The 72,089-nt window shown below is 46.9% G+C and overlaps 2 non-coding genes across 2 annotated transcripts; one reads left to right on the forward strand and one right to left on the reverse strand.

Moving 5' to 3' along the window:
- Positions 1-23,962: 23,962 nt before the first annotated feature.
- LOC119921942 lies at positions 23,963-24,100 on the forward strand. The gene has a single exon (XR_005448615.1). It is a non-coding gene; the product is annotated as a small nucleolar RNA SNORA7 (small nucleolar RNA).
- Positions 24,101-33,907: 9,807 nt separating this feature from the next.
- LOC119921935 lies at positions 33,908-34,045 on the reverse strand. Its single transcript, XR_005448608.1, has one exon. It is a non-coding gene; the product is annotated as a small nucleolar RNA SNORA7 (small nucleolar RNA).
- Between the last annotated feature and the right edge of the window lie 38,044 nt (positions 34,046-72,089).

A 72,089-nucleotide genomic window follows, 5' to 3' on the forward strand; every position in this document is an offset into this window, starting at 1 on the left:
ACTCCCGGAAGGATCCTCTCCTCAGAACGCCGCCATAGGAGCCCGGGGCCCCGATCGCGAGAGGCCCTCCCGTCCGCCATCACACCACGCGGCCCTGCTGCTCCCGGTATGATACTCTCCTCCGGACGTCGCCACGAGGGGCGGGGCGGGGCTCCCCCACCCTCCCTCCGTCCATCCGTCCGTCCGTCTGTCCCCGAGCAACCTGCTATGGGGCACTCATGCCCCGCGGCCGGGCTCCTGGCCGTCCCCCGCCTGGACATCTGCATCCCAGCCCGATAACACCGAGGTCCCTGGTTTGGGCCCCCACCCCCCCTTCATCTCTAAACTCACCCCTCGAAGCCATCTCCACTCTGTCCAAATAGCCAACTGTTATCGAGGGACATTGTGTCCCCCTGCTTGATCATGGATCATTGTGTCCCCTTGCTTGTTCGTGGAACAGTGTGTACTCCTGCTTCAATCCCTCCCGCCACCCCTTAAGCGACCGTCTTTGAGGAGCCCCCCCAACTCCTCCCTTCCCGGTCCGGACCTGACTGATTCCCTCCACCCCTCTCCCCTCCCCTGAGAAAAAGACCCTTGTTATCACCGAGTTACTTTAACAAAAACGTCATTTGCACCTAATCAGCCCATCCATGTTATTTGGCTATTAACTCCTCTTCCCAGGAATCTCCGCTCCCATGACCCCCCTTAAGAGTTCCGCTCTACTCCAGAACTGCCATCCATAGGACTCCGTCCTCCTCCATCACCGAGACAATTTTGCCAAGAGACCCTGGATTCTGCTTGCCATTAACCTCTTCGATATGATTTGAGTGACCTATGGACAATTCATCCATAATAATAATGATAATGATGGCATTTACTAAGCGCTTACTATGTGCAAAGCACTGTTCTAAGCGCTGGGGAGGATATAAAGTGATTAGGTTGTTCCAAGTGGGGCTCACAGACTTAATCCCCATTTTACAGATGAGGGAACTGAGGCACAGAGAAGACAAGTAACTTGCCCAAAGTCACACAGCTGACAAGTGGCGGAGCCGGGATTTGAACCCATGACCTCTGACTCCAAAGCCCGTGCTCTTTCCACTGAACCACGCTGCTTCTCTGCTTTGAGCATCATCTGCCCACTTTATGGTCGCTTTTGCATGTTAATTGTTAACTGCTCTCTATGATGTCATCATCTGCTTATTTTATTATTACCATAGCATGTTAATTGTTAACTACCCTCTGTGATATTGTCACCTACTTGTATTATTGTTACTGCGTTATTGCTACTGCATTTTCATTGTTAACCTCTCACTGTGCTGTCATTTAGCTTGCTGACCTCACCATGAACTATCAATTCCCCTGCTCCCAACTACTCTTCCCATTCCTCACCTTCCCATTCCCCTTTCCCACCCAGCTCTTTCCCTCCCTTTTCCCTCTCCCTTATCCCCTCCCCAAGATCCCTCTGTACCAGCGACAACCCTCAATTCCTCCCTCGCAGCCCCCTCCCTCCCCTCCACCATTCCCCCACCCCATCCCAGTTCTCCTTTCCCATCGCCAACCCTGTTCCCAATCTCCCCGCCCAGGCCCCCGCCAACTCATCCCAATCCAAACCCTCTCCACCACTCGCACCCTTACCTTTCCCTCCCCTCCTTCCACAGCTGCTGCCAAGTGTGGCCCTTGGAACCCCCGCTCCATTATAAGTAAGCTCCCTTTCATCCCGGACCTATTCCTTTCCAGCTCTATACTCCTCCTCGCCCTAACTGAAACATGGCTCTCTCTGGACGACACGGTCTCTTCTGCTGCTCCCTCCAGTGAAGGCTTCTTCTTTTCCCACCCCCCCAGACTCACCGGAAAAGGAGGAGATGTCGGTTTCCTTCTCGCTCTCCAATATCGCTTTCACACTATACCTCCTCCCCCTTCCCTTTCCTTCCCCTCCTTTTGAAGTCCACATTATTCGCCTCTTCCACCCCCTCCAGATTCTTGTAGCCATCATCTACCGCCCCCCGGACCCACCTCCAACTTTTTTTAACGATTTTGACCCTTTCTCACCTTCCTTCTCTCCTTTTCCATGCTCACTCGGATCCTGGGAGACATCAACATCAACATGGATGTCCCTGGTGACTCCTCTGCCGCCCGCCTTCTATCTCACGACACTGTCAACTTCCTGCTCCACCACACCTCACCCACTCACCAACCTGGTCACACCGTCGACCTCATCATCTCCTGCCGCTGCACTATCTCCCCCTTCCCCAACTCTCAAAACCCTCTCTCTGATCATAACCTTCTCACCTGCCTCCTCACTCACAGTCCTCTCCCCTGTAATTCTATATTACTACCTCACAGAGACCTCCACTCTGTCGACCCCAACCACCTTTATGAGCGCCTCACACTCCACCTCGCCTCCCTTTCTTCTCTACCCATATCTTGATTATCAGATTACTGCTCTCAACTCTACCCTCTCTACTTAGCTCAACTCCTTCTCTCCCTTTTCCCTTCGCTGCTCTCGTACCACTAACCCACAGCCCTGGATCACTGCCACTGTCCGCCTCTTTCTCCCTTATGCTCGAGCTGCTGAACGCTGCTGGCGAAAGTCTAAACACCAAGCTAACCTTGTAAACCTCAGGTTTATCCTTTCCTGCCTTACCTCTGCCCTCTCCTCTGCCAGGCAAAATTATTTCTCCTCCCTATTGACACCCATGCCCATCATCCCCTTCATCTCTTCCGTACATTTAACTCCCTTCTCAGGCCCCCTGTTCCTCCCCCTCCTCCATCCCTCACCCCAAACGATATGGCCTCCTACTTCATAAGTAAAATTAACTCCATCAGGTCTGAGCTCCCCAAAGTAACTCCTCCTCCTTTTCTAACTCCCCTGCTCACAACCCTCTCCGCTACACTTCCATCCTTCCCAGCAGTATCTTCAGATGAGATCTCCTCCCTCCTCTCAAGTGCTACTCCAGCCACCTGTGCTTCTGACCGCATTCCCTCTCATCTTATGAAATCTCTCTCCTCCCCTCCTTAACTTCCATCTTCAAACACTCACTCTCCACTGGTTCCTTCCCCTCTGCCTTCAAACATGCCCACGTCTCCCCATCCTACAAAAACCCTCTCTTGACCGCACATCCCCTTCTAGTTATCGCTGTATCTCCCTCCTAGCATTCCTTTTCATACTCCTCGAACGAGTCATCTACACCTGCTGCCTCGAATTCCTCAAGGCGAACTCTCTCCTTTACCCCCTCCAATCTGGCTTCAGTCCCCTACACTCCACCGAAACTGTGTTCTCAGGGGTCACCAATGACCTCCTTCTTGCCAAATCCAGAGGGTTCTACTCTATCCTAATTCTCCTCGAACTTTCAGCTGCCTTCGACACTGTGCACCACCCCCTTCTCCTCAACATGCTATCCAACCTTGCCTTCACAGACTCCGTCCTCTCCTGGTTCTCCTCTCATCTCTCCGGCCATTCATTCTCAGTCTCCTTTGCGGGCTCCTCCTCCCCCTCCATTCCCCTTACTGTAGGTGTTCCTCGAGGGTCAATTCTTGGTCCCCTTCTGTTCTCTATCTACACTCACTCCCATGGTGAACTCATTCGCTCCCACGGTTTCAACTATCATCTCTACGCTGATGACACCCAAATCTACGTCTCTGCCCCTGCTCTCTCTCCCTCCATTCAGGGCCAGGTCTCCTCCTGCCTTCAGGGCATCCCCATCTGGATGTCTGCCCACCATCTAAAACTCAGTATGTTCAAGACTGAACTCCTTATCTTCCCTCCCAAACCCTGCTCTCTCCCTGACATTGCCGTCACTGTAGACGGCACTACCATCGTTTTCGTCTCAAAAGCCTGCAACATTGGTGTCATACTCGACTCCGCTCTCTCGTTCACCCCTTACATCCAATAGGTCACAGAAACCTGCCGGTCTCACCTCCAGAACATCTTCCTTCCCTCTCCATCCAAACCGCTACCCTGCTGGTTAAATTTGTCATCCTATCCCGACTGGATTACTGCATCAGCTTCCTCTCTGGTCTCCCATTCTCCTGTCTGTTCCCACCTCAGCCTATACTTCACGCTGCTGCCCGTATCATCTTTGTGCAGAAATGCTCTAGGCATGTTACTCCCCTCCTCAAAAATCTACAGTGGCTGCCAGTCAACCTATGCATCCAGCAAAATCTCCTCACTCTCGGCTTCAAGGATCTCCATCACCTCGCCCCCTCCTACCTCACGTCCCTTCTCTCCTTCTACAACCCAGCCCGCCCACTCCACTCCTCTGCCGCTAAACTCCTCACTGTGCCTCGTTCCCGTCTGTCCCGCCGTCTACCCCCGGCCCACGTCCTCCCCCTGACCTGGAATGCCCTCCCTCCGCTCATCCGCCAAGCTAGCTCTCTTCCTCCCTTCAAAGCCCTACTGAGAGCTCACCTCCTCCAGGAGGCCTTCCCAGACTGATCCCCCTTTTTCCTCTCTTCCTCCCCATCCCCCAGGCCCTACCTCCCTCCCCTCACCGCAGCACCTGTATATATGTTTGTACAGATTTATTACTCTATTTATTTTACTTGTACATATTTACTATTCTATTTATTTTGTTAATGATGTGCATCTAGCTTTACTTCTATTTATTCTGATGACTTGACACCTGTCCACATGGTTTGTTTTGTTGTCTGTCTCCCCTTCCTAGACTGTGAGCCCGTTGTTGGGTAGGGACCGTCTCTATATGTTGCCAACTTGTACTTCCCAAGCGCTTAGTACAGTGCTCTGCACACAGTAAGTGTTCAATAAATATGATTGAATGAATGAATGAATCCGCCAAACTTGCACACTTTTCCCCTTCAAAGACCACCTGAAAGCTCACCTCCTCCAGGAGGCCTTCCCAGTCTGATCCCCCCTTTTCCTCTGCTCCCCCTCCCCTCCGAAGCCCCCAATCCCTCCCTTTATTCTACCCCACCCCCCGCCCCACAGAACCTGTGTATATATACACATATTCATTACTCTATTTATTTTATTAATGATGTGTATATATCTATAATTCTATTTATTTATATTGATTCTATTGATGCCTGTCTACCTGTTTTGTTTTGTTGTCTGTCTTCCCCCTTCTATACTGTGAGCCTGGTTTTGGGTAGGGGTTGTCTCTATTTGTTACTGAATTGTACTTTCCAAGTGCTTAGTACAGTGCTCTGCACATAATAAGTGCTCAATCATTATGATTGAATGAATGTACGAATGACTTCCTCCCAAGTGGGAAGTGCTCGTGTGTAGGATCTAGCCACCTTACCACATGCAAACAAACCATAAGTGAATTCTGCCTGGCTGCGACATGGGTGTTTTTGCCACATGCTAGTAACAAATAAGTATAAGTAGAACAGACAAGTATCTCCTCCAATATCATTAAATAATCATATTCCTACTGAAAGGAAGGTTCAATTCGCCACGTCCAAGCTTAACAAATAATTCAATGTGCTGCATCCAAAATAATCAAATAATTCAATTCACCTAGCGGATTTTTTTTATAAAACTCAGCCTTTCCATCCCCAGTCTCTCTACTTCACAGTGCCGATTCCCGAACGAACCCGTCCCCTGGTGATGGGTGACAGGAGGGGAAGAGGGAAACGGGCAAGTCATTGAAGCTTTCCTCCCTGGATTTAGGGGCTTGAGGGGGGAAGAGAAAACACAATATAGAAATCCCGGGACTACCTGTAATTCCGTGCAGAAGGTCAGGAGACAGTGAGTTCAATAGGAGTATAGTATGTAACACTAGGCATTTTAGAGAGCAATCAATAAAAGGATTGATCCACCAGTTAAGTAATGGATTATACATCGCTAAAATCTACCCTTTCCTGTCTATCCAAATTGCTACCTCGTTAAACTAAGTACTCACTCTATCTAGCCTTGAGTACGGAATCAGCCTCCTTGCTGACCTCCTTGCCTACTTTCTCTCCCTACTCCAGCCTATACTTCACTCTGTTGCCCATATCTGGGTTCAATCCATGTTTCCCCACTTCTCAAGAAACTCTAGTGGTTGCCCGTCCACTTCTGTACCAAACATTCGTTCATTCAGTTGAATTCATTGAGCACTTCCTGTGTGCAGAGCACTCTACTGTTTGGAAAATACAACACAGCAATGAAGTGAGACAATCCCGGCCCACAGTATGTTTACAGTCTGGGAGTGGAGTGGGGCGGGGTGAGACAGACATCAAAACAAGTAAACAGGCATCACTCTGAAGAAGTAGAATTACAGATATATACATATATACATAAGTGCGATGGTGTGGGGAGAGGGTGAGGAAGAGCAAAGTAAGCTAGCCGAAGTGACACGGAAGGGAGAGGGAGGTCAGGAAAAGGGGGCTTAGTCTGGGAAGGCCTCTTGGAGGCGGTGCACCTGTATATATGTATATATGTTTGTACGCATTTATTACTCTATTTATTTATTTCATTTGTACATATTTATTCTATTTATTTTATTTTGTTAATATATTTTGTTTCGTTGTCTGTCTCCCCCTTCTAGACTGTGAGCCCGCTGTTTGGTAGGGACCGTCTCTATATGATGCCAACTTGTACTTCCCAAGCGCTTAGTACAGTGCTCTGAACTCAGTAAGCGCTCAATAAATACGACTGAATGAATGAATGAAGGTGCGCCTTCACTACGGCTTTCAAGGGGGAAGAGTGATTGGCGAATTTGAGGAGGGAAGGCTTTCCAGCCAGAATTAGGTTGCGGGCCAGGGTTTGGCGGTGAGGCAGGCAAGATTAAGTCACAGTGAGAAGGTTAGTACCAGAGTAGCAGAGTGTACGGGCTGGGATGTAGAAGGAGAGAAGAGAGGGGAGGTAGAAGGGGGCAAGGTGATGGAGAGCTTTAAATACAATAAGAGGAGCTTTTGTTTGATACGGAGATTGATAGGCAACCACTGGAGATTTTTGAGGAGAGGGGTGACATGTCCTAAACGTTTCTGTAGAAAGCTTATCTGAGCAGTGGAGTGAAGTATGGATTGGAGTGGGGAGAGGCAGGAGGTTGGGAGATCAGCAACGAGGCTGATGCAGTAACCTAGGCAGGAAAGGGTGAGTGATTGTATTAACATGGTAGGAATTTGGACGGAAGGAAAGGGCGGATTTTCGCGATGTTGTGAAGGTGAGACTAATAGGATTTGATGACGGATTGGATACGTGGGTTGAATGAGAGAGCAGAGTCAAGGATAATGCCACGTTTATGGTCTTGTGAAAATTGAATGATGATGGTGCCATCTAGAGTGATGGGAAAGTCCGGAAGAGGACAGGGTTTGGCTCGGAAGATAAGGAGCTCTGCTTTTTTTTGTAAATGTTAGGTTTCAGGTGATGGGAGGGTATGTACGTAGTTATGTCTTAAAGGCATGAGGAGATGCGAGCCTGAAGAGAGGGAGAGAGATCAGGAGAGGATACATAGATTTGGTTATCATCTGCAAAGAGATGGTAGTTGAAGCCAGGGGAGCAAATGGGATCTCCAAGGGATTGAGTGTAGATTGAGAATAGAAGGGGACCCAGAACTGAACCCTGAGGGACACCCAGAGTTAAGGGTGGTAGACAGAGAAGGAGCTTGCGAAGGAGACTGAGAGTGAATGGCCAGAGAGATCAGAGGAGAACCAGGAGAGGACACAGTCAGTGAAGCCAAGGCTGGATAACGTTTTCAGGAGACGGGGGTGGTTCACAATGTCAAATGCAGCTGAGAAGTCGAGGAGGATTAGGATGGAGTAGAGGCTGTCGGATTTGTCAAGAAGGAGGTCATTGGTGACTTTTGTGAGGGCGGTTTATGGGGAAAGAAAGGGATGGAAGCCAGATTGGAAGGATTCAAGGAGAGAACTGAAGGAATGGGATTTGAGACAGAGGGTGTAGATGACTTGCTCAAGGATTTTGGAGAGGAATGGTAGGAGGAAGATGGGGTGATAACTGGAGGGAATCTTGGGTTCAAGGAAGGGTCTTTTTAGGATGGGGAGGCGTGGGCATATTTGAAGGCAGTAGAGATAAACCACTGGAGAGTGAACGGTTGACGATGGCTGTTGGGGAGGGAAGGGACGAGAGTTTTTATAAGGTGCGAAGGAATGGGGTCCGATACGCATGTGGAGAGGGTAGCATTTGAGAGGAGGTAGGTGATATCCTCTGGAAATACTACTGGGAAGGCTGGGAAAGTTGAAGGGGGGGCCATGAGCGGGAAGGGCTGAGGAGGGAGAGGGACACTTTTAGGGACCTTACACATGATGGTGTTAATTTTCTTAATGAAGTAGATGGCCAGGTCACTGGGGGAGAAATCCCCCACTTTAATTACTCTATTCCTTTTTTTCTCCCCCTCAGGGAACTATGGAGTTCAATGTTTCCTGGAGAAAATCAGAGGAATTCTCCCCAAGAGAACCAAGAGGTAGCCATTCAGGCATTGGCTCTAAATTCCACGTTTCCAATTTGCCAAATTAACACATTTCACAATTTTGGAGGGTTTTGAATTTTTTATTTTCTTGAGAAAATGCCTTATTTTTTATTATTGTATTTTAAGTGTTTCCATTGTCTGGACCCTGCTAGAATCTATTAATCTTCTTTCAGTTCCTCACTTCTGACATGTCAAGCATATTTATTGAGCACTTACTGTGTGCAGAGCACTGTACTCAGAGTTTGGGAGAGTAGATAAATCAGAGTTCATTCATTCGTTTAATCATATTTATTGAGGGCTACTGTGTTCCGAGCACTGAACTATGCGCTTGGGAGAATACAATTTAATAATAAACAGGCACATTCCCTGCCCAAAATGAACTTGAAGTCTAGAGGGGAAGACAGACATTAATATGAATAAATAAATTACAGACAGGTACATAAGTGCTGTGGGACTGGGAGGGGGGATGAATAATGCGAGAAAGTCAGGACAACACAGAAGGGAGTGGAATAAAAGGAAAAGAGAGCTTACTCAGGGAAGGCCCCTTGGAGGAGATGTGCCTTCAACAAGGCTTTGAAGGTGGGGAGAGCAATTGTTTGTCCGATTTGAGGAGAGTGTTGGCAAGTAAGTGTCAGAGCCGGTATTAGATCCCAGGTCCTCTGACCCCCAACTCTACGCTCTTTACGCTAGGATGAACTGCTTCTAAGGTCACTGATCCAAGTGCATAGACAACGTAGAAGGGAAAGGGAGATGGGGAGAGGAGTGCTTAAATGGAGAAGTGCTTTTGGACCAGATGTGACTTTAATAATGCTTTAAAGGTGGGGAGAGTGGTGGTCTGACCTGTATGGACGGGGAGGGAGCTCCTGGCTAGGGGAACATATGGGAATGCAGTAAGCGCTCAATAAATATGATTGATTGATTGGTTGATTGATTGATTAATAGCAAGCTTCACTGCCATAAAATCACACATCTAAACTCGGGACACTGTCCATCTCCTCCCACTTCTTTTTTTCCTCAAAAATCTAATCCTCCTCAGCCTTTCTGCTGCCTTTGACACTGTGGACCGCCCCCTTCCCCTGGAAACATTTTCTAACCTTGTCTTCACTGACCATGCCCTCTTCTGATTCTCTCCTGGCTCTATGGCTACTCATTCTGTCTCTTTCGTGGCCTCCTCCTCTGCCTCCCCCACCCTCTATCTGTGAGAGTTCCTCGAGGTTCAGTTCTGGGTCCTGTTCTATTCTCCTTCTTCACCTACTCCCTCGGAGAACTCATTCAGTCTCACTGCTTCAACTCCCATCTCTATGCAGATGATTCCCAAATCTACCTCTCTAGCCCTTACCTCTCTCCTCTGAAGTCTCACATTTCCTCCTGCCTTCAGGACATTTCTACTTGGATGTCCTGCCAGCACCTCAAATTTAACATTTCCAAAACAGAACCTCTCATTTTCTCACCCAAACCCTGTCCTCCCTGTGACTCTCCTATCACCATAAGCAGCACCATTATCCTACCTGTCTCACAAGCCCATAACCCTGGCATTATCCTCGACTCATCTCCCTCATTCAACCTACATATTCAATCTGTCATGAAATCCTTTTCGTTTTGCCTTCACAACATCTCTAGAATCTGCCCTTTCTTCTCCATCCAAACTGCTATTACACTGATCCAAACACTTATTTCCTACCTTGACTACCGCATCAGTATCTTCATTGACCTCCCTGCCTTCTGTCTCTCTCCCCTCTAGTCTTTATTTTACTCTGCTTCCCAGATAATTATTCTGAAAAAAATCAATCCATATCTCCTCACTCCTCAGAAAAACCCTCAAAGGTTGCCCACCCACCCCTTCATCAAGCAGAAATTCCTTACCATTGACTTTTAAAAATACCCAATCAGCTCTTCCCCTCCTACCTTACCTCACTGATCTCCTAACACAGCCCATCTTACACACGTGGCTCCTCTAATGCCAATCTATTCACTGCATCTTACTCTTGTCTATCTGAAAACCAACCCCTTACCCATGTCTTCCCTCTGACCTGGAACTCCCTCAACCTTCTTATCTGACAGACCATCACTTTCCCAACTTTCTAAGCTCTCCTAGAAATTACATCTCTTCCAAGAGGCCCCACAATATTTACACATGTAAACTTACATTCTGCCATTCCCTATCCGTAATTTATTTAAATACTTGTGTTCCCTTCTATTAGTCAATTGATATTAACTTATTAAGAGCTTACTGAGTGTAGAGCACTGAACTAAGCACTTAGGAGAGTACAATACAGCAGATTTGGTAGACATATTCCCTTCCCATAAGGAGTTTAGTAGTCCAGAGGAGGATGCAGACATTAAAATGAACTAGCAACATGGACTAGTGGACAGGGGTCTGGGAGTCAGAAGGACTTGGGTTCTAGTCCTGACTCTGCCACTTGTCAGCTCTGTGAACTTGGGCATCACTTCACTTCCCTGAGCCACAATTTTCTCATCTGTAAAATGGGGATTGGTGAGTAAATTCTGAGCCCCATGTGGGACAGGGACTGTGTTCAAGCTGATTGCTTGTATCTACCCCAGTGCTCATTCATTCAGTCATATTTATTGAGTGCTTACTGTGTGCAGAGCACTGTGCTACGCTCTTGGAAAGTACAATTCAGCAACAGATAGAGATGGTCCCTGCCCAACAGTGGGCTCACAGTCTAGAAGGGGGAGACAAGCAACAAAACAAAGAAAGTGGGCAGGCAACAATAGCATTGAAATAGATAAATAGAATCATAGATATGTACACATCATTAATACAATTAATACAATAATAAATATGTACAAATATACACAAGTGCTGCGGGGCAGGGAAGTGGGTAGAGCAGAAGGAGGTAGTAGGGGCGATGGGGAGGGGAGGAGGAGCAGAAGTAAAGGGGGGCTTAGTCTGGGAAGGCCTCCTGGAGGAGGTGAACTCTCGGTAGGGCTTTGAAGGGGGGAAGAGAGCTAGTTTGGTAGATGGAGGGAGGGGGGCATTTCAGGCTGTTTGGTTAACGAAATATTTATTCAGTTAACCAACGAATAAGGTTCAGACCCGTGACTACAAGTCCCCTTTTTTCAGAGAAGGAAGCGCAGACACATAGCAATATAAGTGTATCGTTACAATTTTAATAGAAGGACAATTTTAATAGAAGGAAGGGAATACGATAGAAGAAAACAAATACAAAAAAAAGGGTTAAAACAAACGCACACACAAAAAAGGGGTTACATCACCAATTCGGGGGAACACCAACTCCTGAAGTTTCATGCTGGGGAATTCCGGATTCAGCTTTCAGTGTCCCAAATGGGAGGGTCCCAGGCAGAGCATCCTCTCCGTGGGTGAGATTCCAAGTTAGCTCCAAAGTACGAGCCTTAATAAACACTTTGCAAACCAAGAAGGTATTTTGCCAATTGCACAAGTTCCCGGGCGACTGACCAGGTCACCCTGGGAAAATGTGTTTATTAAAGATGTTTCTGTACTGTGGGAAATGGCCCGTTTCCAGAGTACAGAGATAAGTTATTTTTCTTCTCCTTTGTTTTGCAATTGGTTATCTGTGAAGCCCAGTCGTGGTCGCCCAGCAGACAGGTCGGTCTAGCTGTTGTCAAATCGAAGCCTATACTTAATGTGCAAGAGTTTCTAAATTTACCCATCACAGGCCAGAGGTAGGACTTGGGCCGGGGGTCGATGGCGGGACAGGCGAGAGCGAGACACGATGAGGAGGTTGGTGACAGAGGAGCGGAGTGTACGGGCTGGGTGGTAGAAGGAGAGAGGGTGGCAAATGAGGCAGCCATAGACGCCCGGAACTCTGTTCCCGAGAGGCCCGTCCGCCCGCCATCACACCGCATGGACCCCGCTGCTCCCGGAAGGATCCTCTCCTCAGAGGGCCAGAGAGGCCCGCCATGGACGCCCGGGACACCGTTCCCGAGAGGCCCGCCCGCCATCACACCGCGTGGCCCTCGCTGCTCCCGGAAGGCTCCTCTCCTCCAAGCGCCGCCATAGACGCCCCCTGCTTCCACCCCCCCCCCCCCACTTAAGCGACCTTCCTTATAGTGCTCCCCAACCCCCCTTCCGGGTCCGGTCATGACTGACTCTCCCCCCACCCCGGGAAAAATGCCCTTGTTATCACCAAGTTACGTTAACGACAACCTCAATCGCACCTACTCGGCCCTCCTGTCCCGCCATCGACCCCCGGCCCACCTCCTCCCCCGGGCCTGAAATGCCCTCCCTCTGCCCATCCGCCAAGCTAGCTCTCTTCCTCCCTTTACGGCCCTAATGAGAGATCACCTCCTCCAGGAGGCCTTCCCACACTGAGACCCTTCCTTCCTCTCCCCCTCGTCCCCCTCTCCATCCCCCGCATCTTACCTCCTTCCCTTCCCCACAGCACCTGTATATATGTATATATGTTTGTACATATTTATTACTCTATTTATTTATTTTACTTGTACCTATCTATTCCATTTATTTTATTTTGTTAGTATGTTTGGTTTTGTTCTCTGTCTCCCCCTTCTAGACTGTGAGCCCACTGTTGGGTAGGGACTATCTCTATATGTTGCCAGCTTGTACTTCCCAAGCGCTTAGTACAGTGCTCTGCACACAGTAAGCGCTCAATAAATACGATTGATTGATTGATTGATAAATGGAGGGGGCACTGGGGTCAAGAGAGGGGTTTTTCTGGATGGGGGAGACACGGGCATATTTGAAGGCAGAGGGGAAGAAGCCATTGGAGAGTGGCTCCCCCTCCCCATCCTCCAACCTTACCTCCTTCCCCTCCCCACAGCACCTGTCTATATGTATATATGTTTGTACATATTTATTACTCTATTTATTTATTTTACTTGTACATATTTATGCTATTTATTTTATTTTGTTAATATGCTTTGTTTTGTTGTCTGTCTCCCCCTTCTGGAATGTGAGCCTGCTGTTGGGTAGGGACCGTCTCTATATGTTGTCAACTTGTACTTCACAAGCGCTTAGTACAGTGCTCTGCACACAGTACGCCCTCAATAAATTCGATTGAATGAATGGGAAAGGGGTCAGCAGTGAGATATACAAGATCAGGGTACAGTGAGTAAGCTGGCACTAGAGGAGCGAGGTGTGTGGGCTGCAGGAAATCAGTGAGGTGAGGTAGGGTGGAGTGAGCTGATTGAGTGCTTTAAAGCCAATAGTAAGAAGTTTTTGTTTGATGCAGAGGTAGATGAAACCTCAACACTCATGCATATGTTTATTCGATGGTATATTTATGTATTTGTTTTCCCCATTCTATTTGTAAGAAAGCAGATTGGCCTAATGGAAAGAACACAGGCCTGGGAGTCAGAAGACTAGGTTCTAATCCTGGTTCTTCCACTTGTCTGCTGTGTGACCTTGGGCAAGTCACTAAACTCTGGTCCTCAGTTACCCCATCTGTGAAGTGGGAATTAAGACTGTGGGCCCCATGTAGGTCATGGACTATGCCCAACCTGATTAGCTTGTATCTACCCTAGCACTTAGTACAGTGTCTGGCATATAATAAGTGCTTAACAAATACCATGAAGAGACAACACCAAAAACACTATTTTTATTCCTGTCTCTCCAATTAGAGTGTAAGCTCCTTTTGGGCAGGGAAATGTGTTACTAATTTGCTTTGCAAATCCCAAGTTCTTGGTACAGTGCATTTTACTCGGTGGGGGCTCAATAAGTGCTCCTTTGACTACTAAATCACGAATACTTCTCTGTCACTCTTTTTATCTGGACTGGTTCATTAAAATACCTCTAACAGACCTTGTGTGAAATCGCAGTTTTTTGGATCATAAAAAGTCGTGTGTCAAGAGCCCCGACTGAGATCTTTTCAAGCACTCAATACAGGTCCTAACTGAAAACTATCCTCGTTGTCATTTTTATGTCATGAGCCCCGACTGAGGTCTTTGCCCTGCCTGGCCTCTCCAAAACCATCAAAGAGTAACCTCCCACACTCTTGCTCCCCTGGGGCAAGATCTGTAGATTCCATAATTTCACCAGACTGCTTAATCTCTGGAGCGATATCCACAGAGTCACCTCCCTCAGATTCCTGATTCCCTGAAGCAGTATTCCTAGATTCACCTCACCCACTGGACAGCCCTAATTAACCGGGAGTTCCTATTGCCTCAGGCACTCGCTGACAAGTTCAAAGTGAAACCAAATCACCACTGTATTCAACAGAAAACTTTATTCCATGCTTGGTCTAATTGTAAATAAGGAAGACTTGCACACAGACACTCACACACTCAAATTACGGCAAATATAGCTACCCATCCAACTGGTTTCCGCAAGTCCGTGCAGATGATCCCACATCCGAGGGGTCCTCAAGGAGTCCGGCTTCCTGCAGGAATCCTCCTGGTTCAGGTTTTAGGTTCTTTCTGGCCAAGGTCATTGTAGGCTTCTGTGGGGAGATGCTCCACAAGTCATTTGGGATCGCCGACCAGAGGGCGGCACCGGGTTGTTTCGATTGGGTGACGACGAGCCAAAGACCAGACATTGAGCCAGGGTAATCAGTTCTGCCTCTTTATTGGGTGTACTCATATAGCAACGCAACAAGCAAGAGAAGGAGGTGGTGCGAGTCCTAATCAGCAGGGCAGGCTCTGTAGGGCTCGGTCTAAACGTCTACAAGTATATATAGCAGCAGTGCCTCTTATATACGAAGCGCCCTCGTACCGGTTAGCCTTCCCCGTATTCCCAGGATGTCTATCTGATTGGGAGAGTTTCCGTTCCGCAACCTTGTAGTGTAGCAGTTCTGTGTCCTTGCTGTGGGTTGCTTAGGTGGAGAGAGGGGGCGAATTCACAGATAGGGCACTCTTCCCACAGGGTCTCAATGCATTTCTTAGGTGGTTTAGCCGCGACCTGCAGGACCAATTCTTTCCCCTTTTTATCATTTGTTTTGAGGGCCAGTTGCAGCGTGGGTCCTGATTCGCTGTTCTGATTGCCTGCTGTCTGAAGCTCGCTTCCTGGGGAAAAAAACAGGGCGATGGTTACCTCACAGCCCCTGGCGCCTACCCCGCAGGCCTATCCAGCTGCCATCCATCTGTCCAACAGCAGGACAATTTAGATCCCCCTCAAACTCTTCTGCAAGATCATTCTGTTTCTCCTCAGCCAATCAAGTCGTCCTCAATCTTCTCAGAAAGATAATTCGGTTTCTCCTCCAATTCCTCATTTGACCTTGTTGCTCACAGGAACAAAGAGCAGTCTCTGAGGAAATGGCTTCTGCATTACAAGATGGAATCACTCTTGTTTATCACAGTACTTACCTGAAGTCAGGTGTCAAGTGTGGAGAAGGATAAATTATCCCGATATGACTGAAAACCATTTAACCCTGAAGTTCTTCCTCGTGTCTCAACTTGAGTCTTCCTGCTGCAACCAAGAAATGTGGCCTAGTGGGTAAAGCCTGGGAGGCAGGAAGACCTGGGTTTTAATTCGAGCTCTGCGACGTGTCTGCTGCATGACCTTGAGAAAGTCACTTTACTTCTCTGTTCCTCAATTACTTCATCTGTAAAATGGGGATTAGCACTGTGAGCCCCAAGTGGTACTTGGACTGTGTCTAACCTGTTTCGCTTGTATCTACCCCAGCACTTAGTACAGTGTCTGCGACATAGTAAACTCTTAGTAAACACATTTTAAAAATTGGAGTCTCAAACAAAAAAATACAAAACCCAAAATATTAATGTGCACTTGTCTTTTCTTCCATGAACAAGAAGCCTCGATGGAAATCCTCATCGTCCCAGAACTTTCTTGAGGGCTACAACCTCTCGGTTTCAGAGGCTATAGAGCAGAGGGTTGAGAATGGAAGTGAGTAAGGTCCTGAGACAGAGTGTAAGGTACTTTAATATAGCAGCTCCATAGATGAGGCAGGCCACAAGTATATGCGAGAAGCAGGTGATCAGGGCTTTTCATAACCCCCTGCTTGATCTCTTCCCCAGGACGGTTTGGATGCTTTTCCCGTGGGGTCTATGGTGATGGAGACTTGGGGGAGAAGAAACAATACGCCACGAAGAAATAGACCGTTTTCATAGATGGCAGTGTCGTGACAGACTAGATCCAGGAGGGTGGGAATCTCACAGAAGAAGCGGTGGATTTCCCAAGAGGAACAGAAGGGGAGATTCAGAGTGTAGGTACAGTGAATCGAAGAATTCAGCAGGGATCCCAGCAAGGACCCAGCCACCATCAGCCCACAGACCTTAGAACGAATGAGAGCTGGATACCGCTGAGGGGAATGCAACGGTCAAAAGCCATGATGGTCAGGGGAGGAAACTCAGCGGTCACCAGTGTTATGAAGAGAAAGAGCTGGATCCCACAACCAATGAAGGAAATGGAGCTGTTCCCTGACAGGATATTGGCTGCCATCTTGGGAATGAAGACAGAAATGTACAGCAGATCCATGAAGGAGAGCTGGATGAGCAGGAAGTACATGGGAATATTGAGTCTGGGGTCCAGTCAGATGAGAAAGGTCATAGTGGCGTTGCCGAGAAGCGCCACCAGGAATACAAGCGCGATGAGGGCAAAAAGAAGTCTGGGGATGGGCATGTTGTGGAAATGTCACTTAACGACGAAGTTGTTTCCTGAAGTATGGTTACCTTCTCTGCCCATTGCTCTTCCGCGTCTCCTCCTCAGTCTTGCAAATGGTTTTCCATTCATTCATTCATTCAATCGTATTTATTGAACGCTTACTGTGTGCAGAGCACTGTACTAAGCGCTTGGGAAGTGCAAGTTGGCAACATATAGAGACGGTGCCTACACAAAAACGGGCTCACTGTCTAGAAGGGGGCGACAGACACCAAAACAAACCATGAGGACAGGTGTCAAGTCATCATAATAAATAGAAGTAAATCTAGATGCACACCATTAACAAAATGAGTAGAATAGTAAATATGTACAAATAAAATAGAGTAATAAATCTGTACAAACATATATACAGTGCTGTGGGGAGGGGAAGGAGGTAGGGCCTGGGGGATGGGGAGGAGGAGAGGAAAAAGGGGGCTTAGTCTGGGAAGGCCTCCTGGTGGTTGTGAGCTCTAAGTAGGGCGTTGAAGGGAGGAAGAGAGCTTGGCGGATGTGCGGATGTGCGGATGTGCAGAAGAAGGGCATTCCAGGCCAGGGGGAAGACGTGGGTCAGGGGTCGATGGCGGGATAGGTGAGAACGAGGCACAGTGAGGAGGTTAGTGGCAGAGGAGCGGAGGGTGCAGCCTGGGCTGTAGAAGGAGAGAAGGGAGGTAAGGTAGGAAGAGGTGAGGTAATGGAGAGCCTTGAGGAGTTTTTGCTTGATGCGTAGTTTGATTGGTAGCCACTGGAGAATTTTGAGGAGCAGAGTAACATGCCCAGCGCGTTTCTGCACAAAGATTATCTGGGCAGCAGCGTGAAATGTAGACTGAAGTGGGGAGAGACCGGAGGATGGGAGATCAGAGAGGAGGCCGATGCAGTAATCCAGTCGGGATAGGATGAGAGACTGAACCAGCAAGGTAGCGGTTTGGATGGAAAGGAAATGGCGGATCTTGGCGATTTTGTGGAGGTGAGACCGGCAGGTTTTGATGACGGATTGGATACGAGGAGTGAACGAGAGAGTGGAGTCGAGGATGACACCAAGGTTGTGGGCTTGTGAGTCGAGAAAGATGGTAGTGCTGTTTACAGTGACAAGAAAGTCAGGGAGAGGGCAGGGTTTGGCAGGGAAGATAAGGAGTTCAGTCTTGACACAGGTTTTATCCCTGAAAAGCACAATTTCTTGCTAGCCTCATTCAACCGGGACATTTCTGCTTTGTCTTAGAAGCTCAACACATCATCCTTTCCAACCTTATGCTCGTAGGCCCCAACACCAATGTTCTCCCTCTTATGGAACGGTCCTTTTTTCCATTACATATCTGCTCCTTCACTGTACTCTTGTCAAAGAATCTCCTTACAACCATGTAGTATTTGTGAAACGCTACCACTGAGGTAAATTCAAGGTAATCATATCATCATCATCATCAATCGTATTTATTGAGCGCTTACTGTGTGGAGAGCACTGTACTAAGTGCTTGGGAAGTACAAGTTGGCAACATATAGAGACAGTCCCTACCCAATAGTGGGCTCACAGCCTAAAAGCGGGAGACAGAGAACAAAATCAAACATACTAACAAAATAAAATAAATAGAATAGATATGTACAAGTAAAATTAATAAATAAATAAATAGAGTAATAAATATGTACAAACATATATACATATATACAGGTGCTGTGGGGAAGGGAAGGAGGTAAGATGAGGGGGTTGGAGAGGGGGACGAGGGGGAGAGGAAGGAAGGGGCTCAGTCTGGGAAGGCCTCCTGGAGGAGGTGAGCTCTCAGTAAGGCCTTGAAGGGAGGAAGAGGGCTAGCTTGGCGGATGGGCAGAGGGAGGGCATTCCAGGCCCGGGGGATGACGTGGGCCGGGGGTCGATGGCGGGACAGGCGAGAACGAGGTACGGTGAGGAAATTAGTGGCAGAGGAGCGGAGGGTGCGGACTGGGCTGTAGAAGGAGAGAAGGGAGGTGAGGTAGGAGGGGGCGAGGTGATGGAGAGCCTTGAAACCCAGGGTGAGGAGTTTCTGCCTCATGCGCAGATTGATTGGTAGCCACTGGAGGTTTTTGAGGAGGGGATTAACATGCCCAGAGCGTTTCTGGACAAAGACAATCCGGGCAGCAGCATGAAGTATGGATTGAAGTGGGGAGAGACACGACGATGGGAGATCAGAGAGAAGGCTGATGCAGTTGTCCAGACGGGATAGGATTAGAACTTGAATGAGCAGGGTAGCGGTATGGATGGAGAGGAAAGGGCGGATCTTGGCAATGTTGCGGAGCTGAGACCAGCAGGTTTTGGTCACGGCTTGGATGTGAGGGGTTAATGACAGCGGAGTCGAGGATTACACCAAGGTTGCGGGCTTGTGAGACGGGAAGGATGGTAGTGCCGTCAACAGAGATGGGAAAGTCAGGGAGAGGGCAAGGTTTGGGAGGGAAGACAAGGAATTCAGTCTTCGACATGTTGAGCTTTAGGTGGCGGGTAGACATCCAGATGGAGATGTCCTGAAGGCAGGCGGAGATGCGAGCCTGGAGAGAGGGGGAGAGAGCAGGGTCAGAGATGTAGATCTGGGTGTCATCAACGTAGAGATGATAGTTGAAGCCGTGGGAGCGAATGAGGTCACCAAGGGAGTGCGTGTAGATCAGGAACAGAAGGGGACCAAGCACTGAACCTTGGGGAACCCCCACAGTAAGGGGATGGGAGGGGGAGGAGGAGCCTGCAAAAGAGACTGAGAATGAACGACCGGAGAGATAAGAGGAGAACCAGGAGAGGACGGAGTCTGTGAAGCCAAAGTCGGATAGCAGGTGGAGAGGTGTGTTCAAGTGGATTTGAAGAGACTGGGATTACCTCTGATAAGATTGTATTGTTTCATCCCCATTTATCTACGTGCCTGGTACCAATTAAAGCTATCAAATACCATCGTTATTCTTATTACTGAGAGAGCACCAGGGACGAGGAATGATATAGGAAAGAGGGAGGAAACAGGAGTGTCGAGCTCAGGTCATGGTAATAAATAATGTTACCCATTCTCATTTCAGTCGTGGATGAACTGGGGACCTTTCTCTAAAGCATTTAATGCTTAGGGAAGACAGTACTAGGGGATTGCTCTCAGTATCAGGCTGTTTTCCTTTACGAAGGATGCCATATTCTATCGAGAGTGTCAAGAAGATCAGCCTAAATCATTAGACGGATGGAAGATGGAGGGGTTTTATGGGGAAAGTTTCTGAATTTGGGAGTATTTAGACAGGACTGCTGACTGTTGCTATGTCTTTTTTCCCCCATGCAAAATATATTGCTTTGCACATATTTGATGCCTAATAAATACTATTCCTCCTCCTACTACTACACTGAAAAAAACTGTTATGAGGGCAGCCTGAGCCATCCAAAAGGAAGAAAACAGTAAGTCGCCTATGTTGTATCTAGGATAATTGGGTAGAGCCATCAGAAACAATTTCTTGAATGTGGCTCAGGTTAGGAGCGGGTTTATACAGTCTAGGTCCCAGGAGATATTTTAAAACAGGATTAGGTTCTGCCTGATTTAGAAGAGCAGGTTCACATCCTGGTTCACATCCAGGCCGTCACCAAAACCTGCCGGTCTCAGCTCCGCAACATTGCCAAGATCCGCCCTTTCCTCTCCAGCCATACCGCTACCCTGCTCATTCAAGCTCTCATCCTATCCCGTCTGGACTACTGCATCAGCCTTCTCTCTGATCTCCCATCCTCGTGTCTCTCCCCACTTCAATCCATACTTCATGCTGCTGCCCGGATTATCTTTGTCCAGAAACGCTCTGGGCATATTACTCCCCTCCTCAAAAATCTCCAGTGGCTACCAATCAATCTGCGCATCAGGCAGAAACTCCTCACCCTGGGCTTCAAGGCTGTCCAACACCTCGCCGCCACCTACCTCACCTCCCTTCTCTCCTTCTACAGCCCAGCCAACACCCTCCGCACCTCTGCTGCTAATCTCCTCACCGTACCTCGTTCTCGCCTGTCCCGCCATCGACCCCCGGGCCTGGAATGCCCTCCCTCTGCCCATCCGCCAAGCTAGCCCTCTTCCTCCCTTCAAGGCCCTACTGAGAGCTCACCTCCTCCAGGAGGCCTTCCCAGACTGAGCCCCTTCCTTCCTCTCCCCCTCGTCCCCCTCTCCATCCCCCCATCTTACCTCCTTCCCTTCCCCACAGCACCTGTATAGATGTAAATATGTTTGTACATATTTATTACTCTATTTATTTATTTATTCATTTTACTTGTACATATCTATTCTATTTATTTTATTTTGTTAGTATGTTTGGTTTTGTTCTCTGTCTCCCGCTTTTAGACTGTGAGCCCACTGTTGGGTAGGGACTGTCTCTATATGTTGCCAATTTGTACTTCCCAAGCGCTTAGTACAGTGCTCTGAACACAGTAAGCACTCAGTAAATACGATTGATGATGATGATGATGAAGACTGAACCACCTGGGTCCCTTGAGTCTTACCACCTCTTAGAATCTGGGATCAATCAATTAACCGATCAATGGTACTTATTGAGCACTTACATTGTGCAGAGCACTGTACTATACAACTGAGTTAGTAGACATGTTCCCTGCCTATAACGAGCTTACAGTCTAGAAAGGGAGACAGGCATTAATATAAATAAATAAGTAATTTATAATATAGAATTTGCAGATATGTACGTAAGTGCTGTGTGGTTGAAGGGGGGTTGAATATAAAATGCCCAAAGGTCACAGATCCCAGCCTTACACCCTCTCTATGGCTAAATGCTTTTTATCCAAAATGCGTTTTCTATAAGACAGTATTACTTTGGATAAAACAACATTGCTCCGGATCTTGGGGAGAATTTCTGGAGCATCAATTGCGGTGCTTAAACACCAGGTTGAACTTTAATGCGAGGTTGCAGTTGTAAAACAGTAAGCACTTAGCATTATATTTTACATGCATAAATACCATTGATTTATTGATTGATTGATAAGCAAGTGAGACTGTTCTCAACAGTAATAACTATAATATTTGTCAAGTGCTTACTACGTTCGAGGCAATGTACTAAGTGCTGAGGTGGGTACAAGCAAATTGGGCTGGACACAGCCCCTGCCCCACATGAGACTCACATTCTTAATCCCTATTTTACAGATGTGGTAACTGAGACACAGAGAAGTGAAGTGACGTACCCAAGCTCACACAGTAGACAGCTGGAGGATCTGGGATTAGAGCTCAGGTCTTTCTGACTCCCAGGCCCGTGGTTTTACCACTACGTCACATCTGTTCTCCTTCCAAATTTGTCCATGATTATGATGGCATTTATTAAGCACTTACTATGTGCAAAGCACTGTTCTAAGCGCTGTCCATGAGACTCATATGGCACAGGAACTATATCTGACCTGATCAAACTTAGTACAGAGCTTGGAAAATAATGGCCGTTTCATAAATACCACAACTACCATTATTTTTATTATTATACCATGTTCTAGTGTACTTTCCCAAGAGCTTACTACAGTGCCCTGCACACAGTAAGTGTTCAATTAATACTAATGATTAACTGATGTATTCCTATTAGATTGTGAGCCCATTGTGGAACATAGACTACTCTCCCACTACTAACATTATATGAACTGATTACTTCTAACATTAGAATAGTGGTATTAGTAGGGTCGACCATCCCTCCACCGTTTGGGCTGTCAGGTCAATTCTCAGACCTGCCCCACCATTAACGTACAGCCCTGGGCTGTACTGCTACGTCTTAAAGGCAAGGCGTTGGGTTTGGGGTTTTTTTGTTTTGCTTTTGGTGAGAGAGAGAGTGTGTGTGGTGAATTGAGATGTTGAGATGGGTACCTGAGGAGAACAGTGAGGAAGAGGATTCCACAGTTGACCCAGAAGCTGGTTCTGGAAATGGGGCTTGAGGCTCTGTGCAGGGCACTGGTTCTGTTTGACTCGACTGTGAGCCTGAGAAGACCCTGGGCCCTTAATTGTATAGATGGGGCAAACCTTCCTGTAGCCACAGTCCTGTATTCAGTGTCATCCTCTATATTCTTAGTCTCCAAAGAAGGGATTCTTCTGTGGCTGACAATAGCCTGCGGGGAAGCCAGGCAGGTGGCGTTAGGCAGGATGCAATCAGGGATTGTTACTGTCTATCTCATCCTTTTCTGAGAAACTGAATTATGGGGACTTGATTATGAGATGGATGTCAGTAATGAGACAATAGGTGCAGGGAGTAACTTGCCTTGAGAGTAAAGCATACAGATTGGAGAAATGAAAATGCAGGCTTCGTAGTAGAAACTGACTTATTTCCACTCTACATAAGTGATAGATATCTTTGGACTCAGGAGTACCAACCCTACAGACCTGAAATTTGGCCGGGGACGAGGGCAGTGGATGAGGGAGGTATGGAGGTATCTCTAGGGTCCAGTGTTAAGAGCAGTGTAGACCAAAGTAGTGAAGTGTCCTCCCATTGGAACTGCCTTGCACATCTGTATATCACACAGAAGGGACATTGCCATATCTTTAAGGGGTTGCTCCCAGGGAAGTAGGAGACCAGTTGCAAGAGTAAGACTCTCTCTCTCCTATCTCTCTCTCTCTCTTTCTCTCTCTCTCTCTTTCTCTCTCTCTCTCTCTCTCTGTCTGTGTGTGTGTGTGTGTGTGTGTGTGTGTGTGTGTGTGTGTGTGTGTACCCCATTTTTTCTCTGGAGTCCTGTTGCCTCCAAACTGAGTTTAGGTAGGGAGCATAGAAAGCAGATATGGTCCTGGACATTGCAGGCCTTCCCATATTGCATTTCAGTCTGCAGTTGCTCTGGAGATTTCTTGTCCTTTGTGTCCAGGCCTTTCCTGCCCTGGGTGTGTGTGGATCTAATGACACGTGTAAGGAAGAGTTCAGAAGCCTGGTTGTCTGGGGCTGTTCTCTTATGCATTTAGGTTGATTTTGTGGGGGGTGGAGGAAAGTCTTTGGAAAAATTGCAATGTTTGTATTTCCTACAACTTGATTTATTCAATCATTTATTGAGTGCATACTGTGTGCAAAGCACTGCACTAAGCACTTAGGAGGTGCAATACAACAATAAAGAGAAGTATTCACTGCCCAAAATGAGCTCCCCCTCTCAGGGTCACACCTAGAGAGTTTCCAGTACTCTACCAGGCTTGGTTACGGGAGGGAGAGTCAAGCAGAGACCTACCCATTCCATTCCTATCTTGGGCAGTGGGTAGCGAGTGGAAGGCAATCTGCTACAAGTCAAAACTCACCCATGCTGGCAGTAGCGTCATGGGAGAGGGTCGAGGGCAGACTCGAGTTTACTGCGTGGAAGGTGGCAATGGTAAACCAGTTCCGTATTTTTACCATAAAAACTATGGATGCACTACCAGAATGTTTGAGGGTGGATAGTGGGGCGTTCTGGGAAAGATGTGTCTGTGGTGTAGCTATGACCCGAAAAAATCCCGACGGCATGACAAGATAAATTAGTTGGGTATTCCCTCCAATTAGTATTCCGTGACTGATTTCTCATCTTCTTACCCTATTTTCCCTCCCTTCTGCATCACCTATATATTTGTGTGCATACCCATATGAGTTTGATACTCCACCCCCAAACCCACAGCATTTATGCATGTATCTTTTTCTATTGTTTTGTTAAGCGTTTACTATGTCCCATGCACAATATTATTTTAGGGTATTTGTTAATCAATCAATCAATCAATCAATCAATGACATTTATTGAGAGCTTACTTTGTACACTGTACTGAGAACTTATTATTTGTCAAGCTAATCAGGTTGGATACAGTCACTGTCCCACATGAGTCTCTCAGTATTAATTGCCATTTTATATTTGAGGTAACTGAGGCACAGAGAAGTGAGGTGACTTGCCCAAGGTCACATAGCAGACATCTCTTATCTCTCCGAGCGTTCATTCTCAGTCTCATTTGCGGGATCCTCCTCCCCCTCCAATCCCCTTAGTGTAGGGGTTCCTCAAGGGTCAGTTTTTGGTCCCCTCCTGTTCTCTATCTACACTCACTCCCTTGGTGAACTCATTTACTCCCAAAGCTTCAACTATCATCTCTACCCTGATGACACCCAAATCTACATCTCTGCCCCTAGTCTCTCTCCCTCCCATCAGGCTCGTGTCTCCTCCTGCCTTCAAGACATCTGTATCTGAATGTCTGCCCGTCATCTAAAACTCATTATGTCCAGGACTGAATTCCTTATCTTCCCTCCCAAACCCTGCCCTCTCCCTGACTTTTCTGTCACTGTAGACGCCACTACCATCATTCCCATCTCACAAGCCTGAAACCTTGTCATCCTCGACTCTGCTCTCTCGTTCACCCCTCGTTCACATCCAATCCGTCACCAAAACTTGCCGGTCCCACCTCCGCAACATCTCCAAGACCCGACCTTTCCTCCCCATCCAAACCGCTACCTTGCTGGTTCAATCTCTCATCCTATCCTGACTGGATTACTGCATCAGCCTCCTCTCTGATCTCCCATCCTCCTGTCTCTCCCAACTTCAGTCTATACTTCACGGCGCTGCCTGGATCATCTTTGTGCAGAAACGCTCTGGGCATGTTATTCCCCTCCTCACAAATCTCCAGTGGCTACCAGTAAACCTATCCATCAGGAAACACTTCTCACTCTCGGCTTCAAGGCTCTCCATCACCTCGTCCCCTCCTACCTCACCTCCCTTCTCTCCTTCTACAGCCCAGCCCGCACCCTCTGCTCCTCTGCCGCTAACTTCCTCACTGTGCCTCGTTCTCGCCTGTCCCGCCGTTGACCCCCGGCCCACGTCGTCCCCCTGGCCTGGAATGCCCTGCCTCCGCAAATCCGCCAAGCTAGCTCTCCTCATCCCTTCGAAGCCCTACTCGAGAGTTCACCTCCTCCAGGTGGTCTTCCCAGAGTGAGCCCCCTCATTCCTTTCCCTCTCCCCATCCCCCCGTGCCCTATCGCCTTCCCTTCCCCACAGCACCTGTATATATGTTTGTACAGATTTATTACTCTATTTATTTTACTTGAAAATATTTACTATTCTATTTATTTTATTTTGTTAATATATTTTTTGTTGTTGTCTGTCTCCCCTTTCTAGACTGTGAGCCCGTTGTTGGGTAGGGACCGTCTCTATATGTTGCCAACGTGTACTTCCCAAGCGCTTAGTACAGTGCTCTGCACACAGTAAAGGCTCAATAAATATGATTGAATGAATGAATGAATGAGTGAAAGTGGCATAGCCAGTGTTAGAACCCAAGTCCTTCTGACACCCAAGCCTCTGTTTTATCCACTAGGCTATGCTGCTTCTTATCTTTATTCTCCGTTGCTTCTCTAATTCATTTTACTGTCTGACCTCCCTTCATGTAAACTTCATGAAGGCAGGATTATGCCTACTAACTCTACTGCATTTTCCCCAGCTCTCAATAGAGTGATGTACCCATAGTAAACGCTCAATGAATACCACTGATTGACTGGTTGATTGAGGGATTATGCCCATTCTGAACATCATATAGGTACCAGAGTATTTAGCTCAGTGCCTAGCCCATACGTAAATCCTCAATAAGTACAATGATAACGATCATAGCCATGATAATGTTCATCGTGACCGTATCACTGTCATGAGGGTCAATGTCATCATTCTCATTCTTATTGTTATTGCCCATCAGAGCAACCTGAGAAAACTCGTGACCTAGCGGCCAGAGTATGAGACTCGGAATCAGGGTACCCGTGTTCTAAATCAGGCTCTGACACTCGTCTTTTTTCGACCCTGGGTAAGTACATTCGCTTCCCTGTGATGATGATGATTGTGTTATTTGTTAAGTGCTTAATACATACCAAGCACTGTACTACGTGTTGGAGTAGATGCAAGGAAATTGGTTTGGATGCTATTCCTGTCCCTCATTGGGTTTACAGTCTTAATCCCCATTTTAAAGATGAAGGAACAGATGCACAGAGAAGTTAAGCGACGTGCCCAAAGTCACACAGCAGACAAGTGGCAGAACAACTTTCCCAAGGCCACACAACACAGACTTGACAGAGCTGGGATTAGAACCCAGGTCCTTTTGACTCCCAGGCCTGTGCTCGATTCTCTAGGTCATGCTACTTCTCAGTATCCTCATCTGTAAAAATGGGGATTTAATATTTGTTCTCCCTCCCTTGAAATTGGGAATCATTCAATACGTGGCATTTACTGAACAATTACTGTTTGCAGAGGACTGTACTAAATGCTTGGGAACCCCATGTGGAACAGGAACTGGGTTCCTTCTCAGTGCATTGTATCTATTCCAGCAGTTGACCTAGTGGGTAGAGCCCAGATCTGCAAGCCCAGTTTCTCCCTCTCCCGCATCCCTCATCCCCAACGATCTGGCCACCTACTTCATTAGGAAAATTAACACCATCAGCTCTGAGATCCCCAGTCACCTTTCCCCGTCTTCCGTCCCCCCTCCTCTAGACCCCCTCTTCTACCTTCCCGTCCTTCCCAGCAGTATCCTCAGAGGAGATCTCCCTCCTCTCAAGTGCCACACCCTCCACCTGTGATTCGGACCCCATTCCCTCCCACCTTATTAAAACTCTCGCCCCTTCCCTCCTCCCCTCCTTAACTGCCATCTTCAACAGCTTACTCTCCAGTGGCTTCTTTCCCTCTGCCTTAAAACATACCCACGTCTCCCTCATCCTTAAAAGCCCTTGACCCCACAATCCCCTCCAGTTACTTACCTCCAAATCTCCCTCCTACCCTTCCTTTCCAAACTCCTGGAGCAAGTAGTCCACACTCGCTGCCTCCAATTCCTCTACTCCAACTCTCTTCTGGAACCCCTCCAATCTGGTTTTCGTCCCCTCCACTCTGCTGAAACCGCCCTTTCAAAGGTCACCAATGACCTCCTTGCCAAATCCAATGTCTTCTATTCTATCCTAATTCTCCTCTACCTCTCAGCTGCCTCTGAAACTGTCGACCATCCCCTTCTCCTCGACACATTAACCAACCTTGGCTTCACTGACTCTGTCCTCTCCTGGTTCTCCTCATCCCTCTGGCCGTTCATTCTCAGTCTACCTCTCGAGCTCCTCTGCCTCCTCCCATCCCTTAACTTCAGGGGTCCCCTCAAGGTTCAGTTCTTGGTCCCCTTCTATTTTCCATCTATACTCACTCCTTGGTGAAGTCATTTGTTCCCATGCCTTCAACTATCATTGTTACGCAGATGACACCAAAATCTATATCTCCTTCCATGTTCTCTTTCCCTCCCTCCAGGCTTGCATCTCCTTCTGCCTTCAGGACATCTCCACCTGGATGTTCTCCCGCCACCTAAAACTCAACATGTCCATGACGGAGCTCCTTATCTTCCCTCCCAAACCCTGTCCTCTCCCTGACTTTCCCGTCACTGTGGACGGCATTAGCATCTTTCTTGTCTCACAAGCCCGCAACCTTGGTGTCACCCTTGACTCTGTCTCTCGTTCACTCCACATATCCAGTCTGCCACCAGAACCTGCTGGTCCCACCTTTAGAACATCGCCAAGAAGCCCTCTTTCCTCTCAATCCAAACTGCTACCACGTTAATGCACTCATCCTGCCGCGACTGGATTTCTGCATCAACATCCTTTCTGACCTCCCAACCTCTTGTCTCTCCCCGCTTCAGTTTATACTTCACTCTGCTCCCGGATTATCTTTCTACAGAAACGTTCTGGGCACTTCACCCCGCTCCTCAAAAATCTCCAGTGGATGCCTATCAACCTCCGTATCAAGAAAAAACTCCTCACTATTGGCTTCAAAGCTCTCCATCAACTTGTCCCCTCCTACCCCACCACTCTTCTCTCCTTCTACATCCCAGCCTGCACACTTCGCTGCTCTGGTACTAACCTTCTCACAGTGCCCTGTTCTCGCCTGTCCCGCCGTCATTCCCTGGCACACGTCCTACCTCTGGCCTGTAATGCCATCCCTCCTCAAATCCGCCGAACAATCACACGGCTCCTCTTCAAAGCCCTACTAAAGGCTCACCTACTCCAGAAGGCCTTCCCAAACTAATCCCCCTTTTCCTCAGCTCCTTCTCCCCTCCTCATTGCCCCGACTCACCCACTTTGCTCTCCCACCGCCCCCCGCACCACAGCATTTGTGTATATAGATACATATCTATATTTCTATTTATTTATATTAATGCCTGTTTACTTGTTCTGATGTGTATTAATATCTATAATTCTATGCATTGATATTGATGCTAGTGATGCCTGTTTACTTGTTTTGATGTCTCTCTCCCCTCTTCTAGACTGTGAACACGTCGTGGGCAGGAATTATCTCTCATTGCTACTGAATTGTACTTTCCAAGCGCTTAGTAGAGTGCTCTGCACACAGTGAGTGCTCAATGAATATGACTGAATGAATAAAAGAGTCAAAAGACCTGGTTGCGAATCCTGGCTCTGCCACCTGTCCACTGTGTGGCCTTGGGCAAATCCCTTCACTTCCTCTGTGCCTCAGCATCTCACCTATAAATTGGGGGTGATTACTTGAGCCCCATGTAGGTCATGGGCTTTGTCCAACCTGATTAGTATGCAACTACCCCAGCGCTTAGAACAGTACCTGGCACATAGTAAGCTCTTAGCAAACACCGCAAAGCAAAAAGGAAAATGCCTAACAAATACCACAAATGTTATAATTTTGGATTCTCTGTACTCCCAAGACTCAGCTTCCCAATCGAAAACAAATGGACCCAGTCTCACCTTCCCCTGCTACTGTTTCCTTTTCCACTGATTTTTTTTTAGTGTTGGTTTGTTTCTTTCCTAATCTAACTTCCCATTGGAGCAGAGCCATGGAGAAGGAGTACAACACTATGGGGACAGACGTCCTTCTTCTGGGCGTTTTAATCACACCTAGGCTCACTTGTACATGTTTACTATTCTATTTATTTTATTTTGTTAATATGTTTTGTTTTGTTGTCTGTCTCCCCCTTCTAGACTGTGAGCCCGCTGTTGGGTAGGGACTATCTCTGTATGTTGCCAAGTTGTACTTCCCAAGCGCTTAATACAGTGCTCTGCACACAGTAAGCGCTCAATAAATACGATTGAATGAATGAATGAATAGTACTAGTCATAGTAGTAGTAGTAATGGCAATAATAGTAGTAGTAATAATAATGATAATGGCATTTGTTAAGCGCTTAACTATGTGCCAGGCACTGTACTAAGCGCCGGGGAGACTACAAGCAGATCAGGTTGGACACAGTCCCTGTCCCACGTGGGGCACAGCCTCTCAGCCTCAATCCCTACTTTACAGATGAGGGAACTGAGGCCCAGAGAAGTGAAGTGACTTGCACGAGGTCACACGGCAGACAATTGGCAGAGCCGGAATTAGTAAGTGAATAGTAAGCACTTAACAAATACCATCATTATTATTAATTGAAGCAGCGTAGCTTAGTGGAAAGAGCAAGGGCTTGTGACTCCCACGTGGGACAGCCTGATCACCTTGTATGTACCCCAGCGCTTAGAACAGTGCTTTGCACATAGTAAGCGCTTAATAAATGCCATTATTATTATTATTATTATTTTATTATTCTCTGTGCCTCAGCTGTAAAATGGGGATTAAGACTAAGCCCCATGTGAGACAACCTGATTACTTGTGTCTCCCTCAGCACTTAGAACAGTGCTTGGCACATGGTAAGCGTTTAACAAATGGTTATGGTTGTACATATTTATTATGGTACATATTTATTACTCTATTTATTTATTTATTTATTTTACTTGTACATATCTATCCTATTTATTTTATTTTGTTGGTATGTTTGGTTTTGTTCTCTGTCTCCCCCCTTTAGACTGTGAGCCCACTGTTGGGTAGGGACTGTCTCTATGTGTTGCCAATTTGTACTTCCCAAGCGCTTAGTACAGTGCTCTGCACATAGTAAGCGCTCAATAAATACGATTGATGATGATGATGATGATGGGTGTCATCAGCGTAGAGATGATAGTTGAAGCCGTGGGAGCGAATGAGGTCACCAAGGGAGTGCGTGTAGATCGAGAACAGAAGGGGACCGAGAACTGAACCTTGGGGAACCCCCACATAAGGGGATGGGAAGGGGAGGAGGAGCCTGCAAAAGAGACTGAGAATGAACGACCACCGGAGAGATAAGAGGAGAACCAGGAGAGGACGGAGTCTGTGAAGCCAAGGTTGGATAGCGTGTTGAGGAGAAGGGGGTGGTCCACAGTGTCTAAGGCAGCTGAGAGGTCGAGGAGGATTAGGCTAGAGTATGTGCCGTTGGATTTGGCAAGCAGGAGGTCATTGGTGGCCTTTGAGAGGGCAGTTTCCGTGGAATGTAGGGGCCGGAAGCCAGACTGGAGAGGGTCGAGGAGAGAGTTGGTGTTGTTGACCGTATAGTCAAAATGGTTTGCCTAGACTCTTTTACTCTTTCTTATCCCTGCCAATCGTCTCAGGTTCCCTCAGGTTAAGCAGAGTGGAAGTGCACACAGGAATCTCTCTTCCTTTCTCTCCCTTACTCTCGCTCTCTCACACTCCTCTCAATAACAGCTATATTCTACTCCCAAGTGCTTACTACAGTGAGTGTTTTGCACACAGTAAGAGCTCAATTACATTGATGATGATGATTGATGAAAGAGAAATCACTGTGGAATGACAAGTCTTTAGGAAATTCAAGAGGCACTATGTGCAGTACAGGGATTTCCATTTTTTTATGGTATTTGTTAAGCACTACTCTGTGTCAAAAACTGTTCTAAGCATTGGTACAGATACAGGCTAATTAGGCCAGACAAAGTCTCTTTCCCACATGGGGTTCCTAGTCTAATTTAGGAGGGAGAACAGGCATTTAATTCCCATTTTCCAGGTGAGGTAACTGAGGCACAGAGAAGTTAATTGACTTGCTCAAGGTCACACAGCAAGCAATTGGCAGAGCCAGGATTATTGGAACCCAGTTCCTCCTACTCCTAGACCCATGCTAGGCCCAGACTCAGAGTGGCTTAGTGGAAAGGGCAGGGGCTTGGAAGTCAGAGGTCATGGGTTCTAATCCCGGCTCTGCCACTTGTCAGCGGCGTGACTCTGGGCAAGTTACTTAACTTCTCTGTGCTTCTGTTACCTCATCTGTAAAATGGGGATTAAAACTGTGAGCCCCGCGTGAAACAACCTGATAACTTTGTACCTACCCCAGCGCTTAGAACAGTTCTTGGCACATAGTAAATGCTTAACAAATATTCATTCATTCATTCATTCATTCATATTTATTGAGCACTTACTGTGTGCAGACCAGTGTACTAAGTGCTTGGGAGAGAACAATACAACAATAAGCAATCGCATTGCCTGCCTACAACGAGCTTACAGTCTAGAGTCGGGGAGGCAGACGTCAATACAAATGAATACAATTACGGATATGTACATAAATGCTATGGGCTGGGAAGGGGGGGAAGAGCAAAGGGAGCAGGTCAGGGCGGCACAGAAGGAAGTGGGAGATGAGGAAAAGTGGGGCTTAGTTCAGGAAGGCCTCTTGGAGGGGTCGTGCCTTCAGTATACGCACCATTATTATGATTACGGTAATTGTCAAGCGCTTATGAGGTGTCAAGTACTGTTCTAAGCTCTGTGTTACCAGGTCCGACATAGTCCCTGTCCCTTATTATTGCTATTGTTATTATTATTATTATTATTATTATGATGATGATGATGATGATGATGATGATGATGATGATGATGATGATGATGATGCTCTTTCCACTAGTCCAGGCTACTTCTCACTGGGCCACGATGTTTCTCTTCATGAACGTTTAATAATGAATGTAGATGGAACAGTGACCATGTTATATAATTTCCTATAATAACAAGAAAACATCACAGATGTTACAATGAAAGGAAACGGCTAAATCCAGTTTTATTCCTTTATTCATTCATTTATCTAATCATCTGATCATCGAAATTAACATAGGTCCTGAGCATCTTAGAAAATCAGATTTCTTCTGGACTTAGGCTACAGTGCTCTGGGGAAAGTGAACAGAGTAGACAGGAAGCCCACTGATCTGTACTTTCTTTAAACACTTTTGATTCCTCCCTTAAGTAGAAGTTCATGAAGGAGAACTGGAATCAAACCTGGACCACTGATTTTGTTATATAAGGACTCTTTTTCTTCAACACAAACTGCCCTCTTCCTCTTCTCCTTCCTCTTCTTTATCTTCCCAATAATCCTCATTCACCTTAACAGCCCTTCCGCTCCCCCAGGTACCTCCGGCTCAGCCAGTTCTCTTTCATCTCCGCCGTTGTGCCCAAGATGGCCACCACCTTCCTCTCTGACAGGACGTCATTCATTCAGTCGTATTTATCGAGCGTTTACTATGTGCAAAACACTGTACTAAGCGTTTGGGAGAGTACAGTGCAAAAACAATCAGACACATTCCCTGCCCAAAACAAGCTCACAGTCTAGAGCGAGAGATACCTCCTGAATCCCCAATCCTCCAGTCAGTGGTATTTACCGTGAGCCTGTGTGCAGAGTTCTGTACTGAGAGAGTCTCTGGAGAGCCCTCCCCCCTTCTTTGAGACATTTTTGATGGCACGTAAGCACTTACTATATTTCAAACAATGTTTGACGTACTGGGGTAATAATTGGGGTGTCTGTTCAGCCCTTCCTATGTGCCAAGTAGTGTACTAAGCGCTGGGGTAGATACAGAATAGTCAGGTTTGACATGGGGCTCACAATCTAAGTAGGAAAGAGAACAGAGATTGAGTCCTCATTTTACAGTAGAGGACAATGAGGCACAGAGAAGTCAAATGAATTGTCCAAGGTCACAGAGCAAGCGATTGACAGATCTGGAATCATAACCCAGATCTTCTGACTCCTTGGCCCATCTACATCTATTGTAATAGACACCACCTTCATTCAGGTTATCTCGTCTTAAGCTGTTGACCTCTGACCTATAGCGACTCCCTGGACACGTCTGTCCCAGAATTCCCCATCTCCATCTGCAAACGTTCTGGTAGTGTATGCATAGAGTTTTCTTGGTAAAAATACGAATGCGCTTTATCACAGTCTTCCAGGCCGTTAACTTGACTCTCAGCCCTCAGCTCTCTCCCATGCCTCTGCTGCCCAGCACAAGGGAGTTTTGACTTGTAGCAGATTGCCTTCCACTCACTAGCCACTTCCCAAGCTAGGAATGGAATGGACATGTCCCTACTTGACTCTCCCTCCCAGAGCCGAAACTGGTAAAGTACTGAAAACTCTCCAGGTTCCATCCTGAGAGGGGAGTCCATCTCCTTCTTTGCGTGTGGGTCCAGAGCTTCTTCTTCCTCACCATTGTAAGATCTGAAGGGCTTTTCCTGGCCTCCATGATTTACGAGTGTTATGTGGCTATAAGTAGCCCCCTGAACTACCCAGCTCTCAGGAGATGGAAGAGGAGTGGTCTAATGGCTGTGGAATCTTGGCACTCAGAGTCCATCAATTCAGTTGACCACACCGTGTACACACGCCACACCCCTTATTTCAGTTCCTCTTCTTCTGTGATGAACCAGTCATGTTACCCCTGGCCTGCATGGACGTCTGGGTCTCTGAGTATCCGGTATTTACGAGTACCACACCACCTAACTAATGCTATGTCTCCTTTAGACTGTAAGCTCATCGTGGGCAGGGAGTGTGTCTGTTTGTTGTTGTACTGTACTCTCCCAAGAGCTTAGTACAGTACTCTGCACACAGTAAGGCACTCAATACATCCGACAGGCATTACCTCTTCTCCACTTCAAAGACTTATTGAAGGCACATCTCCAAGAAGCCTTCCCAGACTAAGCCCTCCTTTCCTCTGCTCCCAATCCCTTCTGTGTCTCTCTGACCTGCTCCCTTTATTCACCCCGCAACCCCACAACACTTATGTATATATCTGTAATTTTTTTATTCATGTCTGTCTTGTCTCCCCCTTCTCGACTGTAAACCCGCCGTGGGCAGGGAATGTGTCTGTTCATTGTTATATTGTACAATCCCAAGTGTTTAATACAGTTCTCTGCACACAGTAAGAACTCAGTAAATATTACTGAATGAATGAAGGAATGAATGATGACTATGCACTTGGCTGTGAACTCTTTAAGACCTTTGATACTCACCTCAGCCTCATTGCACTTACGTAGTGTCTTTATACTCCACTATTTCCCCTACTGGTAATTTATTTTAATTTCTATCTCCCCTTGTGGACTGTAAACTCCTTGTGGGCAGGGATTGCATCTACCAATTCTGTTGTATTGTACTTTCCCAACTGCATAGTATAATGCTCTGCACACAGTAAGGGTTGAGTAAATACCATTGCTTGCCTGATTGGTTATGAGCACTCAAGTGAGAAGCAGCATGGCCTAGGCAAAAGAATATGGGCCGGGGAATCAGAAAACCTGGGTTCCAAATCCGGCTCTGCCAATTGCTTGCTGGGTGACTTTGGGCAAGTCTCTTAACTTCTCTGGGCCTCAGTTTCCTCATCTGTAAGGTGGGGATTCATTACCTTTCCTCCCTCTTACATAGACTGTGAACCTCAGAGGGGACAAGGACTCTGCCCAACCTGATTAACGTGTATCTACCACAGCACTTAGAACAGTATTGGACATCTGCCCCTCCACCTGTCCTGGACCCTGTCTTTCCATAAGAGCCAGGGCATGTCCCTGGACTGTGTGGAGATCTATCTGGCTCGGGTGTTTGAGAGCGGACAGGCCGACGTATTGCTGTCCAGAACCTGCAGCCTGCGAGGCCTCTACGTGCTGGACCTTGACCCCAACGTGGTGCGGTCTGACCCTCGGGTGATGCGCTACTATGCCTCCCTGCGGCTGGAGGGCGGGCCCGGTGAGATGCCTCTGACCGAATAAGGGGACGCTTCTGAAGAGGAGAATGTGGCCCCAGATCTCTGAACCCTGACTCCAGTTGTGGGGAGACTGGACCCTTCCTCTTTCCTTACTCTATGGCAACTGTGTTTCCCCTTCTGGGGAGGGGGGTGACGCGGAGCCCTCTCCCCTCTCCTGTTCCCTTGAAGGTGTCTTGGGCCGGTTCCCTTTCGCTCCTGTCCCCTGACCTTAGTGTCCCTCCTTGCCCCGTGCTGGGGAGAAATAAAGCATCCTTTGGTAGAATTACTCTGTGGGGCCATGATGTTTGCTGGGAAGGGAGGGGCAGGGGGAAGTAGAATGTGAGCCCGTTGTTGGGTGGAGACCGTCTCTATATGTGACCAACTTGTACTTCCCAAGCGCTTAGTACAGAGCTCTGCACACAGTAAGCGCTCAATAAATATAATTGAATGAAAGAATGAATATAGTAATTTCTTAACAAATGTCATAATTCATTAATTCAATCGTATGTATTGTGCGCTTACTGTATGCACAGCACTGTACTGAGCGCTTGGGAAATACAAGCTGGTAATATATAGAGAAGGTCCCCACCCAAAAACGGGCTTACCGTCTAGAAGGGGGAGACAGACAACAAAACTAAAGACGATGTAATTACAAATATCATTCTTATTCTAAACTCCTCCACCAGACTGTAAGCTCCATGAGGCAAGAATTGTGTCTACCAACTCTACTGAAGTCTCTCTAATGCTTAATACAGGATTCGGCACACAGTAAGTGCTCAGTAAATACCATTGATTGATTGTGCCAAGCAACATTGTGGATACAAAATAATCAGATCGGAAGTAGACCCTGCCTTATACATCCCACATAAGCACTGTGTCCCTGTGGGAGGGGTTTATAAAGGGAGCAAATCAAAGTGAAAGGGTGACGCAGAAGGGAGTGCATGAAGAGGAAATGAGTGTTTATTTTGAGAAGGCCAAATAAGCAGTTCAAGGTGGGGAGAGCGGTGGTCTGTCGGATATGAAGAGGGAGGGCATTCCAGGCCAGAGGCAAGATGTGGGTGAGAGGTTGGTGGTGAGATAGATGAGATCAAAGGTCAGTGTGGAGGTTGGCGGTAGAGGAGCAAAGTGTGTAGGCTGGGTTGTAGTGGGAAATCAGGGAGGTAAGGTAGGAGGGGGCGAAGTGATTGAGTGCTTTAAGGTCGATGATAAGTAGTTTCTATTTGATACGGAGGTGGATGGGCAAAGGCAGCAGGGCTAATGGAATTTTTGTAGCTGAATGATTTGGGAAAATAATTGGAATGAGAAAGTAGTTGAAGTACTATTTGTGTAAGTGCTTGATGTGAGAAAAGGCACAGTACAAAGTGGTAGGAAAATTACATGGGTGAGAATTAGGCACAATCCCTAGCCCTCAAAGGGATGACAACAAATGAGGGAAGAGAAGACACACAAGGAAAGATGGAGCAATCAAACACAAAAGCAATGTATAATAATAATAATTAGAATTGTGATATTTGCAAAGGGCTTACTATGTGTTAGATATTGTACTAAGTACTGGGGTGGTAGAAACAAAATATGGAATCAATGAGTGCATTTATTAAGTGCATATATACTACTTATCCTTCGACACTCCACAACACGCTATCCAACTTTGACTTCTCAGACTCCGTCCTCTCCTAGTTCTCCTCTTATCTCTCCGGCCGTCCATTCTCAATCTCCTTTGCGGGCTCCTCCTCCCCGTCCCATCCCCTTACTGTAGGGGTTCCTCAAGGGTCAGTTCTTGGTCCCCTTCTATTCTCTATCTACACTCACTCCCTTGGTGAACTCATTCGCTCCCACGGCTTCAACTATCATCTCTACGCTGATGACACCCAAATCTACATCTCTGCCCCTGCTCTCTCTCCCTCCCTCCAGGCTCCTATCTCCTCCTGCCTTCAAGACATCTCCATCTGGATGTCTGACGACCATCTAAAACTCAGTATGTCCAGTACTGGGCTCCTTATCTTCCCTCCCAAACCCTGTCCTCTCCCCTACTTTCTCGTCACTGTAGAAGGCACTACTATCCTTCCCATTTCACAAGCCCGCAATCGACTCTGCTCTCTCGTTCACCCCTCACATCCAATCTGTCATTAAAACAGAGGCCGGAGAAGCCAGTCTCAGCTCCACAACATCGCCAAGTTCCTCCCTTTCCTCTCCATTCAAACCACTACCTTGCTGGTTCAATCTTTCATCCTATCGAGACTGAATTACTGCATCATCCTCCTCTCCGAGCTCCCATCCTCCTGTCTCTCCCCACTTCAGTCTATACTTCAGTCTGCTGCCCGGATTATCTCTGTACAGAAAAGCTCTTGGCATGTCACTCCCCTCCTCAAAATTCTCCAGTGATTGCCTGTCATCCTACGAATCAAGAAAAAACTCCTCACTCTCGGCTTAAAGGCTATCCATCACCTCGCCCCCTCCTAGCTCCTCCTAACCTCACCTCCCTTCTGTCCTTCTACAGCCCAGCCCGCAACCTCTGCTCCTCTGCAGCTAAACTCTTCACTGTGCCTCGTTTTCGCCTGTCCCACCATCGACCCCTGGCCCACGTCCTTCCCCTGGCCTGGAATGCCCTCCCACCGCACATCCGCCAAACTAGCTCTCTTCCTCCCTTCAATACTCTACTAAGAGCTCACCTTCTCCAGGAGGCCTTCCCAGATTTAGCCCCCTTTTTCTCTCCTTCTCCCCCGCGCCCCCCCCACCCGACCTCAATCCCCTCCCCACAGCACTCGTATATATTTGTAGAGATTTATTACTCTGTTTATTTTACTTGTACATATTTACTACTCTGTTTTATTAATGATGTGCACATAGCTGTAATTCTATTAATTCTGACAGTTTTGACACCCTGTATACAGGTTTTGTTTTGTTGTCTTCTCCCCCTTCTAGACTGTGAGCCCGATTTTGGGTAGGGACCCTCTCTATATGTTGCCGACTTGTACTTTCAAAGCGTTTAGTACAGTGCTCTGCACACAGTAAACGCTCAATAAATACAATTGAATGAACGAATGAATGAATGCTCGTCACTGGGAATGATACAAGGTTATAAGCTTGAACACAGTCACTGTTCCTCATGGGAACCACTATCTACTTTATCTTCATTTCAAAGGTGAAGAGGAAACAGACTCCAGAATGTTTATGTGACTTGCCTAAGGTTCCCATAACAGGTTTAGGGTGGAACTTGGATTTAAATCTAGATCTCTTAATTTGCATTTGGATTTGCACCCTTTGTTCATCATCTCCCTCAGCCCCATAGCAATTATTCATAATTTATTTATTTATTAATTATTGTCTCCCCCTTTAGACTGTAAGCTCATTGTGGGCAGGATATGTGTCTACCAAGTTCTTAGTACAGTGCTCTGCACACAGTAAACACTCAATACGTGTGACTGATTGTAGTCAGTCCCACGTGCTTTTCCTAGGCTTGCACAATGACAAGGATAATAATAAAGATAATAATTGTGGTACTTATTAAGTATTTACTATGTGCCAAGTATAGGTCTAAGCATTGGTGTAGAAAGAAGATAATCAGGTCCCTCATGGGCCCCATAGTCCAAATAGGAGAGAGATAAGGGACTTTATTTGTATATGAGGTGAGTAAGACGCAGAGAAGTTAAGTGTCTTACCCAAAGTCACACACAACGAGCTATTGGCAGAGACTGGTTTAGAACCCAGGTCTTCTGACTCCAAGGCCTGGGCTCTTTCCTCTAGGTCACGCTGTTTCTCTCATGTGAACATATGAGATGACAATTCATATGTTGCGTAGAGCAATGGAAATGGAACAGACCAAACCCAAAGACATGGTGAAGACAACCAGGATGACCCTGGAGGAGGAGATTTTGAGCAACTGAAGGGTCTTGCAGAAGAACACATGGGTGCCCACAGAAGTTGTAGACAGGCTCGTCCCATGCCAACAAAAGACGCCATTTGGTTTTTCTAATGGTATTTACTCAGCATTTATTATGTGCTGAACACTGTTACTAGCACTGGGGAAGATATAAGACGATCGGGCTGGGACTCACAGTCTAAGTAGGAGGAAGAAGAGATATTTAATCCCCATTTAGCCGGTGAAGGAACTGAAGCACAGAGAAAGGAAGTGACTTTCCCGAGGTCACAGAGACGACACGTAGCAGAGTCTGGATTAGAACCCATGTCCTCTAACTCCCAGGCCCGTGCTCTTTCCACTACACCATGCTGCTTCCCTGGGCAAGTCAGTTCATTTCTGTGTGCCTCAGTTACCTCCTCTATAAAATGGGGATTAGGAGTGGGAGCCCCATGTGGGACATGGACTATGTACAACATGATTAGCTTGTATCTATCTCAAGACTTGGTGCTTGGAACTCAGTAAGCACTTCACAAGTGAAAAAACAACAAAAAAAAAGTTGAGTCCTCCTAGGAATTTTCCCATCTCCATCTTCACGTCCAGGGTCCTCAGGCTGTAGATGAGGGGGTTCCGGGTGGTTGTCACCACGTTCTAGAACACGGACACCAACAGATGCTGCACAGTGGAGGACTCAGATGTTGGTTTTAAGTAGGCAAAAGCCCCAGTACCGAGAAAAATCGAGGTAACAGTGAGGTGGAGAAAGCTCTGGATCTGCCCTCTGAGGCTGGCATCCTCAGCACAGCGGAGAAAATTTAAACATAAGAAGCGAAGATACAGAAGAACCCAGCAAGGCCCAAGGGTGTGGTTAGGGCCACAGTGCCCGCTTCAGCCAGATTGGCGCTGTAACAGGACAGTTTGAGCAGTTGTGGGATTTGGCAGAAAAATTAGCGGATCCTTTGGGGTCCACGGACAGTCACGGAAAAGGTCATGGATGTGTGTAGGGAAGACCCCACGATGAGCCAGGAGGCAGCCACCATCTTCCTTGGGGCCCTCAGTTCACAATGACATCACAGCACAGGGGATGACAAGTGGCGGCATAGCAGTCGTACGATATCATGGAGAGCAAAAACAACTCTGTGCTGACAGCATATAGCACTAAGAAAACTTGGGTTGCACATGCAAAGAATGAGATGAAATTTTTGTGGGTCAGTGTTTTGTGGATGTATTTGGGGACAGTGATGGAGATGTAGCAGAGGTCGAGGATGGACAGGTGCCTAAGGAAAAAGTACATAGGGGTGTGGAGGTAGCAGTCGAGGGCGGTGATGGCGACGATGAGGAGATTTCCCGTTAGGACAGTCAGGTAGACCAGAAGGAGCAGCATGGTGTGAACCAGCTGAAGCTCCCGGAACTCTGAGAACCTCAGGAGGAGGAATCTGGTTTCAGAGAGATTGACCATTTCCTTCTTGGAGTTGCTGAACATTATCTGTCGAGTGGAAAAGAAAAGGAATTTACAAGATATCTGGATACGTTTTTGTGAGACTTCTTGCAACTGGCTCTGGGAATTAGATTTCATATTCCAGGTTAACAAGGAAGCAGCATGGTCTAGTGGAAATACCATGGGCGTGGGACTCAGAGGACCTTTGGTTCTAATCCCCACTCTGTCACTTGTCTATTGCATGACCTGGGGCAAGTCACTTTACTTCTCTGAGCCTCAATTCCCTCAGCTGTAAAATGGGGATTCAATACCTGTTGTCCCTCCTAGACTGTGAGCTCCATGCGTGAGATAGGAACTATGCCCGATCTGATTAACTTGAATATTAATAATGCACTTAATAATTAGCACTTAATAATGATTGTGGTATTTGTTAAGCACTTACTATGTACTAGGCACTGTACTAAACACTGGGGTGGATACAAGCAAACTGGGTTGGATACAGTCCCCTTCCCAGGTGGGGCTCACAGTTTCAATCCCCATTTTGCAGATGAAGTGACTGAGGTCCAGAGTGGTGAAGTAACTTGCCCAAGGTCTCCAAGGAGTCACGTGGCAGAGACAGGATTAGAACCCATGACCTTCTGACTCCCAAGCCTTTGTTCTATCCACTGCACTATGGTGCTTCTCACATAGAGCACTTAGAGCACTTAGAGCAGTGTTTGACATATAGTAAGCACTTAACAGATACCATAAAAAAACCTAGGTGATCTAAGGTCTATGGAGAAGTAGCATGATAAGCAGAATGGCCAAGTGGATAGTCAGAGAACCTGAGTTCTAATCCCAACTATTCCACCTGTCTGCTTGAGTGATTTAAGGCAAATTACTTAACGTCTCTGTGCCGGTTACCTCAACTGTAAATTAGGGATTAAGACTGTGAACCCCAGGTGGAACATGGAATGTGTCCAACCTGATTAGCTTTTTTAGCATTTATTAAGCGCTTACTATGTTCAAAGCAGTGTTCTAAACGCTGGGGAGATTACAAGGTGATCAGGTTGTCCCACGGGGGGCTCACAATCTTAATCCCCATTTTACAGATGAGGGAAATGAGGTCCAGAGAAGTTAAGTGACTTGCCCAAAGTCACACAGCTGAAAATTGGCAGAGACGGGATTTGAACCCATGACCTCTGACTCCAAAGCCCGTGCTCTTTCCACTGAGCCACGCTGTTTGGCTTGTATTTAGCCAAGTGTACATTGCTTGGCACATAATAACCACTTAACAAATACCATTTTAAAAAGCCAGATCTATAAATATAATCAATTATCCAATAGGTCACTAAAGGATATCATTAGTGTCCCAAAGCCTTTCTTAAAGATTGGTTATCCCTACAAAATTCAATTCTAGTACTCTTGGGGGGTGAACATGATTCCCCTTCCCAACTGCCATCTTCAACTATTCACTCTCCAATGGCTTCTTCCCCATTGCTTTCAAACATGCCCATATCTCCCCTGTCCTAAAAAAAACCTCCTTTAACTCCATGGCTCCTTCCAGTTATCACCCTGTCTCCCTCCTCCCATTCTTCTCCAGATTCTCTGAGTGAGCCATCTCCATCCACTATCTCAAGTTCTTATCCTCCAATTCTTTCTTTGATCCCTTCCAATTTAGCTTCCATCCCCTTCACTCCACAAAAAAACACCCTCTTGATTGTGGAACAGATTGTGAGCTGATAATGTGTAAACTCAGGCTAAAACTTAGAAAGGTTAGTCATGCCTTACAGCTGCCCAAATATAACCTGAAGAATATTCCCCCTGCATTTAAGGATCATGTAAAAAATCAATTTGAGGTGCTTACTCTCACAGACAAGGAACTAGTGAAAATGTGGATGGAGGTTAAAAATTTCATCAAGGAAGAAAGCGACCCAGCATTGCAAAAGGTCAGGAAGCAGAAGAAGCCAAAATGGATGTCGAACATAATTCTGGAATTAGCTAGGAAAAGGAAGGAAGCAAAAATCAGAGGGCAAGAGGACCTGGTTAAAGAACCAAGCTGAGAATTCCAGAGCTCTGCCAGGAAGGACAATCAAGGATATTATGGCAGTATATGTAAAGACATGGAAGTCAGTAACAAATGTTGGAGGACAAGATCACTATTTCATAAGATCAAGGAAATTAAGGAAACATTTCATCCTCGGATTGGGTTTGTCAAAAGCAAGGATGGACTGACCATAAATGATGCCAGTCGAATCAAACTGTGCTCTGCACACAGTAGACATTCAGTAACTCCCATTAATTGATTCCAAACGCTTAGTACAGTTCTCTGCACACGGCAAGTGCTCAATAAATAGCACTGAGTGATTGGCTTTCTGTTCGGTGAGATCAGAAGGGAATGCTGGGAGAAAAAGCTAATGATTGGGGTCTGAACACAACATGGAGAGAACTGGGATCTTTTCCAAATAGAGTATAAAGGAAACCATCTCTTTCTCCTTACTGCCCTCAACTCTTTTTCCCACATCCCTGATCCTGGGAAGATCCTCCTCCCACTCCTCTTGCCCATCTGCCGTACATTCCCCAGACTGAAGGGGCCAAACAGTCTGCAGTGAGGACCAATTGTGTCGGAGACGAATCCTAAAACCTCCAGCCAGTTGGCTCTCAGTTGACTTTGAGATTGTGGTGGAGAAGGGGCTAGGATCATTTTCCTGAAAAAACATTCAGTTCATGCCCTCCCATCCCTCACAAGCCTCCAGTGGTTACCCAGCTACCTCAGCATCAAACAGAAAGTCCTTGCCAGCATCTTTAAAAGACTCAATAATCTTGACCCCTCCTACCTCACCTCTCTGCTCTTCTACTATAACCCAGTCTGCACAGTGTGCTCCTCTAATGCCAACCTACTCACCATACCTCGTTCTCATATATCTAGCCACTGAACACTTGCCCACAACGTCCCTCTGGTTTGAATCTCCCTCCTCCATCAATCAATCAATGCTATTTATTGAATGCTTACTGTAGTGTAACCGAGATGGTAAACACGTTCTCTGTTCACAGGAGTTTATGGTTTTGAGCGAGGGAATATATGCCAGACCACCACTCTCCCCACCTCCAAAGCCTTATGCAAATCATGTCACCTTCAAGAGGCCTTCTCTGAATAAGCCCTCATTTCCTCTCCCCATCTCCCTGACTCTCTCCCTCTGCTCTACCCCCGTCCCTGTCTCCCAGGACTTGTGTATATATAAACATATTTATTATTCCATTTATTTTATTAATGATGTATATATATATATATATATGATTCTATTTATATTGATGCTACTGATGTCTATCTACTTGCTTTGTTTTGTTGTCTGTCTCCCTGCTTCTAGACTGTGAGCCCATTGTTGGGTAAGGATTATCTCTGTTGCCGAATTGTACTTTCCAAACGCTTAGTACAATGTTCTTCACACAGTAAACACTCAATAAATACAATTGAATGAATGAATGAATGAATGACCTTTGCAAAGCACTATACAAACTGCTTGGAATCAATCAATTCTACTGACTGAGCACTTCCTGTGTGCAGAGCACTGGAATCAATCTATCATTTGGAATCAAGTGCTTGGGAAACAGCATAGCCTAGTAATAATAATAATGATAATAATAATAGTATTTGTTAAACGCTTACTACGTGCAAAGCACTGACAGAAGGACCTGCGTTCTAGTCCTGACTCTGCCACTGGTCTTCTGTGTGACCTCGGGCAAGTCACCACTTCTCTTGGCCTCAGCAACCTCATCTGTATGATTAGGATTTAAGATTGTGAGCTCCATCGGGGACAGGGACTCTGTCTAACCTAACTAGCTTGTACCTACCTCAGGGCTTAATATGATGCCTGACACTTAGTAAGTGCTTAACAAATATAAAAAAATGGAAATTCCCCTCCTGAGGCTTTTCCCTCTGTAGTAGCCTCTGGATCGCCAGCAGGAAAGGGGAAACATTTATATCTTACTCTGCCAAGCGATGAGCAGAGTGCTCTGCATACAATAAGTGCTCAATAAGTACCACTGATTGATTGACCAAGAGTTCAGTATTCTGTGTTAAAGGCTATGCATTTGTTGAAGAAAAGCATCCCCTCTAGTGGGAAATATTTCCAGGGTCTCGGATATGTCCTATCACCTAAACTACTAAATACGAATCTGTGTTTCCTCTCTCTCTGTCCAGGTTCCAAGTTTGAACAAGAAGGAGAAACAACATGGCTAGTGGATAGAGTACAGGCCTGAGAGTCAGAGGACCTGGGCTAATCTCGGCAATGCCACTGGTCTGCTATGTGACTTTGGGCAAGTCACTTCTCCGTGCTTCGGTTAACTCATGTGGGAAATGTGGACTAAGGCTGTGAGCCAACCTGATTATGTTTTATCAAACCCAGTGCTTAATATCCCAGTGCCTGGCATATGTGGGGAACCCGAAGCCGGCCTCTTTACAAGTAACTGCTTGTACTCCCGCGGACAAAAACAGAGAAGAAGAAGAAATTCATGAAAGAACTGGGCTACTCTACTCCAGAACAGGAGGTTGCTGGCCCGTGGGAATGGGACGCGGAGGGAAGGATGACCTTCTCTCCCTACTCTACCCATTAATAGGCCAGGAATAATCAATGACTGCCATGTAGAGCTGTTACCATGCCTAAGGCAAATAAAAGTGGGAGGTACTTTGAATTACTAACTGGAGGAAGCGGTGTACCGGGGGAAGCGGTGTGCCAGGGGAAGCGGCACATGGGGGGAAGCGTTGTTTAGAGGAGGCTTGCATCATCAGCAGTCCACGTCGCCAGGAACGTCTCCCAGTCTTCCGTCATGAGATCGGAGGGACGGGCTCCCTTGACCGACAGAACGGTACTGGACCCTTGTTGGAGTGGGTGAGTGAGAATGTGCATGTGTTACTCTCCTGCACCTTAGTAAAAAAATAAATAAAACTTTCCATGGTAACTTTGGGGGCTTGGTTTCACTATTACGTGTGATGGAGGCTAACCCGATCTAGGAAACTCAGAGTGGTACAGCTTGGGGCTTGTGACAGCACATATGCTGTGCCTCTGTTTCCTCAGCAGTAAAATGGGGATTAAATTGAGAAGCAGCGTGGCTTAGTGCAAAGAGCCCGCGTTTGGGAGTCAGAGGTCATGGGTTCTAATCCTGGCTCTGCCATTTCATTCATGCAATCGTATTTATTTAGCGTTTACTGTGTGCAAAGTACTGTACTAAGCGCTTAAGCACTTAGCTGTGTTACCCTGGGCAAGTCACTTAACGTCTCTGTACCTCAGTTGCCTCATCCGAGAAATGAGGATGAAGACTGAGCCCCACGTGGGACAACCTGATTGCCTTGTATCTACCCCAGCGACTAGAACAGTGCTTGGAAAATAGTAAGCGCCTAACAAATATCATTATTATTACTATTATTATGATTATTAAATCCTACTCGCTCTCATTTAGACCGTGAGTCCCATGTGGGAAAGAGACTGTGTCCAACCTATCTTGTATCTACCTCAGCACTTAATCCAGTGTTTGGCACTTAGTAAGCATTAAACAAATGCCATAATACTTCCTACATATGCAGTATTGTAAATGTGGGAGAAGTAACATGGTGTAGTGGATAGAGTACGGGTTTAGGAGTCAGAAGGTCCTGGGTTCTAATCCCATTTCACCACTTGTCTGTTGTGTGACCTTGGGTAAGTCACTTCATGTCTCCGTGCTTCAGTTACCTCATATGTAAAATGGGGATTGAGACCATTATCCCCACGTGGGGCAGGGACTGTGTCCAGCCTGATTTGCTTGTATCCACCTCAGTGCTTAGTACAGTGCCTGGCACATAGTAAGCGTTTAACAAATGCCATATTATTACTCTCCCAAGCGCAAAGCAGCATGGGGTAGTGGATAGACCATAGACCTAGGAGTCAGAAGGTCGTGGGTTCTAATCCTGACCAACTCCACCACTTGTCTGCATGGTGACCTTGGGTAAGTCACTTCACTTCTCTGGGCCTCAGTTCCCTCATCTGTAAAATGGGGATTGAGACTGAGCCTCACGTAGGATTCCACTCATTCAGTTGTATTTATTGAGTGTTTACTGTTTGCAGAGCACTGTGCTAAGCACTTGGGAAAATACAATACAGCAATAAAGAGAAACATTCCCTGTCTACAACGAGCTCACAGTCTGGCAGGGCCGGGTGGGGGGAGGGAGGCAAGAGACCAATATCAATACAAGTAAATAGACATCAATAAAAATACATAAACATACAGATATATGCATATGTGGTGTGGGGTGGGGAGAAGGGGAAAGAGCAAAGGGAGCAGGTCAGGGTGATACAGAAGGGAGTAGGAGATGATGAAAAGTGGGGTTTTGTCTGGGAAGGCCTCTTTGAGGAGATGTGCATTCAGTAAGACTTTGAAGGCAGGGAGGGTAATTGTCTGACGGATTTGAGGAGGCAGGGACTTCCTGGACAGAGGAAAGACGTGGATCAGTTGTCGGCGGCGAGACAGGCGGTATTCAACACGATTTTCCTGCATTTACCCCAGCGCTCAGTACAGTGCCTGGCACGTAGTAAGTGCTTAACAAATACCACAATTATTTTTCTTACAGTGTAGGCGCTGAATAGATATCACTGATTGATGAACATATACCACTAATGAAAGGAGACACTCACCAGGAAGGTTTCTAAGGCTGACCTGGGTCAGGAGATCAGGAAGTGTGCAGGGTGCAGGGCGGGCAGCAGTTATAGCATAGGATTCCATGAGCTCATCTCCCCGCAGAACTGCAATTATCCTGTCACTGTCAGGAGCATGGCACCGCTGCAGAGAGGTGGGAGGCAAAGAGAAAGCACCGGTGCCGCTGTGTTAAAAGAAAAATTCAGGAGCAGGTAGGCCACAACTCTAGCCTTTGGGACCCCTTAGACCCATCTCTGACAGTAAGCGTTGAGGACCTGGGACATTGGAGGAAGGTGGGGCAGGGAGACTTCTTTCCTGGGAAGTAGTTAAGTTTGGAGAAAATAGTCTCAACTAAAGCTAGGGGAAAGATGCAGCAATCTTTCAAAGTTCTCGTGAAGTTCATACATCAGGGCGGAGAGATGTGCATTCCCTGAGCACCTGTCTCTGACCACTGTAGTGTTTTCTCACACCTTTGGAAGGTGTGGGCCCCATTACTACAACTACGTGAAGTTTGTGGTAGGACTAGGGAAGCATCGTGTCCTTTTCCATCCAAACAGCTACTACTTTAATCCAAGCACTTCTCCTATCCTGCCTTGATTACTGTATCTACCTCCTTGCTGACCTCCCTGCCTCCTGTCTCCTCCACTCAAGGCCATACTCCACTCTGCTGCCCAGATTATTTTACTGAAAGATGTTCAGTCCATGTTTCCCCACTCTTCAAGAACCTCCAAGTGTTGCCCGTCCACCTCCGCACCGAACAAACTCCTCCTCCTTTGAAGCACTCAATCTCCTTGCCTCCTTATACTTCACCTTTCTGCTCTTCTACGACCACCCAGCCCACTCACTATGCTCCTCTGATGCCAGCCTATTCGCTGTACCTCATTCTAGTCTATCTCACCACTGACCCCTCGTCCACGTCCTGCCTCTGGCCTGGAACATGCTCCCCCACCTCCCCCCCGCAGCAAACTTCATATCTGACAGATGATTACTCTCCTTACCTTCAAAGTAATATTGAAGACACATCTCCTCCAAGAGTCCTTCTCTGACTAAGCCCTCATTTCCTTCTCTCCCACTCCCTTTTGCTTTGCCCATGCACTTGGATTTGCTCCTTTTATTCACCCTTCCCTCAGCTCCACAACACTTATGTATATGTAAGTCAATCAGTGGTATTTATTGAACACTTACTTTGTGCAGAATACTGTACTAAATGCTTGGGAGAATAGACTACCATAGAATTAGCAAAGGTATTTGCTGCCCATAACGAGCTTTACAACATCTGTCTCCCCCCACCACCAATCCAGAGTAAGCTCAATGTAGGCAACGAATGTGTCTACCAACTCGGTTATATGTTACCCTCCCAAGTGCTTAGTACAGTGCTCTACACAAAGGAAGCTCTCAATAAATACAATTGATTGATCGTGGAAAGTGCATGGGCTTCAGAATCAAATGACCTAGGCTCTAATCTTGGCTCTGGCACTTTGTCTCCTGTGTGATCTTGGGCAACTCACTTACCTTCTCTGTGACTCAGTTCCCTCATCTGCAAAATGGAGATTCAACACCTGTCCTCCCTCCAAAAAAGACTGGTAGCCTCCTGTGGGACCTGGTTATCTTGTATCTACCCCAGCACTTAGTACGGTATTTGGCACATAGTAAGCGATTAAGAAAAACTATTATCCACCTCGACATGCCCTTTGCCCACATCCTCTCTTTGTTCTGGAACTCCTTTCCCTTTCTTATACGTTTCTGACCACTCTGTTGTATTCTATTCTCCCAAGCACTTAGTACAGTGCTCTGCATTCAGTAAGCACTCTATAAATACCATTTATTGATTGGTGGACTGATATACAACAGACCACTATGCTCCACGCTTTCAAAACCCACCTAAAAATCACACTCACCCCATATAGACTGTAAGCTCATTTGGGCAGGAAATGTGTCCGTTATATTGTTATACTGTATTCTCCCAAGCACTTCCTGCCAAATCCAATGGTGTCTCTTCCATCCTAATCGTCCTCAACCTTTCAGGTGCCTTCAATATCGTCGACTACGCCCTTCCCCTGAAAACATTATCCAACTCTGGCTTCACTGGCAATATCAGCTCATGGTTCTCCTCCTATTTCTCTGGCGAATTTCTCAGTCTCTTTCATGGGCTCCTCCTCTACCCCCAAACTCCTAACTGTGGATATCCCTCAGAATTCAGTTCTGGGCCCCCTTCTATTCTTCATCTGCACCCATTCTCTTAGAGAACTCATTTGCTCCCATGGCTTTAAATACCACCTCTGTGTCTATGATACCCAAATCTACATCTCCAGCCCTGATCTCTCCCTCTTTCGGCAGTCATTCATTCATTTAATCGTGTTTATTGAGCACTTACTGTGTGCACAGCATTGTAGTAATCGCTTGGGAAGTACAGGCCGGCAACATACAGAGACGGTCCCTACCCAACAATGTCTAGAAGTCTAGAAGGTGGAGACAGACAGCAAAACAAAACATGTAGACAGGTGTCAAAATCGGCAGAACAAATAGAAGTAAAGCTAAATACACATTATTAACAAAATAAATAGAATAGTAAGTATGTACAAGTAAAATAAATGGAGTAATAAATCTGTACAAATATATACAGTTGCTGTGGGGAGGGGAAGGAGGTAGGGCAGTGGGGATGGGGAGGAGAAGAGGAAAAGGGGGGCTCAGTCTGGGAAAGCCTCTTGGAGGAGGTGAGCTCTCAGTAGGTCTTTGAAGGGAGGAAGAGACCTAGCTTGGTGGATGTGGGGAGGGAGGGCATTCCAGGCCAGGGGGATGACGTGGGCTGGGGATCGATGGCAGGACAGGCGAGAACGAGGTACAGTGAGGAGGCTAGCTGCAGAGGAGCGGAGGGTGCGGGCTGGGCTGTAGAAGGACAGAAGGAATGTGTGGTAGGAGGAGGTGAGGTGATGGAGAGCCTTGGAGGTGAGGTGATGGAGAGCCTTGAAGCCGAGAGTGAGGAGGTTTTGCTTGATGCATAGGTTGACAGGCAGCCACTGGAGATTTTTGAGGAGGGGAGTAACATGTTCAGAGCGTTTCTGCACAAAGATGATCCGGGCAGCAGCATGAAGTATAGACTGAAGAGGGAGAAACAGGAGGATGGGAGATCAGAGAGGAGGCTGATGCAGTAGTCCAGTCTAATCCTGGCTCAGCCACCTGTCTGCCATCTGCTGTGTAACTATAGGGCAAATCATTCCACCTTTTTATTACTCCGTTGCTTCATCTGCAAAGTGGGGATTCAACACATATTCTCCCTCCTACGTAGACTACGAGCCTCATTTGCGACCTGATTATCTTTTGTCTACCCCAGTGTTTCGTACAGTGCTTTGCATATAGTAAGCATTTAACAAGTGCTGTCTACTTGTTTTGTTTTGTTTGTCTCCCCCCATATAGGCTGTGAGCCCGTTGTTGGGTAGGGATTGTCTCCATCTATGGCCGAATTGTACTTTCCAAGCGCTTAGTACAGTGCTCTGCACACATTAAACACTCAATAAATACGATTGAATGAATGAATGAATGAACGATCTAGAACTAATGCATAAGTTGCATTTATTGAGCACTTACTGTGTAGAGAGCACTGTATTAAGTGCTTGGGAGAGTCCAGTGCAACAGACCTGGTAGACACACTGGTCCCCAGAGAAAGTGGAAGGGAACCGAGGAGGATGAGAAGGAGGGACAGAAAGGGAACGCTCTAGAAAAATCGAGTTTCTCTATTTCTGTTTCAACTGTTGGAATGCAGACTCCATAACCTACTTCTCACTTTTCAGTATTTCACGACCAGAAATGCCTTCTAGAAATCTATCCTCAATCCCTCCTGCTTCAGTGTCAGCTACTGACTCTTAAGCTGGCTCAGGAGGAGGCAGAATGAAAACCTTCCCTTTCTGAGCTGAAAAGAGCCCTTGGAAGATGTTCCTTTCCAGAGTAGGTATTCCAAGAGCTTAGTGTATCTTCAAGAGATCAAATTTCCTCCTCTTTTTTCACCCCTGTCCGCATCCTTCCACCTTTCTCTGGAGTCGAGGTGTTCGGAAGTGGACGCAGGACAGCAGCATCGCTCAGTGGAAAGAGCACGGACTGGGGAGTCAGAGGTCATGGGTTCTAATCCCGGTTATGCCACTTGTCAGCTGTGTGATTTTGGGCAAGTCACTTCACTTCTCTGTGCCTCAGTTACCTCATCTGTAAAATGGGGATGAAGACTGTGAGCCCCACGTGGGACAACCTGATTTCCTCGTATCTAATCCAGCGCTTAGGGCAGTGCTTGGCACATAGTAAGCGCTTAACAAATGCCATCGTTACTATTATTATCTTAGAATCGGAACGTTTTGGGGTCCAAGGACTCAAACTATTTCACTCCCAGACCTTAGTGTAGTGCTTTGCACAAAGTAAAAGTGAAATAAATGCCATTCCTACTACATCAGGATGTCACTGAAACTGCACAAGTGTGCTCGATCAATGCTACTGCTGGGTGACCTTGGGCAAGTCACTTAACCTCTCTGTGCCTCACGTACTTCATCTATAAAACGGGGATTAAGACTGTGAGCCCCACGTGGGACAGCCTGATTACCTTGTATCTACCTAAGCGTTTAGAACAGTGTTCGGCATTTAACAAATAAGCACTTAACAAATACCATTTTTATTATTGTTATTATTACTGCTACTAATGACTTCCTTTTCTCTGGTTCTCTTTCTCACTTGTTCTCTCGTGTTCCTCCTTCCTTCATACGTTTTCCTCCTTCCATCTCTTTTCCTCATGCTCGTTATCATTTTCTCTCATTCTCTTGCTATTTGTCTATCAATCTCTCCCTCTCGTTTTTCTCTCCCTCCCATTTTTTCTTGCAATTTTTATCTCTGTGTCTCTCTGTCCCCCACTCCCAATTTTTCTTTCCCTCTCCCTATCTATTCCCTTGGTCTCTCCCTCTCTTCTTTCTTTCTGTCTTGCTGTCTTACAGTTTTCTCACTCTCACTCTGTCCCACTTTTTCTCTCCCTCTCCCTTTTTCCCCTTTCTCTCACTTTTCCTCTCCCTTATGCTCTCTTTCATTCTCTCTTGCTTTTCTCTCCTTCTCACTCTCTCGTACTTTTTCTCCCTCTCACTTGCTTTCCCTCACTCTATCTCTTGCTTTTTCTCTCCTTTATGCTTGTCCCCTCACTCTCTCTCTTATTTTTCTCTTCCTCTCATTCTTTCTCCCTTTTCTCCCACTCCCTCGGTTTCCTCCCTCATTCTTCTTCTCTCCCTTTCACTCTCCCTTGCTCTCTCGTTCTTTCTCCCCCTCACGATCTTTTTCCCTCTCTCTGCCTTGGCTTTTCTCTCCTTCGTTCTCTTTCCCTCACTTTTTCCTCTTATTTTTTCTCTCCTCACACTTTCTCTCAGTCACTCCTTTTCCTCTCTCTGTATTTTCTCTCACTTTTTCCTCCCTTACACTCTCTTTCCCTCACTCTCTCACTTTTTGTCTTCCTCTCTCTTTCCTTCACTCCCTTCCTCTCACTTTTCCCTCTTTTTTTCTCTTTCCGACTCCCTTTTTCCATCACCCTGTCTCCCTGCTTCTCTAACTCTTTTTCTCTCTCTCTCACTCTCTTATTTTTTCTCTCCTCCTTCCTCTCTTCCCCTATCCCTCTTTCTCCCATCCTTTCTCCCTCCCTGACACCCTTGCTCTTCCTACAAGAACGAAGATGATTCCAAATGACTCTTCTGGGGAGGATTTTGTCTTGGTGGGTTTCTCTGCTCAGCCCCAGTTAGAGAAGATCCCCTTCGTGGTTGTCTTGATCTTCTATCTCCTAACCCTGGTGGACAACACCACCATCATTTTGGTGACCCGACTGGATCTCCATCTCTGTACACCCATGTAATTCTTCTTGTCTCACCTCTCTCTCGTGGACCTCTGCTTCACCAACAGCATCGTCCCCCAGCTTCTGTGTAACGTCCGGGAGCCCTCCAAGACCAACACCGTGATCGGGTGTGCGGTCCAACTCTACATATACCTGTTCCTGGGGTCGACGGAGTGAGTCCTTCTGGCTGCCTCAGCCATGGACCGTTATACCGCCGTCTGCTGATCCCTTCAATACTCCACTGTCATGCACATGCAACTCTGCTGGGCCGTGGTGGGCATAGCCTGGCTGAGCAGAGTGGGGGACTCCACCACTCAGGCTACTGTCATCTTCCACCTGCCCCGCCGTGGACATCGACGACTTCCCCACTTCCTCTGTGACATGCGGGCTATGCTCAAGCTGGCATTTGTGGACGTCCATACCACTGAGATCCAGTGCTTCATGGGCACTTCTGTCCTGATTCTCCTGCTCTTGAGCCTGATCACGGACTCCTATGGGTCCATCGCCCGGGCCTGGAGGAAGGCCCTGGGCTCCTGCGTGTCTCACCTCCTGGTGGTCACTCACTTCTATGGGTCCATCCCAGTGGTCTACATCTGGCCCAATAGTCCTTCTCTGGGACTTTGGACAAGTTTCTGATCCTCTTCTACACCATGGTCACCCCCACCCTCAACCTGCTCATGTACACCCTGAGGAACAAGGGCGTGAAGGGGGTAGTGAGGAGGATTCTGGGAAAAGACCAGAATTCAGAAAAGGGCTAATCAATCAATCAATCAATCAATCAATCGTATTTATTGAGCGCTTACTATGTGCAGAGCACTGTACTAAGCGCTTGGGAAGTACAAATTGGCATCACATAGAGACAGTCCCTACCCAACAGTGGGCTCACAGTCTAGAAGGGGGGAGACAGAGAACAGAACCAAACATACCAACAAAATAAAATAAGTAGGATAGAAATGTACAAGTAAAATAAATAAATAAATAAATAAATAGAGTAATAAATGTGTACAACCATATATACATATATACAGGTGCTGTGGGGAAGGGAAGGAGGTAAGACGGGGGGATGGAGAGGGGGACGAGGGGGAGAGGAAAGAAGGGGCTCAGTCCGGGAAGGCCTCCTGGAGGAGGTGAGCTCTCAGCAGGGCCTTGAAGGGAGGAAGAGAGCTAGCTTGGCGGATGGGCAGAGGGAGGGCATTCCAGGCCCGGGGGATGACGTGGGCCGGGGGTCGATGGCGGGACAGGCGAGAGCGAGGTACAGTGAGGAGATTAGTGGTGGAGGAGCGGAGGGTGCGGGCTGGGCAGTAGAAGGAGAGAAGGGAGGTGAGGTAGGAGGGGGCGAGGTGATGGAGAGCCTTGAAGCCCAGGGTGAGGAGTTTCTGCCTGATGCGCAGATTGATCGGTAGCCATTGGAGGTTTTTGAGGAACATCTTGAATTAAATTGTTCTAGAGTTCTTGAGAAGGGCGGGAAAGCTAGAAGCTGAAAAAGACAACTCTCCTCCGAAGGAAAATAGATATTTGGACAAATGTCAGATAATGAGAATAATTGTAGTATTTGTTAAGCTCTTACCTTGTGCCTAGCACTGAACTAAGTACTGGTTTAGGTACAAGATAAGCAGGTTCCACATGGGGCTCACAGTCTAAGTAAGAGGAAGAACAGGTGATGGTGGCAGTGATTTTGGATCGCCACCAAGGTCGCTGGGTGACTAAAGAATTAATCAAAACAGTATGTGACTATCAAACGTTTTAATGGTTTGTGGGTAAGACTGAAGACCAAATAGGGGGTAGCTGAGCTGCAGAGAGGTTAAGCGAGTTGAACTCAAGCAGTAAGGCAGTAAGTGGCAGAGCCAGGATTAGAACCCAGGTCCTCTGCCTTTCAGGTCCATGCTATCTCCACTAGGTCAAGCTGCTTCTCTAAAATACACCCGGGGGCACACATCCAAGGAATCCTAAGCTTTGTATCCTGAATTACACCCAGAGATGAATGTATCCGTTAATGAGACACTCTATGCTACAGAATGTGTGTTAATCAACTTTCCCACCTCCACTATGATTAATGTCTGCTTCCCCATCTAGACTGCAATCTCCTGTGGGAACAAAACGTGTCTGTTATATTGTATTCTCCCATGTGCTTAGTACAATGTTTTGCACACAGTAATCATTCAATAAATACCACTGATGGATAGATTAATGTCTGTCTCCCCCTTTGGGCTGTAAGTTCAGTGTGGGCAGGGTATATTTCTACCAAATCTGTTTTATTGTACTGTCCCAATCTCTTAGCACACAGTAAGCACTCAATAAATATCACTGATACATTGATTGACGTCTGTTTCCCCCTCTAGGCTGTGGGCTCCTTGGTAGGCAGTGGACATGTCTACCAATTCTGTTTTTTTGTACTCTCTCAAGTGCTTAATACAGTGTTCTGCACACAGAAAGCACTCAATACATATGATTAAGTGATTGCTTGATACTGATCTCAGCCCCTAAGTACTTACTGAGAAGTACTGATCCAGAGAAGCAGCGTGGCTCATTGAAAAATGCCCGGGCTTTGGAGACAGAGATCATGGCTTCAAATCCCGGCTCTGCCAATTGTCAGATGTGTGACTTTGGGCAAGTCACTTCACTTCTCTGTGCCTCAGTTACCTCATCTGTAAAATGGTAATGAAGACTGTGAGCCCCGCTGGGACAACCTGATCACCCTGTATTCTCCCCAGCTCTTAGAACAGTGCTTTGCACATAGTAAGCACTTAACAAATACCAAAACTGTTATTATCATTATTATTAATGTAAATACTCTTAATTTTCTACTATTTCCCCTTTATGCAGTCTATTTTTATGCCTGTCTTCCCCTGAAGATTCTTAGCTCATTGTGGTCAAGGAACGTGTCTACTATCTCTGTTGTATTGTACTTTCCCAAGGTATTAGTACATTGCTCTGCGCACAATATGTCCTCATTCATTCATTCATTCAATCGTATGTATTGAGCGCTTACTGTGTCCAGAGCACTGTACTAAGCGCTTGGGAAGTACAAGTTGGCAACATACACAGACCCAACATATAGAGACCTACCCAACAGCTGGCTCACAGTCTAGAAGGGGGAGACAGAAAACAAAACAAAACATATAAAAAAATAAAATAAATAGAATAAATATATACAAATAAAATAGAGTAATAAATATGTGCAAACATATTAACATATATACATGTGCTGTGGGGAGGGGAAAGAGGTAAGACGGGGGGATGGGGAGGGGGAGAAGGGGAGAAGAAGGAGGGGGCTGAGTCTGGGAAGGCCTCCTGGAGGTGAGCTCTCAATAGGGCTTTGAAGGAAGGAAGAGAGCTAGCTTGGCGGATGTGGGGAGGGAGGGCATTCCAGGCCAGGGGGAGGACGGGGGTCGAGGGTCGACGGTGGGACAAGCGAGAATGAGGCACAGTGAGGGGGTTAGCGGTAGAGGAGCAGAGGGTGTGGGCTGGGTTGTAGAAGGAAAGAAGGGAGGTGAGGTAGGAGGGGGCTAGGTGATGGTGATATCATTGATGGTTGATTGATTACAGTAAGTAAGCCCGGATGAGGTTATTATATTCCATGATTTGGTAAAAAATGTAGCTATCTAGAGGAATATCCTGGAAGTACCCGCTAGGGGTTAGACTCAATGAAAGGACAGAAAACCCCAGGATAGAGAACAGTAGGAATTCTGTTCCATTGGAGTTTCCCAAGTAATTAGTACAGTGCTCTGCACACAGTACGCGGTAAATGTATACCACTGACTCATTGATTGATTGATAGTGTCGCCTACTGGCCGTGAGATTCAGGAGACCCTTGTTCAAGTCTCCGATCTACTGTGTGACCTTAGCCAAGTCAATTTCCCTTACTGGGCCACAGTTTCTTCATCCATGAAATGGAGTTAAGATAGATTTTGTGAACCCTGTGTGAGCCAGGGTCTGTTTCCAATCTCAAAACCTTGTATATACCCCAGAGCCTAGCACACAGTAAGTGCCAGATAATTTTTTAATGATATTTGTTAAGGACTTACTATGTGTCAACACTGTCCTAAGTGTTGGTAAGTAGTAACTACTACTATTCTTATTATTAATGATGATGATGACAATAATATTGTTCATAGGACCAACCTGTTCCATTATTTCATGTGCCTTATTTAAAGGTGATTTGATTAATGGACTGAAGTTTCAATGACGGAGAGATAGCAGCTCATTTGCACACTTAGTCTGTTCCCAATCCTGAAAAAAATTGAAAAAAATTGAAATTTTGATCTCAGCCTTAACTCAATGTGGTTTTTTGAAGTAAATCTGTGAGTGGCTAGAAATGTTTCCTAGTAGGTTGACCCAAATGACTCTTGTGTGAATGGTGATTTGATAGTCATTACCTTCCGTGAGGTTTTACCATAAGAAGCAGCGTAGCCTAGTGGAATAAGCCCAGACCTCGGAGACAGAGGACCTGGGTTCTTATCTCAGCTCTGCCACTAGTCTACTGTGTGACTTTGGTTAAGTAATTTCACTTCTCTCTTCACTTCATTTCACATTGCCAAGATCCGCCCTTTCCTCTCCATCCATACCGCTACCCTGCTCGTTCAAGCTCTCATCCCATCCCGTCTGGACTACTGCATCAGCCTTCTCTCTGATCTCAAATCCTCATGTCTCTCCCCACTTTAATCCATACTTCATGCTGCTGACCGGATTGTCTTTGTCCAGAAACGCTCTGGGCATGTTACTCCCCTCCTCAAAAATCTCCAATGGCTACCAATCAATCTGCGCACCAGGCAGAAACTCCTCACCCTGGGCTTCAAGGCTCTTCATCACCTCGCCCCCTCCTACCTCACCTCCTTTCTCTCCTTGTACAGCCCACCCCTCACCCTCCGCTCCTCTGTCGCTAATCCCCTCACCGTACCTCGTTCTCGCCTGTCCCGCCATCGACCCCCGGCCCACGTCATCCCCCGGGCCTGGAATGCCCTCCCTCTGCCCATCCGCCAAGCTAGCTCTCTTCCTCCCTTCAAGGCCCTACTAAGAGCTCACCTCCTCCAGGAAGCCTTCCCAGACTGAGCCCCTTCCTTCCTCTCCCCTCGTCCCCCTCTCCATCCTCCCTATTTTACCTCCTTCCCTTCCCCACAGCACCTGTATATATGTATATATGTTTGTACATATGTATTACTCTATTTATTGATTGATTCATTTTACTTGTACATATCTATTCTATTTATTTTATTTTGTTAGTATGTTTGGTTTTGTTCTCTGTCTCCCCCTTTTAGACTGTGAGCCCACTGTTGGGTAGCGACTGTCTCTATATGTTGCCAACTTGTACTTCCCAATCGCTTAGTACAGTGCTCTGCACACAGTAAGCGCTCAATAAATACGATTGATTGATTGATTGATTCTCTATGCTTCCTTTCTCCCGTTCTCCCTCCTATCCATGTGGGATAGAGATTGTGTCCACCTTAATTGACTCATATCTATCCAAGCTTTAAGAAGAGTGTTTGACACATAATAAGCACCTAATGAATAATATTTTAAAAATCCCCGCCTCTGTCCCCCAGTAATTTGTGATCCATTGGTAAGAGGTGGAATGTGGGAAGTCAACAAAAGGTTAATGATTATGTGTCATAAAAATAAAAATAATAATAATAATAGTAATAATAATAATGGTATTTGTTAAGAGCTTACTATATGCCAGGCATTATAATAAGTGCTGGGGTGGATCCAAGCAAATCAGGTTAGACACAGGTCCTGTCCCATGTGAGGCTTACGATCTTAATCCCCATTTTACAGATGTAGTAACGGAGGCACAGAGAAGTGAAGTGAGTTGCCCAAAGTCTCACAGCAGACAAGTGGCAGAGACAGGATTAGAACCCACGACCTTTGGACTCCCACTCAAGGGCTTTATCCACTACGCCATGCTGCTGCTGTGTCGTACAAATCGGTAAGCAACAGACTAGGACAACAAGGGTTTTGATTTCAGAGAAGATAATAAATGTGTTTATTAAGCACTTACTCTGAGCAAAACACTGTGCTGAACATTGGGGAAGATACACGGTAATCAGGTAAAACACTGTCCCTACCGGCAGCTCACAGTCTAAGTAGAACAGAGAAGATGCATTGAATCCCTGTTCTACAAGTGAGGAAACTGAGGCACAGAGAAGTTAAATGACTTTCCCATAACCACCCACCAGACAAGTGGTTGAGCTAGAATTAAGACCCAGGTCTGGCAGGGAAAATGTCCGTTTTCTGTTATATTGTACTTTCCCAAGCGCTTAGTACAGTGGTCTGCACACAGTGAGCACACAATAAATCTGACTTACTGATTCTGACTCTCAGGCCTATATTCTTTCCACTAGGCTCTTGTTTGTGGGAAGGAAACAAGTCCGTCAACTCTGTCATACAGTACTCTTCGAAGTGCTTAGTTGAGACCAGTAAGTGCTCCATAAATAAAATTGATTAACTGATGAATTGCTGCTTTTCCAGCCCGTGAACAAATCCACTCCTTTCCTGATTCCCTCTGAAGTCTGTGGACATGCAAGACCGCACTTCTTCCCACAGTATCGGAACTTGCACTCTCATCGGAACTCACAAAGCTGTCGTAAAACAGAGAAGACGTATCAGCGTCTGTTCCCTGCTCAATAATGCCCTGATGGTTGAGAGTGCAAAAGGTACTTTAAACTTGCAATAGATTTTTTAATGGTAACTGTAAGGACTTACTATGTGTCAGGCACGGTACTAAGTGCTGTGATAAATATAAGACGGTTCAGTTGGACACGGTCCATGTCCCATGTGGAGCTCACCGTTTTCATTCGAATTTTACAGATGAGGTAACTGAGGCACGGAGAAGTGAAGTGACTTGTCCAAGGTTCATCAAGGCTCCCTGGCAATCTGTTGATGTGAGCCCATTGTTGCTCAGGGATTGTCTCTATTTGTTGCCCAATTGTACTTTCCAAGTGCTTAGTTCAGTGCTCTGCTCACATCAAGCACTCAATAAATACGATTGAATGAATGAATTTCATGAGAAGTAGTGTGGCTTGGAGGAAAGTGTATGGGCTTGGGATTCAGAGGACATAGGTTCTAATTTTGGCTCCGCCACTTGTCTGCTGTGTGACCTTGGGCAAGCCACGTAACTTCTCTGTGCCTCAGTTACCTCATCTGTAAAATGGGGATTAAGACAACCTGATTACCTTGTATCTACCCCAGCGCTTAGAACAGTGCTAGGCACACAGTAAACACTTAACAAATACCGTAATTATTAATTATTATCATTTTTATTTCAGGGCATCGTCTGTCGACAGCATGCCTCCTCCCAAGGAACTGACAATCTAAAGGAAAACTCCGTGGGGTGGCTTTTGCCTTAAATGTTTTTCCGTGGCGGCCTTCACATCCCTGTTCCTCAGGCTGTAGATGAAGGGGTTCAAGGTGGGGGGCACCACAGAGTAGACACGGACAGTGGCAGTTCCAGCGCCAAGGGGGAGTCTGATATCGACTTCAGGTAGGCAGAGGAGCCGGAAGTGAAGGAAAGGGTGAAGACGGAGACGTGGGCAGATAGGTGGAAAAAGCTTTGACCATGCCCTCGGTGGCCGGCATCCTCAGCATGACCCAGAAGATGCGTGTGTATGAGACAACGATGAGCACGAAGCAGAAGAAGGGTAAGCCGACGGTCGTGGCTAAACTCAGGTTTTCAGCGCCTTGGCTAGGGGAGCAGGCGAGACTTAGCAACTGGGAACCGTTGCAGAAGACCTGGTGGACAATGTTGGGGCCACAGATGGACAGGGAGAAGACACTGGTCATGTAGGGGGAGGTGTTCGGACCGCTACTGAGCCAGGAGGCGGCCAGCATGGAGGCATGAAGGTGTCAAAGTACAGAGGGTAGCAGATGGCCACGAAGCGGTCATGGGACATGACAGTCAGCATTGCCATCTCCGTTCCCGCCAAGAAAATAACGAGAAAGAACTAGGTAGCACAAGCCGGCTGGAAGATAGAGTTCATATTCAAGAGGGAGTTCTGGATGGATTTGTGGGCGGTGACTGAGCCGTAGCAGAGATCGATGAGGGCCAGGATCCTGAAGAAGAAGTACATGGGCGTGTGGAGACGCCAGTCGAGGGAGATGATACATGGGCATGCGGAGATGCCGGTCGAAGGCAGTGATGTCGACGATGAGGAGATTCCCCGACAGAGCCGCCGGGTAGACCAGGAGAAACAGTGCGGCGTGGACCAGATGCAGATCACGTACCTCCGAGAATTCCAGCAGCAGGAATCCCGTCACCGTCGTGCGGTTGGCCATGTCATCTGACATCTGCCCGGAAGTCCAAACTGAGAACGTGAGCACCACCCCAAGGACAGCACTGCCAGAAAGATGAATGGATGGAACGCATCATATTCCCTCTGCCTCTACCTCCGGCCCTGAGTGGGATTTGGTCACCGCAGAGACGTGGACCCTGGCTGGGAGAGGCAGGGAGCTTCCTCTAGACAGGAGGAGAATTGTCAGAACAAAGGGCCCATGGCCCGAGCTAAGCTGCTTGTGGACAGGGAACCCGTCTATGGACTCTGTTACATTGCACGCTCCCAAGCGTTCAGTACAGTGTTTTGCATCCACTAAGCGCTCAATAAAAACTATGGACTGACCCATCATTTCTATGTGCCTACTATTAATAGTACTATTTGTTAAGTACTTAATATGCTTACTTGTACAGCAACTTGACTTGATTATCTCTCTAGACTGTAAGCTCTTTGTGGACAGGGAATTTCTCTGGTATATGGTTGTATTATAATAATAATAATGATGGTATCTGTTAAGCGCTTACTATGTGCCAAGCGCTGGGGTAGATACAAGGTAATCAGGTTGTCCCACGTGGGGCTCACAGTCTAAATCCCCATTTTACAGATAAGGTAACTGAGGCACAGAGAAGTTAAGTGACTTACCCAAAGTCACAAAGCTGATAAGTGGCAGAGCTGGGATTAGAAACCACAACCTCAGAATCCCAAGCCCGGGCCCTTTCCAACTAAGCCATGCTGTCCCTACATAGAATATTTGTACTCTCCCTAACTCTTAGTACAGTGCTTTGCACACAGTAAGCACTCAATAAGTATGACTGACTGGCTAGCGGAAAGAGCCCAAGCCAGGGAGTCAGAGTACCTGGGTTTTAATCCAGGCTCCACCGTTTGCCTGCTGTGTGAATTTGGGCAAGTCACTTTATTTATCTGTGCCTCCGTTCCCTTATCTGTAAAAATGAGGATTAAGACTGTAAGGTGGGACCGGGACTGTGTCCAACATGATTATCTTGTGTCTACCTCAGTGCTTAGTACAATGCCTGGCACATAGTAAGCGCTTAACAATTGCAATTATGTGTTGAACTCTGTTCTAAGCCCCGAGGTAGATACAAGTTACAGGTTGGATGCAGTCCTGTCTCACAAGGGACTCACAGTAGAATTCCTCATCTACCTCCCCAGTCTTACCTCTCTTGGCTCCAAATTCCTCCTCTTCGATAACCAGCTACCTGCTATATAACGGTTTTTTTAGAGGTATTTGTTAAGCATTTACTGTGTGTCAGACGTTCTTCTAAACGCTGGGGTAGATACCAATTAATTAGGTTGGACACAGTCATTGTCCCACAAGGGGCCCACAGTCTAAGGAGTAGGGACAACAGGAAGAGAAGTGAAGTGACTTGACCATGATCACATAGAAATTGGACGAGCTGGGATAAGAACTCAGGTCTTCTGACACCCAGGCCTGGGATTTTTCCACTAGGCCACGCTGCTTCTGGTTTAAAACAAAGCTACTCATCTTCCACCCTAAACTCGTCCCCATATCTAACTTTCTCATCTCTGAAAATGACATCGGTTCTCTCTGTCCCAAAAGCCTGGGCTCCTCCTCTAATCCTCATTCAGGATGGAAATTGAAAGACAATATCCTGATAAATCTTGCCTATTCTTTCTCTTCAACAATTCCCAGAATTCCTCCTCACCCAAAGAATTACCACCCTAATCCAAGCTCTCATTATATAGCCACTGCACTATTGTATCAGCCCTCTACCACATTGCCTCTAGACTGTGAGTTTGTCATATTCAGGGAATGTGTCTTTTGTTGTTGTAGTGTACTCTCCCAAGCCCTTAGTACAGTGTTTTGTATATGGTAAACTCTCAATAAATAGAGTGAATGAATTGCCCCTGTCCTCATCCTTCTCCATTGTTTTGCAGATCATGTCTTAGAAGTGTTCAACCCAATTAAGATGTTCTGGTCCTGGGAGTCAGACCACTTAGGTTCCACTCCTGGCTCTGCCACTTGTTTGCTATGTGACTCTGAACAACTCACTTAAGTTCTCCATACATCTATCTGTTTCTTCATCTGTAAAATGGCAATCAATACCTGTCCTCCCTCCTTTTGGGCTGTGAGCTCCATCTGGCATGAGGTCTGTCTGACCTGAACCTCCCATATCTACTATAGTGCTTGGTACACAGTGACCATTTCATAAAATACCACAATTATTATTACATATCATTTTTCTTCTAGCTCTTTGTTTTATGCAAGCTAACTGCCTAATTATACTTCTCTTCTAATCATCTCTCCTGCATCCCCAGCCTTATAGTGTCCTTAATTTGATAGTCCCATCCCTCGAAAATCCGCCAGACTTCAGTCTCCCTAAACTCTCAACTCTTCTAACAAGCTACCCCTTATCAACCCCCACATTCCTTCATATCAACTCCAAATCACTTTTACAGAAGAGGGAACGGAGGCATAGAGAAGTGGTGATGTGACTTGCCCAAGGTCCCACAGCAGAAAATTGGTGGAGGAGGGATTAAAATCCAAGTCTTCCAACTTCCAGGCCTGGGCTTTTTCCACTGGGCCAGGCTGCTTGAATAACCACCCAATACGATACATATCATAACCAATTCATCAACCTCTCACCCTCTAGATTGTAAGCTCGTTGCGGGCAGGGACTGTGTCTACCAATTCTGTTCCACTATACTCTCCCAAGCACTTAGTACAGTACTCTGCACACACTTGGCAATCAGTAAATAACATAGATTATGGTTAACTTTGCTTACCAGCTGTAGTTTGGAGTCTTATGGTCTCCGCTGCTTTACTCGTTTCCTCACCATTCGGTTGGTCTTAGGTTCATCAATCCTGGCTCTCTGAGGTGGAAGACCAGAAAATAACTCGGATTTTAACCACGGCAAGCTCTTCTCTAGGGGCAGTATTGTTCCCTGACTTGGCCGGTCTTGTCCACCGAACAGCCCCAGGGGTGGAGGGCCCTTGGGAGGGTCCCACAAACATGGCCAGTCCTGAGTGATCCCCAGGGAGCCTCCTTAAGGCTCTGAAGATCTCGGCCCAGGGACAACTGGGTTATCTGCCTGTTTCAAGCCATGGGTCCTCCCCAAACAGAGGAAGCAGCGTTGTCTAATGGCTAGAGCCCACACATGCAATTTAGAAGTACCTGGATTTTTATACCGGCTCTGCCATATGTCTGCTGTATGACGTTAGGCTAGCCGCTTTATTTCTTTGGGCCTCTATTTACCTCTTTTGTAATATGGGGGTGAAGACTTTGAGCCCCATGTGGGATGTGAACTGTTTCCAACCAGCTTGTTTCTACCTCAGTGCTTAGTACTGCCTAGGAAGAGCATAACAAATACCACACTTGGTAAGGCCTGTTATATTTCTGAAACCTGCAGGCTGCTCTTCTGATATTGCCATGTCTTGCCAAAGGCATCTTTTATTAATAATAATAATAATGATGATGATGATAATGACGGCATTTGTTAAGCGCTTACTATGTGCAAAGCACTGTTATAAGCGCTGGGGATGATACAAGGTGATCAGGGTGTCCCACGTGGAGGCTCAGAGTCTTAATTCCCATTTTAAAGATGAGGAGACTGAGTCTCAGAGAAGTTAAATGACTTGCCGAGGGTCACACAGCTGACAACTGGCGGAGCCGGGATTTGAACCCATGACCTCTGACTCCAAAACCCGTGCACTTTCCACTGAGCCATGCTGCTTCTCTAACATAGACTATGTTAGAGAATTTGTTAAGAGCTTACGATGTGTCAAGCACTGATTTCTAAACACCGGGGTAGATACAAGGTAATCTGGTTGTCACACGTGGTGCTCACAGTTTTCATCCCCATTTTACAGATCAGATAACTGAGGCCCAAAGAAGTTAAGAGACTTGGCAAAGGTCACAGTGCAGACAAGTGGCAGTGCTGAGATTAGAACCCACGTCCTCTGACTCCCATGCCTGTGCTGTTAGCATGGCCTTGTGGATACAACCCTAGCATGGAAGTCAGAAGGACCTTTGTTCTAATCCCAGGTACTACTTGGTGTTTATCCTGTACAGACAGCCACCGGCAGGCCAACAACCTCCACGGCCCTGGAAGCTCCCCCGGGGCGATACCCGACGTCAGGGCATCCAAGAGGGTAGTGGCCTGGTCGCCCTCTATGCCCTTCTTTGTGGGCGGCAGTCCATCATGCAGAATGTTTTACTCCACATGAAAGAAAAATCATCTCTGCTGGTGAACTGTCAAATGGTGTTAGGGTTCACCTTTCCAGTCGTCTGCCCGTTTTTGATTATTCAGAGCGACCGGAGGATAAATGCAATCTAGAAAAAGGAATCACCTGGTTCCAACATAGATTTTCCATAGATTCCCAGGGAAGCTGCCTGGCCTTCACTCCAGTTAAGTCCCACTTGGGTAAAGAGATCGGGTATCTTGATCTCAGCAGCAGCAAGCCAAAGAGAAGCAGTGTGGCCTAGTGGATAGAGAGAGTATGGAAGGACTTGGGTTCTAATCCTGGCTTCACCACTTGTCTGCTGTATGACCTTGGGCATGTCAGTTCACTTTTCTGGGCCTTAATATCTTCATCTGTAAAGTGGGGATTGAGGTATGAGCCCAACGGGTGACATGGACTCTGTCCAATCTGACTAGCTTATATCTACTCCATCATTTAGAATCGTGCCTGATACATACTAAGTGCTTTACAAAGACCGTAAGAAAAAGTTACAGTTAGCTGATTGACTAACAGATTGAGTCTCAGGTTGTGAATTAGACAAAGGTGAGACCATTAACAGTGACTAAAGACTGTCGGTGAAAACAGGAACCGTTGGGACTCTGGGATGCAGATGCTGCTGTTTCCACCTGAACTCGGCAGGCCGGCAGCAGCGATGCTGCAGAGACCGGAACCCTGTCTCCCTGGAGCCTCACGAACCACGTGACCAGATGGTGCTAAGCTTTTCCAGGCCAGAACGCCCCTCGGAAGGGCCCTGAGCCATCCTTCAGGGATCCCCCTCGGAGCAGCTCCTGCTTTATCTTCAAGGACGAGGTTCCCATCTGGAGAGCTTCTCGGGGTTTGAGGGAGAGGGGAGATGGATCGAGGGCTCCTCTCTGTTCCTTCTTGGCTAACCGAATCCATGTGGGGATGAGGCGGAAGAGTCCCGCAGAGCCCTGCTGCCGAGCCCTGCAGAAGTAAGCGATCCCCAGACCCATGCTTCTCTGGTGAGAGTGACCGGATGGTGAGAGGGATGAAAGGCCGGGGGGTGCGGGGGACAAGGATGAGGGTGGAAGATTTGGAGGCCTAAATTGGGGTTCGGACCAGGGCCGTGGGCTGAGGTGGGCAGACGTGCTAGCAGGAGAGGAGGTGTTTTCCAGTTCAATAACGCCCAACCATCACACACCTCTCATTCATTCATTCATTCAATAGTATTTATTGAGCGCTTACTGTGTGCAGAGCACTGTAGTAAGCGCTTGGGAAGTACAAGGTGGCAATATATAGAGATGGTGCCTACCCAACAGCGGGCTCACAGTCTAGGAGGGGGAGACAGACAACAAAACAAAACATATTAACAAAATGAAATAAATAGAATAGGAAATATGTATAAATAAAATAGAGTACTGAATCTGTACAAACATATATACAGGTGCTGTGGGAAGAGGAAGGAGGGGGCACAGTCTGGTAAGGTCTCTTGGAGGAAGTGAGCTCTCAGTAGGGCTTTGAAGGGAGGAAGAAAGGAGCTAACTTGGAGGATGTGTGGAGGGAGGGCATTCCAGGCCACGGGAAGGGCGTGGGCCCTGGGTCGATGTGGGGACAGGCGAGAACGAGGCTCAGTAAGGAGGCTAACGGCAGAGGAGCGGAAGGTGCGGGCTGGGCTGTAGAAGGAAAGAAGGGAGGTGATGGCCTTCGGCTTCAAGGCTCTCCATCACCTCGCCCCCTCCTACCTCACCTCCCTTCTCTCCTTCTACAGCCCAGCCCGCACACTCCGCTCCTCTGCCGCTAATCTCCTCACCGTGCCTCATTCTCACCTGTCCTGCCATCGACCCCCAGCCCACGTCATCCCCCTGGCCTGGAATGCCCTCCCTCTGCCCACCCGCCAAGCTAGCTCTCTTCCTCCCTTCAAGGCCCTACTGAGAGCTCACTTCCTCCAGGAGGCCTTCCCAGACTGAGCCTCCTCCTTCCTCACCCCCTCGTCCCCCTCTCCATCCCCCCGTCTTACCTCCTTCTCTTCCCCACAGCACCTGTATATATGCATATATGTTTGTAAACATTTATTACTCTATTTATTTATTCATTTATCTTACATGTACATATCTATTCTATTTATTTTATTTTGTTAGTATGTTTGGTTTTGTTCTCTGTCTCCCCCTTCTAGACTGTGAGCCCACTGTTGGGTCGGGACTGTCTCTATGTGTTGCCGACTTGTACTTCCCAAGCGCTTAGTACAGTGCTCTGCACACAGTAAGCGCTCAATAAATACGATTGATTGATTGATTGATTGTACATATTTATTACTCTATTTATTTATTTTACTTGTACATATCTATTGTATTTATTTTCTTTTGTTAATATGTTTGGTTTTGTTCTCTGTCTCCCCCTTCTAGACTGTGAGCCCACTGTTGGGTAGGTACTGTATATGTTGCCAACCTGTACTTCCCAAGCGCTTAGTACAGTGCTCTGCACCGAGTAAGCGCTCAATAAATACGATTGATTGATTAATTGATTGATCGATTGGTTGATGGAGAGCCATGAAGCCAAGAGTGAGGTTTTGCCTGATGCGTAGGTTGATTGGTAGCCACTGAAGATTTTTGAGGAGGGGAGTAAAACGCGCAGAGCATTTGTGCACAAAGATGATTCGGGCAGCAGCGTGAAGTATAGATTGAAGTGGGGAGAGACAGGAGGATGGGAGATCAGAGAGGAGTCTGATGCAGTAATCCAGTCGGGGTAGGATGAGAGATTGAACCAGCAGTGTAGCGGTTTGGATGGAGAGGAAAGGGCGGATCTCGGCGATGTTGTGAAGGTGAGACCAGCAGTTTTTGGTGACGGATTGGATGTGAGGGGTGAACGAGAGAGCAGAGTCGAGGATGACACCAAGGTTGCGGGCTTGTGAGACGGGAAGGATGATAGTGCCGTCAACATTGATGGGAAAGTCAGGGAGAGGACATGGTTTAGGAGGGAAGATAAGGAGTTCAGTCTTGGACGTATTGAGTTTTAGATGGCGGGCAGACATCCAGATTGAGATGTCTTCAAGTCAGGAGGAAACACGAGCTTGAAGGGAGGGAGAGAGAGCAGGGGCAGAGATGTAGATTTGGGTGTCATCAGCGTAGAGATGATAGATGAAGCCGCGGGGGCGAATGAGTTCACCGAGGGAGTGAGTGTAGACTTCCTTTTCAAACCTCACTGTAGCCAACCACCCGTCAGGCTACGGTACTCCAGCACTAAGTCAGCACTTTGGACAGTCACTTTGGCTGGGTCCCAGAATCTCTTGAAGAGGGTAAATGACAAGCAGGGCTACGAGAGCGTGACCAACTTTGGACAGCCACTGGCACTATCAGCAATTCCACCCTTTAAGAGTTCTTCCCAAATGTTGGGAGAAAACAAATAGTGGGAAAGTTTGTAATCCTTGCCCTCAAGAATTTTCCAGCCTACTGGGCTAGGTTGACACAGTATAATTTACTATCAATCAATTAATCTTGAATCATATTTATTGAACACTTATTGTGTGCACTAAGCACTTGGAGAGTAATAATAATAGTAGTAATACTTGGTAAGCTCTTACTCTGTACCAAGCACTGTCCTAAGCGCTGGGGTAGATGTAAGTTAAGCAGGTTGGATTCAGTCCTTGTTCTACATGGGGCTCACAGTCGTAACCCCTATTTTACGGATGGGGTAACTGAGGCTCAGAGAAGTTAAATGACTTGCCCATGGCTCACACAGCAGACATGAGGCAGAACTGGAATTAGGACCCAGTCCTTCTGACTCCTTCTGACTCCCAGGTCCGTGCTCTATCCACTTTAGAACACCATAACAGACACATTCCTTGCCCCTTCTAGAAAGAAAAAAAGAATGGAAAGATAAATATGAAATTATTGGGTGCAATTTTACAGATGAGGAAACTGAGGCCCAAAGAAATGAAGCGACTTGCCCAAGGTCCCACAACATAAGACAGAGGCAGGTTTAGAACCCAGGTCCTCTGACTCCCACTAAGCTGCGTTTGGGAGAGTATAAGAGAACAGAGCTGGTAGATGTGCATGCTGCCCTTAAGGAGCTCACAGTCAAGAAGAGAACTTCTGGGCCCATGCTTTATCCACTAAATGAGGATGGAACTGAGTTGGTTCGTGCTTGAGTTAGGTGAAGTGGGTTTAGAGGGATGGGAAATGAATCGGGGAAACTGGTTGGAGCAGGGGGGCGATTTTAGCAGTGCTCAGAATTCGGAAAGAACTGGGATCTCTCTGATTTTGAGCCGATAAGAGAGGGAGTTCTAGGCTAGGATGGAAACGGGGGAGACGATCGTGAGTAACAACTAGAAAGTTGCTTTGAGAGCTGAAAGGACGTGTTGAACGATGGAAAGGGTGTGAAGCGCAGTCATAGGGTGGAGATCCTTCTACCCGATTGTGAGTTTTTGTTGCTTGTGAAAAGACACAACTTGTCTTGACTGGAGGTTGAGGAGAGGAGAGATGTAGGCTGAGGGATGAGCTTTATGAAAGGACTAGATGAACGAAGAAGTATGCTCGTGTTTGTGTAAGTACAAATGTGATTTTAGATACGTGAGCAAATGGAACCAGTTCGATGTACACGTGGGTTTTATTTTTGTTATTTGTTTTATGATATCGTTAAGTGCTTGTTACATGCTAGGTACTGTACTAAGCACTGGGGTGGATACAAGCTAATCAGGTTGGACACAGCCCATGCCCCACATTGTGCTTTCAATCATAATCCCCAATTTTCAGGTAACTGAGGCACAGAGAAGGTAAGTGACTGACCCCAGGCAATACAGCGGACAAGGGGCAGAGACAGGATTAGAATTCAAGTCCTTCTCTCTACCAGGCCCATTCTCGTTCCATTAAATGAATGAATTTATGTATAAAGGCATTTCTTGTTTGGCACTAGAAACACCGAAACAATTTCACAACAGTCATGAACAGATCTTTATGTTCTCTGATCTCTGCTATCTGCTATTCATTTATGTTTCAGTCTCCACTATCAAAAATAATTATCTTGATATTTATTAAGTGTTTACTATGTGGCAAGCAAAGTATTAAGTGCTGCGGGAGATTCAGAGCAACCTGGTACAATACAGTTCGTGTCCCACAAGGTTTTCACAGACTAAGTAGGAGGGAAAACGGGTATCGAATCCTCATTTTACTATTGAGAAAACTGAGGCATAGAGAAATTAAATCACTTTCCCTGGCTTTGCAGCAGAGAACTGGTAGAGGTGGGATTAGAAACCAGGTCCTCTGACTCCAAGACATGTGTTCTTCCCAATACCACCCTGCTTCTACACAGTTCGAAGCTTCGTAATTTTAATAGAATGGAAGCTGCTTGGGGGTAATGATCATATGTACTAATATCGTGTCCTCTGTAGGTACTCAATAAATAGAATTGATTGATTTAGTCCTATTCCTTCACCCACAACATCAGCGGCTCTGAATTGAAGTCTTCCCTCTTCCTGTGCAGGGAGTCGACATCATCCCCCAGAATTGTTCAATGTCTCCGCGGTGAACTCAAAGATCATTTTGAATTCAATAACTGTCTCCTCTCCATAGAGAATCACCAGCAAGTGTCCTGTCAGTTTCTTCACTCATCCCATCAATTGACTCTATCTTTAGCCCTTCCCTCGTCCATTGCAGAAAGTCAATGGTGCCTTCCTAAAATGTCCAATATCTCGACAGTCACGGGATTCTTCCTACTGGGTTTCTCGGAGGTCCGGGAAGTGCAACTGGGCTATGCCGCGCTGTTCTTCCTGGCTTATCTGGCGACCCTGACGGGGAATCTCCTCATCATCGTCGTCACTGTTCTCAACCGGGGCCTCCACACACCTATGTACTTCTTCCTCAGGAACCTGTCCGTCCTCGACCAGTGCCACATCACCACGATCGCCCCCAACTCTGTCCTCAACTCCTTGACTAACAATGCAATTCCATCTCCTTCTTGGGCTGTGCCGCTAAGGTCTTCCTGGTGGCCCTGTTTTCCGGTTCAGAGCTTCTCCTCCTCACGGCAATGTCCTACGACCGCTACGCTGCCATCTGCTGCCCCCTGTGCTGTGAGCTCATCACGTACAACACAGCCTGTGAAAAGATGGCGGCCGCCTCCTGGCTCACCGGGGTGGAGTTTGCTCCGAGGACCACCTCGCCATCGCTGTGAGCGTCACCGGGGGCATATCTTTAGTTGTCGTCGGATTCATCCTCATCATCATCTCGTATGTACGCATCTTCTGGGCCGTGCTAGGAAGCTG

This window comes from Tachyglossus aculeatus, unplaced genomic scaffold, assembly GCF_015852505.1.
Source record: "Tachyglossus aculeatus isolate mTacAcu1 unplaced genomic scaffold, mTacAcu1.pri SUPER_32, whole genome shotgun sequence".
Taxonomy (NCBI): Eukaryota; Metazoa; Chordata; class Mammalia; order Monotremata; family Tachyglossidae; genus Tachyglossus; species Tachyglossus aculeatus.